This window comes from Amblyraja radiata, chromosome 21 (assembly GCF_010909765.2).
Source record: "Amblyraja radiata isolate CabotCenter1 chromosome 21, sAmbRad1.1.pri, whole genome shotgun sequence".
In the NCBI taxonomy this organism is placed as follows: Eukaryota; Metazoa; Chordata; class Chondrichthyes; order Rajiformes; family Rajidae; genus Amblyraja; species Amblyraja radiata.
This window is the reverse complement of record NC_045976.1, coordinates 41,457,077-41,529,165: the sequence shown is the minus strand read 5'-3', so window position 1 is coordinate 41,529,165 and position 72,089 is coordinate 41,457,077. Positions and strand designations below refer to the sequence as shown.

The window sequence follows — 72,089 nt, the reverse complement described above, 5'->3', positions numbered from 1 at the left end:
AGTCTGCGGAATTCTCTGCCTCAGAGGGCGGTGGAGGCCGGTTCTCTGGATACTTTCAAGAGAGAGCTAGATAGGGCTCTTAAAGATAGCGGAGTCAGGGGATATGGGGAGAAGGCAGGAACGGGGTACTGATTGGGGATGATCAGCCATGATCACATTGAATGGCGGTGCTGGCTCGAAGGGCCGAATGGCCTACTCCTGCACCTATTGTCTATTGTCCTCATCATCATCGGCGGTCACTCGAAACAAGTATGACTGTCCTCTCATGGAGGGCGCCTGTGCGTGACTTTGTTTAACGTGGGGAGACTGGTGCACAGGACAGCCACCCCACGGTCCTTGACAGATCTGGGTCAGGATCCAGTGGCATGGAGTCCAAGACGACCGGAGACCCTTTCTGCCGCAGCCTTCATCCGCCTTCCCAGCCGTTGTGACGCTCCACTAAGGTCAGCCATCGTCCTCCGCCTGTTCCACCGTTGAGGTCTTGGTTGGATTGGCTCTTTGTCAGGGACCTCCCCCTCGACCTTACCGCCATGGGTGGCCCTACCAGGAGCGTAGCTCCAGACGGCATCGCTCTCAGGATCTCAGGACCACACAAGCTTCTCCACCACGACAAGGTGACAATCCATCAAATCTCCTCCACCTGCACATATATCCCTCCATTCCCTGTATATCCTTTAGACGTTAAACATAGCTGCAGGAGTAGGCCATTCAGCCCTTTGAGCCAGCACCACCATTCAATATGATGATGGCTGATCATCCAAAATCAGTACCTCGTTCCTGTTTTCTCCCCATATTCCTTGATTCCATTAGCCCTAAGAGCTAAATCTAACTCTCTCTTGAAAACATCCAGTGAATTGGCCTCCACTGCCTTCTGTGGCAGAGAATTCTATAGATCTCTGGGTGAAGAAACTTTTCCTCATCTTAGTCCTAAATGGCTGACCCCTTATTCTTAAACTGTGACCCCTGGTTCTGCTCCCCTAACATGGGGAACATTTTTCCTGAATCTCGCCTGTCCAATCCTTTAAGAATTTTATATGTTTCTGTAAGATGCCCTCTCATCCTTCTAAATTCCAGTGAATACAAGCCCAGTCGACCCATTCTTTCATCATATGTCTGTCCCGCCATCCCGGGAATTAACCTGGTGAACCTACGCTGCGCTCCCTCAATAGCAAGAATGTCCTTCCTCAAATTAGGGGACCAAAACTGCACACAATACTCCAGTTGTGGTCTCACCAGGGCCCTGTACAACTGCAGTAGGACCTCCTTGCTCCTAAACTCAAATCCTCTCGCAATGAAGGCCAACAATGCCATTAGCTTTTTTCACTGCCTGCTGTACCTGCATGCTTACTTTCATTGACTGATGTACAAGGACACCCAGATCCCGTTGTACTTCCCCTTTTCCTAATCTGACACCAATCGAATAATAATCTGCCTTCCTGTTCTTGCCACCAAAGTGGATAACCTCACATTTATTCACATTACTTCAGAGACACAGCATGGAAATAGGCCCTTCAGCCCACCAAGTTCGCACCGACTACTGTCTGAACAAGGGTCTTGATCCGAAACGTCGCCTATTCCTTCGCTCCATAGATGCTGCCTCACCCGCTGAGTTTCTCCAGCATTTTTGTCTACCCTGTATACTAACCTACACACACACACTTGGGTCAATTTGCAGACCATCACACAAACCAACCTCCCTTCCATCGACTCCATCTACACCTCACGCTGCCTCGGCAAGGCCAGCAGCATCGTCAAGGACCAGTCTCACTCCCGGTCACTCCCTCTTCTCCCCTCTCCAATCGGGCAAGAGGTACAGAAGTGTGAAAACGCACACCTCCAGATTCAGGGACAGTTTCTTCCCAGCTGTTATCAGGCAACTGAACCATCCTACCACAACCAGAGAGCGGTCCTGAACTACTATCTACCTCATTGGTGACCCTCGGACTATCCTTGATCGGACTTTACTGGCTTTAGCTTGCACTAAACGTTATTCCCCTTATCCTGTATCTGTACACTGTGGACGGCTCGATTGTAATCATGTATTGTCTTTCCGCTGACTGGTTAGCACGCAACAAAAGCTTTTCACTGTACCTCGGTACACGTGACAATAAACTAAACTGAACTGAACTAATCACAGAAGCCAATTAACCTACAAACCTATACATCTTTCAAGTTTAGTTTAGAGATACAGCGCGGAAACAGGCCCTTCGGCCCACCGGATCCACGCCGACCGACGCTAACACTATCCTACACCCACCCGGGATCATTTTTATTTTATTTTTACATTTACCGAAGCCAATTAACCTACAAACCTGCACGTCTTTGGAGTGAGGGAGGAAACCGAAGATCTCGGAGAAAACCCACGCAGGTCACGGGGAGAACGTACAAACTCCGTACAGACAGCACCCGTAGTCGGGATCGAACCCGGGTCTCTGGTGCTGTGAGGCAGCAACTCTACCGCTGCGCCACCGTGCCAACCTCTGTCTATCGAAAAAGTCTGTTCAATGTCAATATCCGGCACATAATGGCGAGCATTAAGAGGCTAATTTTTTTTACCGCATATTCATTGAGAATAATCGGAATCCTTTGGAAAATTATAAGCCCTGTGCATGTTAAATGACAATAACTCTAAACCAAACGGCGGAAGATAAGGCTGTCATTAATAATAGCTTAAAAAACCAGTGTCAAATTGCTGCAATGGATTAAGAAAATAATCAATGTACATTTGTAGCACAAGTTTGTAGGTTTAATATTCCATTTAAAATGACACTGTAATTACGGGATATTCATTATCGCTGCTGCCATGCTGACAATTTAGAGGCAGATGCTTTTAGTGGAAATATTCTCTGTAGTTTTAGACCCCCCTGAAAGAGCCACTCCGTACAGACAGCACCCGTAGTCAGGATAGAACCCGGGTCTCTGGCGCTGTGAGGCAGCAACTCTACTTTGGGGATGATCAGCCATGACCACATTGAATGGCGGTGCTGGCTCGAAGGGCCGAATGGCCTACTCCTGCACCTATTGTCGATTGTCTATTGTCTACCGCTGCGCCACCGTGCGATACATTGCAGGTGCATGTATGTTCGTAAGTGATAGGAGCAGAATTAGGCCATTCGGCCCATCTAGTCTACCCCGCCATCCAATCATGGCTGATCTATCTCTCCCCTCCTAACCCCACTCTCATGCCTTCTCCCCACAACCCCCGACACCCGCACTAAATCGAGAATCTTTCTCTCCATCTCTGCGTGGGATGCGCTTTGTTCCTGGGATGCGCTTATTTTTGCAATGAAAACCATCCACGCCACAAAATAAATGTCAATATAAATCCATGCAAGCCTTTGATTATCAATAATGAAGAAAGTAGACATAGAAACATAGAAACATAGTAAATAGGTGCAGGAGTAGGCCATTCGGCCCTTCGAGCCTGCACCGCCATTCAATATGATCATGGCTGATCATCCAACTCAGTATCCTGTACCTGCCTTCTCTCCATACCCCCTGATCCCCTTAACCACAAGGGCCACATCTAACTCCCTCTTAAATATAGCCAATGAACTGTGGCCTCAACTACCCTCTGTGGCAGAGAATTCCACAGATTCACCACTCTCTGTGTGAAAAATGTTTTTCTCATCTCGGTCCTAAAAGACTTCCCCCTTAGAATCACCAGAGTGTGGCAGAAATCCCCCCTGGACGTCCCCCCCCCCCCGACAATGTGTCCCCTAGGCCGATCTCGACCTCATCGGGACTTCCGCGGCCGATCGGCGGGTGGAATCTGCCCCCTGCTGCCGGGGCTCTGGAACTGCGGCCCGGCCGGAGCCGGCAGATCCGTTCCCATCCCCTCGGCGGCCTAGGCGGAACGTTCCGGTAGCGCTGGACTCCTCTCGGAGGCCGTGACCTCTGTTGGTCCGGCCACACGGATAATCCGGAAAGGCTCTGGAACAAATTGCGCCGGAAAATCGGTGGTGGACCAGTAGTCAATGGTGACTCATCGATTTGAATCAGTTTAAATAAGGTCCTGACTCAAAACGTCACCTATCCATGTTCTCCACAGATGCTGCCTGACCCGCTGAGTTACTCCAGCACTCTGTGAAACGTCACCTATCCATGTTCTCCACAGATGCTGCCTGACCCGCTGAGTTACTCCAGCACTCTGTGAAACGTCACCCATCCATGTTCTCCACAGATGCTGCCTGACCCGCTGAGTTACTCCAACACTCTGTGAAACGTCACCTATCCATGTTCTCCACAGATGCTGCCTGGCCCGCTAAGTTATGGTGCAGCAGCATCTATGGAGCGAAGGAAATAGGCAACGTTTCAGGCCGAAACCCTTCTGGAAATAGGCAACGTTTCGGGCCGAAACCCGAAAGGGTTTCGACCTGAAACGTTGCCTATTTCCTTAGCTCCATAGATGCTGCTGCACCCGCTGAGTTACTCCAGCACTCTGTGAAACGTCACCTATCCATGTTCTCCACAGATGCTGCCTGACCCGCTGAGTTACTCCAGCACTCTGTGAAACGTCACCTATCCATGTTCTCCACAGATGCTGCCTGACCCGCTGGGTTACTCCAGCTACAGTTCCTTGTTTCACGCTGTATTCTTTCCTCTGGCTTCACATTTCACGCCTCCTCATCTTTCCTTTCCTCACACGTTTTGTCTTTTCATCTCTGGCCTTTGTCCATTAATCTGCCATTTTACCCCCCCCCCCCCCATGTCACCTGTTTCCAGGTCTGTGGAATTCTCTGCCTCAGAGGGCGGTGGAGGCCGGTTCTCTGGATGCTTTCAAGAGAGAGCTGGATAGGGCTCTTAAAGATAGCGGAGTCAGGGGATATGGGGAGAAAGGCAGGAACGGGGATGATCAGCCATGATCACATTGAATGGCGGTGCTGGCTCGAAAGGACAAATGGTCTACTCTTGCACTTATTGTCTATTGTCTATTGACATCTTTGTGATGTAAGGCAGTAACTCTACCACTGACCCACCGTGCTGCCCATTGGGCAATGTAAGAGGCTAATCTCCGAGCTGACGTGTGGCATTCTGCTTCAGAAGCCACTGAGCCTCCCGTGTGAGCGACTGTATATTGTATATTGTATATTCAACCCCCCCCCCCCAGGATCTTGAACCCTCTGGGACTGCAGGAGAGGCAGCTGCTGAAATCAGCCACATGTTGTGAATTTTTTTAAAAGCCACAGAATTCCCGGCGTTCCCTAAGAAAACACACACGTTTCCCGTGCTTTATTTAGTGAAGCCGTCACGAGAAGAGAGTTTTTTATTATTTTTTTCATTTTCTTTGCCAGACTAAGATATTACGGAGAGTTGTAGATGTAGCCCAGCCCATCACACAGACCACACTCCCCACCATTGTAGATGTAGCTTAGTCCATCACACAGACCACACTCCCCACCATTGTAGATGTAGCCCAGTCCATCACACACAGACCACACTCCCCACCATTGTAGATGTAGCCCAGTCCATCACACACAGACCACACTCCCCACCATTGTAGATGTAGCCCAGTCCATCACACACACCACACTCCCCACCATTGTAGATGTAGCCCAGTCCATCACACAGACCACACTCCCCACAATTGACTCCATCTACACTTCACGCTGCCTCGGGAAAGCAGCCGACATAATCAAAGACGTGTCCCTGTCCCATCCCCGGTCATTCCTTCTTCTCCCCGCTCCCGTCCGGCAGAAGGTACAGAAGCTTGAAAGCGCGCACCACCAGACTCAGGAACAGCTTCTTCCCCTCTGTTATCAGGCTTCTGAACGGCCCTTCCATAAGCTAGGGACTCTCTGGAGCTGTGGTGTATTGTTGGTGGCCGTGTCTCTGTCCGAGGCACTACACCGTCATTAAACACTTTCATTAAAATGTTTTCCTTTATTTATGATAAACCTGTTTTCAAATCCGCCAAACTCCAGCGGCTGTCTCTCACAACTAACTAGTGGAAATCTGAAAGCCCAATTTAAAAACAGCGGTAATGTATTTGTTGACATGAGTCGTGCTTCAGGATAGAAACTCCCTCTGGCTGCACAGCAGAGCTTAATGTGAAAACATTTATTTACTTTAGTTTAGTTTAGAGATACAGTGCGGAAGCAGGCCCTTCGGCCCACCGAGTCCGTGCCGTCCAGCGATCCCCGCACACTAGCACTATCCTGTACAAACCGTTCCCCCCGTGACCTGCGTGGGGGGCTTTCTCCGAGATAGAAACATAGAAAATAGGTGCAGGAGTAGAGGCCATTCAGCCCTGCGAGCCTGCACCGCCAATCGATATGATCATGGCTGATCATCCAACTCAGTATCCCACCCCTGCCTTCTCTCCATACCCCCTGATCCCTTTAGCCACAAGGGCCACATCTATCTCCCTCTTAAATATAGCCAATGAACTGTGGCCTCAACTACCCTCTGTGGCAGAGAATTCCACAGATTCACCACTCTCTGTGTGAAAAATGTTTTCCTCATCTCGATCCTAAAAGACTTCCCTCTTATCCTTAAACTGTGACCCCTTGTTCTTATCCTTAAACTGTGACCCCTAGTTCTTATCCTTAAACTGTGACCCCCTACATCTTCGGTTTCCTTCCACATTCCAAAGACGTGCGGGTTTGTAGGTTAATTGGCTTGGTGTATGTGTACCTAGTGTGTGTAGAATAGCCCATGTTTAGAGGGATACGGGCCAAACGGGTGGGACTAGTGTGGATGGCTCATGTTGGTCGGTGCGGGCAAGTTGGGCCGAAGGGCCTGTTTCCACGCTGTATCACTCGATGACTCTGTGACTCTATCAGCTTCATCGCAATGACTGAAGGTACATTTCCCACTATGGGCCAATCAAGTCGATTAAATATCTAATTCTAACCTTCCTTCTGTCCAATTAAAGGTAATGAATTAAAATCACCGCAAACGATCACCGCTCCAGGCACCTCGCACGTGTGACATGGCATTAATAAATTGTAAATATTAATTCAGCATCATTAGAACACATCGTTGTGTTGTGAAGACTTAATGATATTGTTACAGCAATTAATTAAGGCACACACAAGATGACCATATTTCATCGACGTGGGTTACAGGGAGTGGTATACACCAAAGATCCAATAGCAGAGCAAGGTAGACCACTCCTGCTAAATGCGGGTGCAGCAGCATCTATTAGCGAAGGAAATAGGCAACGTTTCGGGCCGAAACCCGGAAGGGTTTCGTCCCGAAACGTTGCCTATTTCCTTCTTAAACACCTTTTTTATTAAACGTTTTTTATTAAACCCTTCCGGGTTTCGGGCCGAAACGTTGCCTATTTCCTTCGCTCCATAGATGCTGCTGCACCCGCTGAGTTTCTCCAGCATTTTTGTCTACCTTCGATTTTCCAGCCTCTGCAGTTCCTTCTTAAACACTCCTGCTAAATGCAACGGGGCTGACGTGTAGTACGCAAACGGAGCGGAACGTGGGCCTTTTATTCCTCCATTTCAGTAACCCGACCCGACCCGACTCGACCCGCAGCGTAATCAACGTTGCGGGGGTGAACAGTTTGTGTTAATAAATTATAATTCTGAAAACGAGGAGAAGATTTTTACCACAGAACTTTTATTTTTACGAGGATGTTTCCGTAACCGGCTTCCGTCTCCGCGCTAGTATCTTTGCTCCGCTACGGGGTCTTTGGTGCGGAGACGGAATCCGGTTACGGAAATGGGGCAGGAAATTACCCGCGAATCTGCCCGTGGCCGTACTACGCCTTTTTCATCGAGTGATCTATCTTGCTCGCTATAGGATCTTTGGTATACACTGCCCGGTCCATCACAGGTACTGACTTCCCCACCATCGAAGGGATCTACAGGAGTCGCTGCCTCAAAATGGCAGCCAGCATCATCAGAGACCCACACAAATCTCATCTCAGTGCTTCAGTGACCAGCAGGTTCAAGAACAGCTTCTTCCCAACAACCTTTGTGAAGGGGAGATCTTGCTCGACAAATTTGCTAGAATTCTTTGAAGAAGTAAATAGCAGGACAGTCAGAGTCAGTAGATGTTGTTTACTTAGATTTTCACAAAGCCTTTGACAAGGTGCCACACATGAGGCTGCTAAGGAAGATGAGAGCCCACGGATCAAAGGGCAGGTACTAGCATGGATAGCAGATTGGCTGGATGGGAGAAGACAAAGAGTGGGAATAAAGGGGGGCTTTTCCTGGTTGGCAGCCAGTGACTAGCGGAGTTGCTGGGGCCACCACCTCCTCTGGCAGCCCGTTCCATACGCCCACCACCCTTTGTGTGAAAATGATACCCCTCAGATTCCTATTCAATCTTTTCCCCTTCACCTTGAGCCTATTAGATTAGATTAGATATAATTTATTGCCACACAGCCAGGCTGGTGGAAATTTGGGTTGTCTGCAGCGATACAATAATAAAGAACACACAACCACAATAAAACTGTAACACAAACATCCACCACAGCATTCATCACTGTGGTGGAAGGCACAAAATTTGGCCAGTCCTCCTCCATTTCCCCCCCGTGGTCAGGACCAGAGTCCAGAGTCAGTCCAGGATCGGCTCTTCCTCACCGGAGACCGCGGCTTTAGATTGTTGTAGGCCGCAGGCCGGCGGTCAAGATTTAAAGTCCCCGCCGCAGCCAGAAGCACCGTAGACTGCAGGGCCGGCGGTCGAAGCTCCCCTCCAGGGGTGATGGTAAGTCCATGCCGGACCCGCGGTAGAAGTCGGCCGCGGGCCGGCAGTGATGGCTTCTTCTTCCCCCGGGTCCCCAACGTGAGATCCCGGGCTGTAGACGCCGCACCAGCTGGAGCTCTGCAGACCGCGGCTTCAGGCTGCGACTTCAGGCTGCCGGCTGCCCCGGGCCAGCGAAACGGAGCGCTCCCCTCCAGCGAGCCCCAGCGAGGGCTCACCCGCTCCACGCCGAGAGTCCACGCTGCGCCCGCCGCTGAAGCCCCGGGCGCGTCTCCGGGAAAGGCCGCGTCGATCCTTGATGTTAGGCCACGGGGGAGGCGACCTGGAAAAACTCGCCTCTCCATGGAGGAGGCGACCGAAGCGGTTTCCCCCTCACCCCCCCACACCACCCCCCACACAAAACACACAAAGAAACATTAAATACAGACTTTAAAACATACTAAAAAAATTTAAAAAGGTTGAAAAACTGACGAGCTGCATGACATGGCTGCTGGTCCTCTGCTCTGGTCCTCGATTCCCCTACTCTGTTGCAGTGAAAAGCTTTCGTTGCGCGCTATCCAGTCAGCGGGAAGATATCGCAAACTCATTAGACAAGCAGCGAGAGCAGTAAAAATAACTGCAGGCCGAGCTTGGCCGATCCCCTGAGTGAATGATCTTAATAAAAAGCAACTTGGATCATAACCAACGTAGGATTCTGATAAATCCCTGAAACAGTTGGCAATAAAATAGATTGTGCCATTTACCAGGAGGTTGTTTATTGGTATTTTTCAGGAAGAGGCAGCACGGAAACAGGCCCATTGTCCCAACTTGCCCATACTGTGCAAGATGCTCCATCTACACCAGGAGTCGGCAACCTTGTTCTGCATAGGGGCCAGGGCCCATGTCTGTGAGCGGATGGTGGGCCACATCTGTCGCCATAGTGTGACACTTGGTGTTGTTCTTCCCATTAGTTTTCATGCGTTTTTCACGTAGTTTTCTGCAGTTCCCAGGTCCCTTGCGTACCCCGGGACTGGCTGTAACGGCCCAGATCGCACGCGTACCCCGGGACTGGCTGTAGTTCCCAGGTCGCGAAAACTAATTGAAAAAAAATACGCCTGCGGGCCGGATGATTTCGGGTTAAGGGCCGGATCCGGCCCGCGTATCGTAGGTTGCCGACCCCTGATCTACACTAATCCCACCTGCTCACGTCCCCGTCCCTTTTCATCTGTGCATTAATTGCCTCATACTGTGTTTTGTATTGAATTCTGTCTTTACTTTGTGTACTAGTCATATTTCTACTATTTATTTCATTCCCCTTACATGTTTTTCCTCTACATGCTCAATTTTTGTAAGGTGTCCTTGAGACTCTTGAAAGGCGCCCATAAATAAAATTTATTATTATTATTATTAATTGATACTTAATTATCAAATGTGACACGTCACAGGGCAGTGCATTGTTTTGGATACCCTGCTTCCACGCTGGATCTCCAAAACTAACTAGAACTAAAACTCAAAGTAACGCTACAGAAGCGACAGTCAACAGAACGGCTTTCCTTCCATTCAGCAGCCAGCAACATAATGGGGGACCCCTACCACCCCAGCAATGGACTGTTCCAGCTGCTACAGTCAGGCAAGCGCCTCCGCTGTCACGCTGCAAAAACAGAGAGGATGAGACGGAGTTTCTTCCCACAGGCCGTCAGGACTGTAAACTCTGATCTCACCAGGGACTAATTTTCTGCTGTGTTGTGTCTTTTTAAAATTGCTGTTTTTTTCTCCAAAATGTTCTATTCTATTCTGTTCTGTAGTATTTTTGCACAATCCGCAGGCATTGCCACTTTCATTTCACTGCACATCTTGTATGTGTATGTGACAAAAAAAAGTTGACTTGACTTGACTTGATTCAACCAAGATCACAATGAATGGCGGTGCTGGCTCGAAGGGCCGAATGGCCTCCTCCCGCACCTATTTTCTATGTTCCTATTAAAAACCACAGACCAATCCTTTCCTCAATAAACAATCATTGCTGGTACGTTAATAAAAATAAACACATTCCTTCTAAATAATGAATGGCTTATTTTAATGCAATGGATTATTACAGGGATGTACCTGGGGAAGGATGATTCGGCAAGCAATTTGTTGCCGTTCGGCCACTTAACAAGCCATGGTCTGTGGCGGGGAGAGGATGCACAATATTAAGCCTTGAGGCTGAATCGTGAACACATGTTGTGCCGGCTATGAACTTGTTCAATTATTCACGGCTTCCTGGGAACTCAATATAACAAATATTAAATATAAACTATTAAAAAATTCTTGAGCTGCTAACCAATTTCTATCAATGTTACATTTGCCGTGGTTGCATAAAACATAATGTTCAGAGGAATAACAGCTTTAATCTTGTTCCATCCAACGATGGCCGAAGATGACTCTTGGTAAAGGTAGACAAAAATGCTGGAGAAACTCAGCGGGTGAGGCAGCATCTATGGAGCGAAGGAATAGGTGACGTTTCGGTTCGAGACCCGAAACGTCACCTATTCCTTCGCTCCATAGATGCTTTCCGGGTCTCGACCTGAAACGTCACCTATTCCTTCGCTCCATAGATGTTGCCTCACCCGCTGAGTTTCTCCAGCATTTTAGAAACATAGACATAGAAACATAGAAAATAGGTGCAGGAGTAGGCCATTCGGCCCTTCGAGCCTGCACCACCATTCAATATGATCTTGGCTGATCATCCAACTCAGTATCCTGTACCTGCCTTCTCTCCATACCCCCTGATCCCTTTCGCCACAAGGGCCACATCTAACTCCCTCTTAAATATAGTAAATGAACTGTGGCCTCAACTACCTTCTGTGGCGGAGAATTCTCTGTGTGAAAAATGTTTTTCTCATCTCGGTCCTAAAAGGTTTCCCCCTTATCCTTAAATTTTTTTTCTACCTTTATTAAGAGTAATCTCTGGCCATCCTTTCAGATCCGAAACGTCGCCTATTTCCTTGGCTCCATAGATGCTGCCTCACCCGCTGAGTTCCTCCAGCATTTTTGTCTACCTTCTGCAGCTGCAGTTCTTTCTTAAACAACTCTTAATGAAGAGTACTTTGGTGGCACAGCGGGTGGAACTGCTGCCTCGCAGCGCCACGAAACTCAGGTTCTATCCCATCCTACCCTGCGTGTGGAGTTTGCACGTTCTCCACGTGACCCGCGTGGGTTTCCTTCCGGGCGCTCCGCTTTCCTCCCACATCCCAAAGACGTGCGGGTTTGTGGGTTCATTGGCCTCCGTTTAAAATTGCCCCCTAGTGTGCCGGGAGTGGATAGGAAAGTGGGATAACATGGAACTAGTGTGAACAGGTGATGGATCGATGGTTGCTATGGAAACCATGGGCCGAAGGGCCTGTTTCTATGCTGTATGTATCCTTAAAGTAATGATAGGTGAAGATATCAAGGAATATGGGGGAAAAAGCCAGAACTGGGTACTGAGAAAGCAGGAACGGGATACTGATTTTGGATGATCAGCCATGATCGTATTGAATGGCGGTGCAGGCTCGAAGGGCCGAATGGCCTACTCCTGCACCCACAGTACTTTCTATGTATCTATAATATGTAAAGCAAACAATATTTTTTTCTTTCCTTCTCTCCAGAGATGCATTGCCGCCTGTCCCGCTGAGTTACTCCAGCATTTTGTGTCACCCATTCCTTCTCTCCAGAGATGCTGCCTGACCCGCTGAGTTACTCCAGCACTCTATGCATCTGCAGTTCTTTCCTACGCAGTATATTTTTGCTGCTCTTGGATGAATTTTTCACGGAAATGAAAGCCTTAATGAAGCACAGAGGTTACTTGTGGAAAGGTAATACTGATTTAATTAAATTAATGAGAACATTGAAATGCTCTAGCACATAGTTCCTGCCTTAAACGTTCATTAGGAAGCGTATGAAGCTGCAGAGAAAAGATTTAGATGGCTGAAAAGCCATTTTCTTTTGGTTTCAAACAAATTACATTTTTTGGAGTAACTCAGCGGGACAGGCAGCATCTCTGGATAGTAGGAATGGCTGATGTTTCGAGTCGAGATCCTTCTTCAGACTCAGTCTAAAGTCTGGTCTGAGTTTGAAGAAGGGTCTCGACCCGAGACGTCTCCCATTCCTTCTCTGCCGAGATGCTGCCTGTCTCACTGAGTTATTCCAGCATTTTGTCTCCGTCTTTGGTTTAAACCAGCACCTGCAGTTCCTTCCTTTTTATTGAATTAAAGATCCTTCCTTTAGGAAGATGAGGAGGAATTTCTTTAGCCAGAGGGTGGTGAATTTGTGGAATTCATTGCCAAGTCAATGGATATTTTTAAGGTAGAGATTGATAGATTATTGATTAGTGCGGGTGTCAGGGGTTATGGGAAGAAGGCAGGAGAATGAGGTTAGGAGGGAGAGATAGATCAGCCATGATTGAATGGCGGAGTAGACATGATGGGCCGAATGGCCTAATTCTGTTCCTATCACTTATGACCTAATGGCCTTTACAACTTTCCGAGTCTTTAACTACCTGAAAATGACAACACAAGCTGACAGAGTAGTGAAGAAACCATATGATATACTTGCCTTCATCGGATATTGAGTATAAGAGTTATTAGAAGAGAATTGCAGAGAATTGTGGACGCAGCCCAGACCATCTCACAAACCGACCTCCCTTCCATCGACTCCATCTACACCTCACGCTGCCTCGGCAAGGCCAGCAGCATCATCAAGGACCAGTCTCACCCCCGGTCACTCCCTCTTCTCCCCTCTCTCATCAGGCAAGAGGTACAGAAGTGTGAAAACCAACGCACTCCTCCAGATTCAGGGACAGTTTCTTCCCGGCTGTTATCAGGCAACTGAACCATCCTACCACAACCAGAGAGCGGTCCTGAACTACTATCAACATAATTGGAGACCCTCCAACTATCTTTGATCGGACTTCACTACAGTTTATCAATCACTAAATTGTTATTCCTTTATCATGTATCTGTACACTGTGGACGGCTCGATTGTAATCATGTATTGTCTTTCCGCTGACTGGTTAGCGCGCAACAAAAGCGTTTCTCTGTACCTCGGTACACACGTGACAATAAACTAAACGGAACTGAACTAATCTAAACTAAACTAAACTGAACCAAGCTAAATAAGATATGTGTAGGAAGGAACTGCAGATGCTGCTTTACACCAAATATGTATACAAAATGCTGGAGTAACTCAGCGGGACAGGCAGCATCTCTGGAAAAAAGGAATAGGTGATGTTTCGGGTCGAGACCCTTCTTCAGACTGAGTCGGGGGAGAGGGGAAACTAGAGGTACGAAAAGATTCAGAACAAATCAGAGCCGGCACTGAAACCCTGGCAAGGTGGAGCCCACAATGGTCTATTGTTGGCTGTGGAAGAGGTGGGATGTAGGGATGCAAACTAGCAGGACGATTAGGGTGATGGAGAGAGAGGGAAAGCAAGGGTTACTTGAGTTTAGAGAAGTCAATATACATACCGCTGGGGTGTAAGCTGCCCAAGTGAAATATGAGGTGCTGTTCCTCCAGTCTACGTGTGGCCTCACTCTGACATTGGAGGAGGCCCAGGACTGAAGCAGAATTTCAAGTACTTTCTTGCTCGCTTAGGCAAGGCATTGATTTTAGACAATAGACAATAGACAATAGGTGCAGGAGTAGGCCATTCGACCCTTCGAGCCAGCACCGCCATTTACTGTGATCAAGACTAATCATCCACAATCAGTGCCCCGTTCCTGCCTTCTCCCCATATTCCTTGACTCTGCTATCTTTAAGATCTATCTCTATAAAGCATACAGAGAATTGGCCTCCACCGCCTTTTGAGGCAGAGAATTCCACAGACTCACAACTCTCTGTGTGAAAAAGTGTTTCCTCATCTCCGTTCTAAATGGCTTACCCCTTATTCTTAAACTGTGGCCCCTGGTTCTGGACTCCCCCAACATCGGGAACATGTTTCCTGCCTCTTGCGTGTCCAAACACTTAACAATCTTATATGTTTCAATAAGATTCCCTCTCATCCTTTTTATGTTTAACAAAGGGATGAGAAAATGCATCTGAGCGATCCTTGCCACTGGGTGGTGCCATCAGTCCATGGGTTCTCTCTTGAGATCCCTCGCTTCGGAGAGCGCTCGCTATCTCCTATTAATTGACTGCGAATAGCAGAATTATGGTGGCTGCCAAACAGCAGACGGACACCAATTTAAGCAGGATAAGGTTTTGTCGATCATCTAACATTTCCAGCTCAAGGCAGGTCATGCACAGAAAGTTTCTGAACATCAGGAATATACAGTAATTGGACTCATGTTACTAGAGGGCGGCACGGTGGCGCAGCGGTAGAGTTGCTGCCTCACGGCGCCAGAGACCCGGGTTCGATCCTGATTATGGGCGCTGTCTGTACGGAGTTTGTACCTTCTCCCCGTGACCCGCGTGGGTTTCCTCCGGTTTCCTCCCACACTCCAAAGACGTGCAGGTTTGTAGGTTAATTGGCTTTGGTATAAATGTAAAACAGTCCCCGGTGTGCGTAGGGTCAGACTCACAAATATTGCCTGGCTGGGAACACAATGTCCTTTTAATGTCGATTGACTTCCTCGAGAAATATGGTTCAGCTTGCTCGTAGGCTTTCAACACAGAGTGAAGTGTGCAGGGTTAAAATTGACCTCGACTACACAATCTCGGCAACCTTCTGGGCATTTTTGGAATAACTTAAGAGCTTCCCACAAGTCTTGGAAACCAGGTATAGGCATGCTTAAAGGGCAATGACACCAGTTTTCAATGTCAGTTTAGTATTAGCTTTAGAGATACAGCGTGGACAATAGGCAATCGGTGCAGGAGTAGGCCATTCAGCCCTTCGAACCAGCACCGCCATTCACTGATCATGGCTGATTATCCACACTCAGTAGCCTGTTCCTGCCTTTTCTCCAGATCCCCTGAAGGGCCTGTCCCACTTGGCGAATTTTTCGGCGACTGCCGGCGTCATATCAGGGTTGCCAAAAGATTTTGAACATTTCAAAATCCAGGGGCGACCAAAAAAAAAGTTGCGACATTTAAAAAAACACCGCACGTAAATACGTCATCACGCCGCAAATTTTTCGGTGACCTGATACGTCAGTCAATGATGCCGGTGGGACAGGCCCTTGACTCAGCTATCTTTAACTCTATCCAACTCTCTTGAAAACATCCAGAGAATTGGCCTCCACTGCCGTCTGAGTATCCACCGAGTCAGTGCCGAAAGAAGGGTCTCAACCCGATACGTCACCCATTTCTTCTCTCCAGAGATGCTGCCTGTCCCGCTGAGTTACTCCAGCACTTTGTGTCCACCTTCGATGTTAACCAGCATCTGCAGTTCTTTCTCACATGTGATCCCCAGTTAAATCGGTTTCATCTGCCTGCACGCATATCCCTCTACACGTCACCTGACACTCACTGCCCTCTGAAGACCCTTCTTCAGACCAGCTACTAGGCATCATGTGCAACACAACGATTGCGGGCCGAAGCGCCCCTTCCTGTGCTGTACTGTTTTATGTGTCGGAAGGAACTGCTTTACTCTGAAGATAGACTGAAATGCTGGAGTAACTCAGCGGGTCAGGCAGCATCTGTGGAGAACATGGATAGGTGACGTTTCACAGAGTGCCGGAGTAACTCAGCGGGTCAGGCAGCATCTGTGGAGAACATGGATAGGTGACGTTTCAGGGTCGAGACACTTTGGGAGTCAGAGGATGGGTAAACTAGAGGTATAAAATATACGGATTTATTGCTAGTCTCACTGTTCTACCTTTGTTATCACCTCTTCCACAGCCAACAATGGACCATTGTGGGCTCCACCTTTCCTTGGCCGGCTCTGATTTGTTCCGTACCCTTTCATACCTCTAGTTTCCTTCTCTCCCCTGACTCTCAGTCTGAAGAAGGGTCTCGACCCGAAAGTCAGGACCAAGCTGACTCTGGCGCTGTGAGGCTGCAACTCTACCGCTGCGCCACCGTGCTGTAACCCGGGTGTAAACACTACATCTATTTTAAGTACTGTACATCATACATTTCCCTCTTAAGAACACCGTGTCAATGTCCCTTCGAAGAACACTGTGTGTCGTTCTGAGTGTGTTCAGCTGACTGTGACTCAATGAAGCAAGCACTCTACTGAATAGCAATTATTTAGATGAGATCTATCAAAGTTGATGCAGTCTTCCTCTCTTATTCTGCTGGAGTGTACAGAGAAAGATCATCTGCCTTTTTTTATTTTTTTTATTTTATTTATTAGAAGTACAATACAGTGGTTACAGGTTCCCAAAATTATGTTAACATATTACATTCTGTGTACAACTTCCTTTTTTTTTTTAAAAAGAGAAAAGTAAGAAGAGAAAAAGAAAAAGTAGTAAAGAATGAAGGATAGACTAGTGTGCGTGCGTAGGAAACAGAAAAAGGAAATAGTGAAGAAGGCGAATGGTATGTTAGCATTCATATGTACAAGATATGTACAAGTACAAAAAGAAAGAGATTAGTTAAAACAAATGTAGGTCCCTTGCAGTCAGAAACGGGTGAGTTGATCATGGGGAACAAGGATATGGCGGACCAATTGAATAACTACTTTGGTTCCGTCTTCACTAAGGAAGACATAAATAATCTGCCGGAAATAGCAGGGGACCGCGGGTCAAAGGAGTTGGAGGAATTGAGTGAAATCCAGGTTAGCCGGGAAGTGGTGTTGGGTAAATTAAATGGATTAAAGGCCGATAAATCCCCAGGGCCAGATAGGCTGCATCCCAGAGTCCTTAGGGAAGTAGCTCCAGAAATAGTGGATGCATTAGTAATAATCTTTCAAAACTCTTTAGATTCTGGAGTAGTTCCTGAGGATTGGCGGGTAGCAAACGTAACCCCACTTTTTAAGAAGGGAGGGAGAGAGAAAACGGGGAATTACAGACCAGTTAGTCTAACATCGGTAGTGGGGAAACTGCTAGAGTCAGTTATTAAAGATGGGATAGCAGCACATTTGGAAAGTGGTGAAATCATTGGACAAAGTCAGCATGGATTTACGAAAGGTAAATCATGTCTGACGAATCTTATAGAATTTTTCGAGGATGTAACTAGTAGCGTGGATAGGGGAGAACCAGTGGATGTGGTGTATCTGGACTTCCAGAAGGCTTTCGACAAGGTCCCACATAAGAGATTAGTTTACAAACTTAAAGCACACGGCATTGGGGGTTCAGTATTGATGTGGATAGAGAACTGGCTGGCAAACAGGAAGCAAAGAGTAGGAGTAAACGGGTCCTTTTCACAATGGCAGGCAGTGACTAGTGGGGTACCGCAAGGCTCAGTGCTGGGACCCCAGCTATTTACAATATATATTAATGATCTGGATGAGGGAATTGAAGGCAATATCTCCAAGTTTGCGGATGACACGAAGCTGGGGGGCAGTGTTAGCTGTGAGGAGGATGCTAGGAGACTGCAAGGTGACTTGGATAGGCTGGGTGAGTGGGCAAATGTTTGGCAGATGCAGTATAATGTGGATAAATGTGAGGTTATCCATTTTGGTGGCAAAAACAGGAAAGCAGACTATTATCTAAATGGTGGCCGACTAGGAAAAGGGGAGATGCAGCGAGACCTGGGTGTCATGGTACACCAGTCATTGAAAGTGGGCATGCAGGTGCAGCAGGCAGTGAAGAAAGCGAATGGTATGTTAGCTTTCATAGCAAAAGGATTTGAGTATAGGAGCAGGGAGGTTCTACTGCAGTTGTACAGGGTCTTGGTGAGACCACACCTGGAGTATTGCGTACAGTTTTGGTCTCCAAATCTGAGGAAGGACATTATTGCCATAGAGGGAGTGCAGAGAAGGTTCACCAGACTGATTCCTGGGATGTCAGGACTGTCTTATGAAGAAAGACTGGATAGACTTGGTTTATACTCTCTAGAATTTAGGAGATTGAGAGGGGATCTTATAGAAACTTACAAAATTCTTAAGGGGTTGGACAGGCTAGATGCAGGAAGATTGCTCCCGATGTTGGGGAAGTCCAGGACAAGGGGTCACAGCTTAAGGATAAGGGGGAAATCCTTTAAAACCGAGATGAGAAGAACTTTTTTCACACAGAGAGTGGTGAATCTCTGGAACTCCCTGCCACAGAGGGTAGTCGAGGCCAGTTCATTGGCTATATTTAAGAGGGAGTTAGATGTGGCCCTTGTGGCTAAGGGGATCAGAGGGTATGGAGAGAAGGCAGGTACGGGATACTGAGTTAGATGATCAGCCATGATCATATTGAATGGCGGTGCAGGCTCGAAGGGCCGAATGGCCTACTCCTGCACCTAATTTCTATGTTTCTAGGAGCAGGGAGGTTCTACTGCAGTTGTACAGGGTCTTGGTGAGACCACACCTGGAGTATTGCATACAGTTTTGGTCTCCAAATCTGAGGAAGGACATTATTGCCATTGAGGGAGTGCAGAGAAGGTTCACCAGACTGATTCCTGGGATGGCAGGACTTTCATATGAAGAAAGACTGGATAGACTCGGCTTGTACTCGCTAGAATTTAGAAGATTGAGGGGGGATCTTATAGAAACTTACAACATTTTTAAGGGGTTGGACAGGCTAGATGCAAGAAGATTGTTCCCGATGTTGGGGAAGTCCAGAACAAGGGGTCACAGTTTAAGGATAAGGGGGAAATCTTTTAGGACCGAGATGAGGAAAACATTTTTCACACAGAGAGTGGTGAATCTGTGGAACTCTCTGCCACAGAAGGTAGTTGAGGCCAGTTCATTGGCTATATTTAAGAGGGAGTTAGATGTGGCCCTTGTGGCTAAAGGGATCAGGGGGTATGGAGAGAAGGCAGGTACAGGATACTGAGTTGGATGATCAGCCATGATCATATCGAATGGCGGTGCAGGCTCGAAGGGCCGAATGGCCTACTCCTGCACCTATTTTCTATGTTTCTATGAAGAAAAGAAATAAGTGAGGAGGGAAAGCAGGAGGAAGTTTGTCCAATCGCCACAAGGAGATGATTTTTATATTCTAGATCGTCTTTCACCCTTACCTGAAACTTTTAATTTTTACGATATTGTTGCACGACATGACTCCAAGAAATCAATAAATGGAGACCAACTCATCAAGAATTGGTCTTGTTTATCTATTAGGAGGAGTCTCGTTACTTCCAAATGTGCTGTGTCCAACATATTACTGATCCACATTTTAAATGTTGGTGTATTAGCATTTTTCCAAAATGTAAGTATAGGTTTTTTTGCTATTATTAACCCATAATTAAAGAATGAGTTTTAATTTATTCCCGTCTCCCCTTACTCCAAATATAATCATTTCAGTATTAGGCTCCATTTTTTATTTTAAATAGCTTTGCGAATATATCAAATATATTACACCAAAATTGATGAAGTTTTGTACAAGGAACAAATGAGTGCGTAAATATTGGCATCTTGCCTTTTAAAATGTTCCAGCAATGGTTCATCCACATTCATCAATACAACGGCCCCATAGCAGAAGTGCCCAAGGCGCGGGGCAGGAAGCTAGACGTATCCCGAGCTAATTCTGCTGTCACATAGAAACATAGAAGGATAGAAAATAGGTACATTCGGCCCTTCGAGCCTGCACCGCCATTCAATATGATCATGGCTGACCATCCAACTCACCATCATCTATTACAACAAGTGATGGCTCCCACTGATTGTCGCCGGAAGCTTCGAAAAGAGACAATAGACAATAGGTGCAGGGGTAGGCCATTCGGCCCTTCGAGGGCCGAATGGCCTACCCCTGCACCTATTGTATATTGTCCACGCTGTATCTCTAAAACTAATACTAAACTGACATTGAAAACTGGTGTCATTGCCCTTTAAGCATGCCTATACCTGGTTTCCAAGACTTGTGGGAAGCTCTTAAGTTATTCCAAAAATGCCCAGAAGGTTGCCGAGATTGTGTAGTCGAGGTCAATTTCAACCCTGCACACTTCACTCTGTGTTGAAAGCCTTACGAGCAAGCTGAAACCATACTTCTCGAGGAAGTCAATCGACATTAAAAGGACATTGCGTTCCCAGCCAGGCAATATTTGTGAGTCTGACTCATTCGATGGTGATTCAACAGCGATACTAACACAGGCTGATCTCCATTTTTCCCACACGGCACATCGTCAATCCTTTCTGAAATTTTCTGTCTTCTACGTTTCATTTGAACCACAGCTTTTCATTTGCATTTACAGTTAGAAGGCTGTCACTGAATTGAGTCGGAAGTGTTGACATTTTTTTTTAGTTTAGGTTTAGAGATACAGCGCGGAAACAGGCCCTTCGGCCCACCGAGTCCGCGCCGACCAGCCATCCCCGCGCACTAACACTACCACACACATACTACGGACAATCTCACATTTAACACCAAGCCAACAAACTTGTACCTACAAAACCTGCACGTGTGGGAGGAAACCGAATATCTCGGAGAAAACCCACGCAGGTCACGGGGAGAACGTGCAAACTCCGTAGAGTCAGCACCCGTAGTCGGGATAGAACTCCGGGTCTCCGGTGCTGTGAGGCAGCAACTCTACCACTGCCGCCCGATGGGCCGAATGGCCTAATTCTGCTCCTATGACTTATTGAACCTTTGACTAATTTCCAAAATGGAAGTGCAGGACTTGCTTGAGGCTGGGAGGGGCTCACATGTAACCAATTTCCATGGGTCTCAGGGGAAACCGCCTTTTGCTGCCTGAGTATTTTTAAGGCAGGGGTGTTGTGTTCACCAAAGCAGCCAGGCAGGCTTGGCCAGCTAATTACAACATACATGCCTGACTGCTCTTATGAGTTTAGAACCTCCGTCAAATGTACCACATGGACGTAAACAAAATGGTCCCTTTATCACCAGGAACAGGACAGAGATGAGGAATAAACTTTTACACCCAGTGAGTTGTGAATCTGTGGAATTCTCAAGGCAGTGGAGGTCGATTCACTGGATGTTTTCAGCAGAGAGTTAGATTTAGCTCTTGGGGCTAACGGAATCAAGGGATATGGGGAGAAAGCAGGAATGGGGTAATGATTTTTGATGATCAACCATAAAACAATGTTTCTGATAGTGCAACTCACAAGCATATCTCTCCAACTCTCTATTTATCTAACTGTCCATTTACCATTTGTTCACAAAAGTTTTCATTTGTTGTGATATTTTGTTATATTTATTTTCATTAGCATTTATCTTGACTTTATTCATTTATTTGATCATTTCTCTATCCATGCATAAGACCCCCTGAGTATTTCTTAGTCATCATGGACATGGCACGGCGGTGCAGCGGTAGAGTTGCTGCCTCACAGCGCCGGTGACCCGGGTTCGATCCTGACTACGGGTGCTGTCTGTACGGAGTTTGCACGTTCTCCCCGTGACCTGCGCGGGTTTTCGCCGAGATCTTCGGTTTCCTCCCACACTCCAAAGACGTGCAGGATTGTAGGTTAATTAGCCTGGTGTAAATGTAAAAATTGTCCCTAGTGTGTGTGGGATAGTGTTAATGTGCGGGGATCGCTGGATGGCGCGGACCTGGTGGGCCGAATGGCCTGCTTCCGCACTGTATCACTAAACTAAATTAAACATATGATGAGCGTTTGACAGCACTAGGGCCTGTACTCGCTGGAGTTTAAAAGGATGAGGGGTGACCCCATTGTAACTTACAGAATAGTGAAAGGCCTGGATCGAGTGGATGTGGAGAAGATGTTTCCACTGGTGGGAGAGTCTAGGACTAGAGGGCACAGCCTCAGAAATAAAGGACGTTCCTTTAGGAAGGAGATGAGGAGGGATTTCTATTCCTATTTTCGACTATTTGCATTCAATCGGAAAAGAACGGCAGGAAATTGTCTTTCCCACGATTCCCAGCTGAGTTTTCACACCAGAGAACCATTGGATTATAAAGTCATAAATGATAGGAGCAGAATTAGGCCATTCAGCCCATCAAGTCTACTCCGCCATTCAATCATGGCTGATCTATCTCTCCCTCCCAACCCCATTCCCCTGCCTTCTCCCCATAACCCCTGACACCCGTACTAATCAAGAATCTATCTATCTCTGCCTTAAAAATACCCATTGACTTGGCCTCCACCGCCGTCTGTGGCAATGAATCGCACAGATTCACCACCCTCCGACTAAAGAAATTCCTCCTCGTCTCCTGCATGCTGGCTGCTGCATAGTATTTTAGACCAGATAAAAAAGAACAAATAGATAATTTAACAGAGAGCTGGTGAAGGTTAATGAAGTCTGATAGCTCGATGTCAGAACAAGCTGAATCCTCTGCAAGCACTTCTGTGCAAACAATGAGATGAGCCCTGAGTGAATTGCCATGAGAGGATTATGTTGGGGTCAAGATTTGATGAAGAGCAAGTAAAACAAGCAATTAGTAAATCATTAGATCAGTCTACTTTATTATTCATTCTGTTATCGAGAGTAATGAAGAACTAATGGTAAAGTATTGAAATTAATATTGGCATCACGAGACGATGAATGCTAATATATTATTTATAATCTATAACAAGCCAATCTCCTATGGTATGGTTTGTGGTTACTCAACTTGTGTGTATCATAGATTCATACAGCAGAGAAACAGGCCCTTCGGCCCAACTTGTCCATTCTGAAAGATTGAAACGAACTCAGCGCGTCAGGAAGTATCGGTGGAGGGAATGGACAGGCAACGCTTTGGGTCAGGACCCTCCATCAGACATTGTAACAGGGGGGTGGGACACAGCCTGATGAGTGATGGGTGGATACATGTGAGGGGGGGGAGGGGGAGATGGGTTGGCAGATGGGTGGAGTAATTGTGATTGAGGCAGTGCAGCGTAGGTTCACGAGATTGATCCCTGGGACGGCGGGACTGTCATATGAGGAAAGATTGAAAAAACTAGGCTTGTATTCACTGGAGTTTAGAAGGATGAGGGGGTGTCTTATAGAAACATATAAAATTATAAAGGGACTGGGCAAGCTAGATGCAGGAAAAATGTTCCCAATGTTGGGCGAGTCCAGAACCAGGGGCCACAGTCTTAGAATAAAGGGGAGGCCATTTAAGACTGAGGTGAGAAAAAACTTTTTCACCCAGAGAGTTGTGAATTTGTGGGATTCCCTGCCACAGAGGGCAGTGGAGGCCAAGTCACTGGATGGATTTAAGAGAGAGTTAGATAGAGCTCTAGGGGCTAGTGGAATCAAGGGATATGGGGAGAAGGCAGGCACGGGTTATTGATTGGGGACGATCAGCCATGATCACAATGAATGGCGGTGCTGGCTCGAAGGGCCGAATGGCCTCCTGCACCTATTTTCTATGTTTCTATGTTTCTATGACCAAGCTGAGATCTAAGCTCATCCTACTTTACCGCGTTTGGCCCACATCCGTTCCTATCGATGTATCTATCCTTGTCTTTTTACTACCGTTAGAGTTTCTGCCTCAATTACTTTGGACTTTCTATCTTATTGAAACATATCAAATTATTAAGGGTTTGGACACGCTAGACGCAGGAAACACGTTCCCGATGTTGGGGGGGGGGGGGGGTCCAGAGCCAGGGGCCACAGTTTACGAATAAGGGGTAAGCCATTTAAGAGATGAGGAAACATTTTTTCACACAGAGAGTTGTGAGTCTGTGGAATTCTCTGCCTCAGAGGGCAGTGGAGGCCAATTCTCTGGATGCTTTCAAGAGAGAGCTAGATAGAGCTCTTAAAGATAGCGGAGTCAGGTGATATGGGGAAAAGGCAGGAACGGGGTACTGATTTTGGATGATCAGCCATGATCACATTGAATGGCGGTGCTGGCTCGAAGGGCCGAATGGCACCTATTGTCTATTGTCTATTGAGATGCCCGGGGAGGTAGCTGAGGCAGGGACTATTGCAATGTTTAAGAAGCATTTAGACAGGCACATGGATAGGACAGGTTTAGAGGGATATGGGCCAAATGCAAGTAGGTGGGACTAGTGTAGATGGGACATTGTTGGCCGGTGTGGGCAAGTTGGGTCTGTTTCCACTCTCTGCGACTCTATGATGATGACAGTATGAACAGCCTCAGTCCCAACATCCACCCCAGCCATGAATTGTTTGCTCCCCTTAGATTGAGCGGCACGGTGGCGCAGCGGTAGAGTTGCTGCCTCACAGCGCCGGTGACCCGGGTTCGATTCCGACCACGGGCGCTGTCTGTACAGAGTTTTGCACCTTCTCCCCATGACCTGCGTGGGATTTCCCCCGAGATCTCCACACTCCAAAGACGTGCAGGTTTGTAGGTTAATTGGCTTGGCATCAATGTAAAATTGTCCCTTGCGTGCGTTGGATAGCGTTAGTGTGCGGGGATCGCCGGTCGGCTTGGGCCGAAAAGGCCACTTTCCGCGCTGCATCTCTGAACCAAAACTAATACTAAATGTGAAAACGATAGGAAAATTGTGGGAGCTGGGTTTATGAAGTGGCCTGTGATTGCTGGCAGCTTGATGTAGACCACCTATGCCCTGCCTTCCTGCTAGATTTGTCTCTGGGCCTTCATTAAATCTCCAGCCAACCCAGCGTTGCCATGGCAACTCTGGGTCTAAAAAAGCTCGCTTGAGACCAAGCTCTCTGGGAATGCTGGCAGCTCATGGAGCTGCATTTTTTTATTTTATACCATTGTTCCTAGTCTTATTAGAAGGTGTTTGGCCGGTCTATCGCAAACTAAAGATTCAGCACGGTAACAGGCCCTTCGGCCCACCGAGTCCGCGCTGACCACCGATCACCCCGTACACTTGCACTAGCTCCATGTTATCCCACTTTCGCATCCACTCCCCACACACTAGGGGGCAATTTACAGAGGGGCCGATTAACCTACAAACCCGCACGTCTTTGGGATGTGTGGGAGGAAACCGGAGCACCCGGAGAAAACCCAAGTGGGTCACTTAAAGATAACGGAGTCTCTGCCTCAGAGGGCGGTGGAGGCAGGTTCTCTGGATGCTTTCAAGAGAGAGCTAGATAGGGCTCTTAAAGATAGCGGAGTCAGGGGCAAGAGCGGAACTCACTATCAAAACATGGAGGGGACGGGGGGACACAATATTTTGGCGGCCACGCGCGCATGCGCACGCTCACACACACACGCGAGGCTTTGGAGGCTCAAACCAGCGCTAAAAGCGGAAATTTTAAAATCGGGATCACAAAAACTTGGGGGGATGTCCCCCACCAATCAAAACATGGGGGGGGGGACGTGTCCCCTCTGGCCCCGCCCGGGTTTTCCGCCCCTGGTCAGGGGATATGGGGAGAAGGCAGGAACGGGGTACTGATTATGGATGATCAGCCATGATCACATTGAATGGCGGTGCTGGCTGGAAAGGCCGAATGGCACCTATTGTCTATTGTCTAATGGGACAGGCAGCATCTCCGGAGAGAAGGAATGGGCAACGTTTCGGGTGGAGACCCTTCATTCAGCATCTGCATCATAATTCACTGTGCGTTATGTTTCAATCTAATATTTATTATACGGGATTATGCTTATTTTTATTACTCTGTGCGTCTACCTCATCTATACCTCTCATGATTTTATACACCTCTATAAGATCACATGCCCTTCCCCCCCCCCCCCACCCTCCTGTGCTCCAAGGAATAGTCCCAGCCTACTCAACCTCTCCCTGCAGCTCACACCCTCGAGTCCTGGCAACATCCTCGTAGCTCAGGCAGCTGTTTGCCGTGAGATTGGGTAGTTGTCTCAGCTTGTATTTTCTGTGTTGTTTAGTTCAGAGATACAGCGCGGAAACAGGCCCTTCAGCCCACCTCGTCCACTCCGACCAGCGATCCCCGCACACTAACACTATCCCACTCACACTGGGGACAATTTTACATTTAGACAATAGACAATAGTTCAAGTTCAAGTTCAAGTTAGTTTATTGTCATGTGTCCCTGTATAGGACAATGAAATTCTTGCTTTGCTTAAGCACACAGAAAATAGTAGGCATTTACTACAAAACAGATAAATGTGTCCATATACCATGATATAAATATATACACACATGAATAAATAAACTGATAGTGCAAATAACAGAAAGTGGTTGGTAATAATCAGAGTTTTGTCCGAGCCAGGTTTAATAGCCTGATGGCTGAGGGGAAGTAACTATTCCTGAACCTGGTTGTTGCAGTCTTCAGGCTCCTGTACCTTCTACCTGAAGGTAGCAGGGAGATGAGTGTGTGGCCCGGATGGTGTGGGTCTTTCATGATACTGCCAGCCTTTTTTGGCTGATCAGCCAATAGGTGCAGGAGTAGGCCATTCGACCCTTCGAGCCAGCACCGCCATTCAATGTGATCACGGCTGATCATCCCCAATCAGTACCCCGTTCCTGCCTTCTCCCCATATCCCCTGACTCCGCTATTTTTAAAGAGCCCTATCTATTTCTCTCTTCTAGCGTGTCCAAACCCTTAATAATCTTATATGTTTCTTATATGTTTCAATGAGATCCCCTCTTATCCTATAAGATCTCCCCTCAATGAGATCCCCTCTTATCCTATAAGATCTCCCCTAAATTCTAGCGAGTACAAGCCGAGTCTATCCAGTCTTTCTTCATATGAAAGTCCTGCCATCCCAGGAATCAGTCTGGTGAACCTTCTCTGTACTCCCTCCATGGCAAGAATGTCTTTCCTCAGATTAGGATTCCTCAGAATATATTAATTTGTGGTGTATTACGGTGGTAAATTTTGTTTTGATTTATTTCGTACTGTACATATTATTGTAATTAGGCGGATAAATCATTTTTGGTTAAAAATAAACAAAATAAAAAGTGCGGTGACCAAGTGTCCCGATTCTATCGACAGATGGCACAATGGGCTAAGTGTTCGGCTGGCAACCGGAAGGTAGCCGGTTCGAATCCCGCTTGGAGTGCATACTGTTGTTGTGTCCTTGGGCAAGACACTTCACCCACCTTTGCCTGTGTGTGAATGTGTGTGAATGTGTGTGAGTGATTGGTGGTGGTCGGAGGGGCCGTAGGCGCAGATTGGCAGCCACGCTTCCGTCAGTCTGCCCCAGGGCAGCTGTGGCTACAGAAGTAGCTTACCACCACCGAGTGTGACTGAGGAGTGAATGAATAATGCGATGTAAAGTGCCTTGAGTATTAGAAAGGCGCTATATAAATCCCATCCATTATTATTATTATCAACACGGAAAGTTTCAACGGATTCATTTGCATCTGTCATTTGCCCAAATGCTTGACACATCTGCTTCACTTTAACATACAGCTGTTGAAATCCAAACTCTGTGCACCTCATAAACGATTCACTCTCCAAGAAATCTGCGCTCTCTCAGGGTTTTTTAATTCTCCGAGAGATTTTGTCGTTCCAAGTTTAGCCGAAGATTTCCACCAGCAATTATTTGAAATGTGAAATGTTGTTGCGTGGATCAACTCCGTATAAATGCTTCACATGCTGTGTTACTGCTTTCTTATTTGTGTTCAGTTAAGCAATATGATACAGCTTACTGATTCACACTCTCTCCCCTTCCTCCTCCATCTCTCTCTCCCTCTCTCTGTCTCTCTCTCTCTCTCTCTCCCTCTCTCCACTTCTTCCTCTTCTTTCTCCATCTCCCCCTCTCTCTCCCCTTCTTCCTCATCTCTCTCTCTCCTCCTTGTCGCTCTCTCCGTCCCCCCTTGTCTCTCTCCCCCTCTCTCTCTCTTCCCCTTCTTCCTTCCATCTCTCTTTCACTTTCACCCCTCTCTCCCCTCTCTCTCTCTCTCCCCTTGTTCGCTTCTCTCCTCACCTCATCTCTCTTCCCCTTCCTCCTCCATCTCTCTCTCTCTCCTCCTTCGGCATCGGGCCTCTCTCTCTCCTCCCCCTTTCCTCTTTCGCGCCCCACATTCCCTCTCTCCCCCCTCCTTCCTCCCTCTCTGTCTCTCTCCTCTTTACTCCCTCTCTCCCCCTCTCACTTCTCTCCCCCTCTCCCTCTTCTCTCCCCTCTTCTCTCCCCCGCTCTCCTCTTCTCTCCCGCTCTCCCCTCTCTCTCTCCCCCTCTCCCCTCTCTCCCCCTGGATTTTCAACATGTTGGAAATTTTCGGAGATCTGCCACGACCTATGACGGGTGCCGGCAGTCGCCGAAAAAGTTGTGTAAGTGGGACAGGCCCATAAGGCTTTGAGATAAGGACAGAAGAGGAGAGAGATGTGAAGCCAGAGGAATGATGGAGGTGGCTTTACATTTCCTCCTTGTCCCTCCTTATCTGAGACCCTGTTGTCTCTTTCTCACCTCAGCTTTTGTCTATTAGAAACATAGAAAATATGTGCAGAAGGAGGCTATTCGGCCCTTCGAGCCAGCACCGCCATTCATTGTGATCATGGCTGATCATCCCCAATCAATAACCCGTGCCTGCCTTCTCCCATATGCCTTGATTCCACTAGGCCCTAGAGCTCTATCTAACTCTCTCTTAAATCCATCCAGTGAATTGGCCTCCACTGCCCTCTGTGGCAGGGACTCTCCCACTAGTGGAAACATCCTCTCCACATCCACTCTATCCAGGCCTTTCAATATTCAGTAAGTTTCAACGAGGTTCCCCCTCATCCTTCTAATCTCCAGCGAGCACAGGCCCAGCGCCGACAAACGCTCACCATATGTTAACCCATTCATTCCTGGGATCATTCTCGTAAACCTCTTCTGGACCTTCTCCAGAGAACGGCACATCCTTCCTCAGATCTGCAGGCCCATGTACGCACAATAAGTTGATTAACATGTTTGAGGGGATATCAAGGGAAATTCACAAACACAAGACTAGAGACACTGCCTACATAGACTGTTTTTGTCCATTCGAAGGTGTCTTTTGTCAAGTCAAGTTTGTTCATCACATACACATATGAGATGTGCAGTGAAATGAAAAGTGGCAATGCTTGCGATTGTGCAAAAAAAACAAACTACAAAACAGAATGGAACAGAATCACATATTACATATTTGTGGGAGGATTAAAAAAACCCCAGCAATTTAAAAAAGACACCACACACAGTAGAGTGGTTCAGTAAAGTTAGTCGCTGGTGAGATAGGAGTTTACAGTCCTAATGGCCGCTGGGGAGAAACTCCTTCTCATCCTCTCCGTTCTCACAGCAGGGCAACGGAGGCGTTTGCCTGACCGTAGCAGCTGGAACAGTCTGTTGCTGGGGTGGAAGGGGTCTCCCATGATCTTGTTGGCTCTGGAGTTGCTGTGTGAAAGTATGCCCGTTCTAAGCCAAGGCAACACCATTACATCGCGTACCTGCTTTTGTCGTGCTTCAATTAGTGCCCCGGAGGGAACTGCAGATGCTGGTTTAAACTGGAGATAGATACAAAATGCTGGAGTAACACAGCGGGACAGGAAGAGACTCTGGAGAGAAGGAATGGGCGAAGTTTCGGGTCGAGACCCTTCTTCAGACTGAGGGGAAAGGGAATCGAATGATACAGATATTGAGACATAGGACAAATGAATGAAAGATATGCGGAAATGTAACACTGATAAAGGAAACAGGCCATTGTTAGCTGTGATGTTCAAGAAAGAATTGTTACATGTTTAAGAAGGAACTGCAGATGCTGGAAAAATCGAAAGGTAGACAAAAATGCTGGAGAAACTCAGCGGGTGCAGCAGCATCTATGGAGCGAAGGAATAGGTGACCTTTCGGGTCGAGAGCCTTCTTCAGAGGAGGGGGGGCAGGAAGAAGCAAGGAAGATGCGGAGACAGTGGGCTGTGGGAGAGCTGGGAAGGGGAGGGGAAGGAGGGAGAAAGCAGGGACTACCTGAAATTGGATAAATCAATGTTCATACCGCTGGGGCGTAAGCTACCCAAGCGGAATATGAAGTGCTGCTCCCTCTACATTAGCTGTGGGCCGGATGAAAACGAGTTGCAAACAATGAGACTCAACAAGATGACTTTGAAGCCGGTACAACAGCTTCTATGAGAATAGTTTCTCTTTACATCGACAGGAAAAATAGCTTTTACCTCCAGGGCATATACATTTAAATAAAATCTATTCCCGAAATGTAAAATGACGGCTGAATGATTGTTCATTTAATTTGATCTCGAGTTCCACTATACTCAATTCATTAAATAATTTGTGAAGGGCAATTGTGATAAATCAAAGTCCAGCAGGGTGATTGGTAAAAAGTAATTTAGGAAAACATCGTGGCATTGATGGAATTACCATCGGTTGTGTAAAATGGAACATTATGAAAGCACATTAGTTTATTCCCCACGCTGCTTAACAATAGGAGAATGGGCTGCAGGATAAACAGGCAATTATTCACCAGCAATGAATGAAAGATGTGCAAGAAATAGATCGTCGTGAGTGCGTTAAACTGAGAGATTCAATCCCTGTCACATCGTTTTTCTGCCCATTATTTATTCACTTCACTCCGTTTAGCACAGACTGACCTCCCTTCCATCGACTCCATCGACACCTCACACTGCCTCGGCAAGGCCAGCAGCATCATCAAGGACCAGTCTCACCCCCGGCCACTCCCTCTTCTCCCCTCTCCCATCGGGCAAGAGGTACAGAAATGTGAAAACGAACACACACCTCCAGATTCAGGGACAGTTTCTTCCCGGCTGTTATCAGGCAACTGAACCATCCTACCACAACCAGAGAGCGGTCCTGAACTACTATCCACCTCATTGGGGACCCTCGGACTATCCTTGATCGGACTTTGCTGGCTTTACCTTGCACTAAACGTTATTCCATTTATCCTGTGTCTGTACACTGTAAATGGCTCGATTCAAGAGGTATTATCTTTCTGCTGACTGGTTAGCACGCAACAAAAGCCTTTCACTGTACCTCAGTACACGTGACAATAAACTAAACTGGCTCAAGCTTCGTAGATTATTATATAACTAAGAGCTACCCTGGAATGAGTTTTAACGAGTAATATTCTGCAAACGGTGAACTGATCAATGGGATTCTACTTCCAGTCTATTAACACCAGTGAGATAGTCCCCAACTATTAGTTAGCTTTTATAAACGTTTTCAGCTTGTTAATTTGGAGGGGAGAAAAAAACGTCACCTTATAATTAATGTGTTTTCATTTTGCTCCAATTAGCCACTGTGTGCTTGGATAATTGGTGAACATATATGCGACTAATTAATCACGACACTTGCAAAAAACACAAGACCTTTCCCAGGGAAATTTAAAGAGTATTTCTCTCTTATTCATGTGCACCATGATTCATTTTTTCAACCTTTGCAACTGGGAGCATCGCGGTGGCCCAGCGGTAGAGTCACAGCGCCAGAGACCCGGGTTCCAGCACTCTGTGAAACGTCACCTATCCATGTTCTCCACAGATGCTGCCTGACCCGCTGAGTTACTCCAGCACTCTGTGAAACGTCACCTATCCATGTTCTCCACAGATGCTGCCTGACCCGCTGAGTTACTCCAGCACTCTGTGAAACGTCACCTATCCATGTTCTCCACAGATGCTGCCTGACCCGTTGAGTTATGGTGCAGCAGCATCTATGGAGCGAAGGAAATAGGCAACGTTTCAGGCCGAAACCCTTCTGGAAATAGGCAACGTTTCGGGCCGAAACCCGGAAGGGTTTCGACCCGAAACGTTGCCTATTTCCTTAGCTCCATAGGTGCTGCTGCACCCGCTGAGTTACTCCAGCACTCTGTGAAACGTCACCTATCCATGTTCTCCACAGATGCTGCCTGACCCGCTGAGTTACTCCAGCACTCTGTGAAACGTCACCTATCCATGTTCTCCACAGATGCTGCCTGACCCGCTGAGTTACTCCAGCACTCTGTGAAACGTCACCTATCCATGTTCTCCACAGATGCTGCCTTACCCGCTCAGTTACTCCAGCACTTTTTTTTTTGGCCAAAACAGCATCTGCAGTTCCTTGTGTCTAACTTCACCTGTTTGTTGCGATACCATGTGCTATATAATATTTTTTCTTTCCCCAGTTTTGAAACAAAAGATAATCACATTTTTATCAAACACTTTAGACTTTAGAGATACAGTGCAGAAACAGGCCCTTCAGCACTATCCTACACACGCTCTAGACAAATGGCAATTATACCAAGCCAATTAGCTCCTATCCATGTTCTCCACAGGTGCTGCCTGACCCGCTGAGTTACTCCAGCACTCTGGAGATTTAACCACAGGATTGACGGATGAAGTCTTCTATGAGTCTGGTTTGTTCTTGGTGTATAAATTGGACCATCATATATTTCAAGGGAGATGACTAATCGAGTGATCTCGGGGATCAGTCTCGGCTCATTGAACCAATATCACATCCAGACATGACGTGAGATAGTGTCAATGCCCAAGAGGTGGGGGCTTGCGGAGTAATGTTCCTTCCAGACAAGCTTTAATTCCCATGTGAAATGTGGCAAGCATCCCAAACAATCCCAATATATTCATTAGTCTGAAGAAGGGTTTCGGCCCGAAACGTTGCCTATTTCCTTCGCTCCATAGATGCTGCTGCACCCTCTTAGTTTCTCCAGCTTTTTTGTGTACCATTCACAATCAGTACCCTGTTCCTGCCTTCTCCCCTTAAGAATAAGGGGTAAGCCATTTGGAACGGAGATGAGGAAACACTTTTTCCACACAGAGAGTTGTGAGTCTGTGGAATTCTGTGGCCGGTTCTCTGGATGCTTTCAAGAGAGAGCTAGATAGGGCTCTTAAAAACAGCGGAGTCAGGGGATATGGGGAGAAGGCAGGAACGGGGTACTGATTGTGGATGATCAGCCATGAACACGTTGAATGGCAGTGCTGGATCGAAGGGCCGAATGGCCTACTCCTGCACCTATTGTCTATTATTGTCTAAACATTATCCTTTGCGTTCGATCAGCATGAATTGTTTCATCTTTAGAGAGTTCTGTTCCGTTACACACAAGGAGTTGCCAGCACTCGAGCTAATCTCTCTCCCAGTTAGCCTGGACGTAAATCTCAACACAAATCGACAGCCCGTCCCATTAATTCTCTGCCTCAGAGAGCGGTGGATTCCGATTCTCTTTCATGAGAGAGCTAGATAGGGCTCTTAAAGATAGCAGAGTGAGGGGATATGGGGAGGGCAGGAACGGGGTATTGATTGTGGATGATCAGCCATGATCACATTGAATGGCGGTGCTGGCTCGAAGGGCCGAATGGCCTACTCCAGCACCTATTGTCTATTGTCCCCATATCCCTTGATTCCTTTAGCCCCAAGAGCTAAATCTAACTCTAAATCTAAATCAGTGAACGGTGCTGTACAGTATCATTACTGAACAATGTCACAAGTGGAACAGACAGCAGGATTGTCTGTTACTATGTACAATAAAATAATATTCTTCATTTATCTAAATTTCTTGATTTTATTTATTTACCATTCGTGTACAAAATCATGAGAGGAATAGATCGGGTAGATGCACAGAGTCTCTTGCCCAGAGTAGGGGAATCGAGGACCAGACGACACAGGTTTAAGGTGAGAGGAATAAATATTTAATAGGAATCTGACGGGTAATGTTTTCACACAAAGGGTGGTGGGTGTATGGAACAAGCTGCTGGAGGAGGTAGTTGAGGCTGGGAGTATCACAACATTTAAGAAACATTCAGACGGGTACACCTTTTCCAGCCGACAAGGGAGGTGCCGTGGTAGTCTGGCGCGTCGATCTCTACAAAGCTGAGGCCACGCGCCAACTCTCGGACACCTCCTCCTACTTACCCTTGGACCATGACCCCACTGACGAGCACCAGGCCACCATTTCTAGCACCATCACCGACTTCATCAATTCCCACGCCCTGCCCGACCAAGCTTCCAACCTCATCGTTCCCCAGCCCAACACGGCCCGTTTTTACCTTCTCCCCAAAATCCACAAACCCGGCTCTCCCGGCAGACCCATTGTCTCTGCGTGTTCGTGCCCCACCGAACTCATCTCCACATACCTTGACTCCATACTATCCCCCTTGGTCAAATCCCTCCCCACCTATGTTCTAGACACCTCAGACACTCTCCGCCGCCTCCATGCATTCCACTCTCTGGGCCCTCACCCCCTCATCTTCACCATGGATGTCCGGTCACTCTACACCTCCATCCCCCACCAGGATGGCCTCGGAGCCCTCCGGTTCTTCCTCGACCAGAGGAGCAACCTATACCCAGCCACTGACACTCTCCTCCGCTTAGCGGAGTTGGTCCTCACCCTCAACAACTTTACATTTGACTCCTCCCATTTCCTTCAAACACAAGGCGTAGCTATGGGCACACGCATGGGCCCCAGCTATGCCTGCCTCTTTGTCGGGTACGTTGAACAATCCTTGTTCAATACGTACCAGGGCCCCATCCCCGACCTCTATCTCCGTTACATTGACGACTGCTTTGGGGCCACCTCCTGCACCTACACACAACTGATTGACTTCATCCACTTCACCACCAACTTCCATCCGGCACTCCAATACACCTGGACCATTTCCGACACTTCCCTACCATTCCTTGACCTCACCATCTCCATCGCAGGGGACAGACTCCTGACCGACATACATTACAAACCCACTGACTCACATGGCTATCTGGACTACACGTCTTCCCACCCTGCCCCCTGTAAAGACTCCATCCCCTACTCCCAATTCCTCCGCCTACGCCGCATCTGTTCCCAGGATGAGACATTCCATACCAGGGCATCGGAAATGTCCTCGTTCTTCAGGGAACGGGGATTCCCCTTCGCCACCATAGATGAAGCTCACACCAGGGTCTCATCCATACCCCGTAGCACTGCTTTCTCTCCCCATCCCCGCACTCGCAACAAGGGCAGAGTCCCTCTGGTCCTCACCTTTCACCCCACCAGCCGGCAAATACAACACATCATCCTCCGCCATTTCCGCCACCTCCAACGTGACCCCACCACTCGCCACATCTTCCCATCTCCCCCCATGTCTGCCTTCCGCAAAGACCGCTCCCTCCGCAACTCCCTCGTCAATTCTTCCATTCCCTCCCGCACCACCCCCTCCCCGGGCACTTTCCGTTGCAACCGCAAGAAATGCAACACCTGTCCCTTCACCTCCCCCCTCGACTCCATTCAAGGACCCAAGCAGTCGTTCCAGGTGCGACAAAGGTTCACCTGTATCTCCTCCAACCTCATCTACTGCATCCGCTGCTCTAGATGTCAGCTGATTTACATCGGTGAGACTAAGCGGAGGTTGGGCGATCGTTTCGCCGAACACCTCCGCTCAGTCCGCAATAACCTACCTGAACTCCCGGTGGCTCAGCACTTCAACTCCCCCTCCCATTCCCAATCCGACCTCTCTGTCCTGGGTCTCCTCCATTGCCAAAGTGAGCAACAGCGGAAATTGGAGGAACAGCACCTCATATTCCGCCTGGGGACCTTGCGTCCGGATGGCATTAACATTGAATTCTCCCAATTTTGCTAGCCCTTGCTGTCTCCTCCCCTTCCTTAACCCTCTAGCTGTCTCCTCCCACCCTCCCATCCGCCCGCCCTCGGGCTCCTCCTCCTCCTCCTCCTCCTCCTCCCCTTTTCCTTCCTTCTCCCCCCCACCCCCCATCAGTCTGAAGAAGGGTTTCGGCCCGAAACGTCGCCTATTTCCTTTGCTCCATAGATGCTGCTGCACCCGCTGAGTTTCTCCAGCAATTTTGGGTACATGGATAGGACAGGTTTGGAGGGATATCGGCCAAACGCAGGCAGGTGGGACTAGTGTAGATGGGACATGTTGGGCGGAGTGGGCAAGTTGGGCCGAATGGCCTGTTTCCACGCTGTATCACTGTGACTTTATTCTGCTCTTGTCTTCCCAGTTCCCAGAGCTAAAGTGATGAGCTTCATCTGATAACCAGTATGAAGATAAAAGAGGATAGTCACAAAGTTCTGGAGTAACTCAGCAGGTCAGACAGCATCTGTGGAGAACATGGATAGGTGACATTTCACAGCGTGCTGGAGTAACTCAGCGGGTCAGGCAGCATCTGTGGAGAACATGGATAGGTGACGTTTCACAGAGTGCTGGAGTAACTCAGCGGGTCAGGCAGCATCTGTGGAGAACATGGATAGGTGACGTTTCACAGAGTGCTGGAGTAACTCAGCGGGTCAGGCAGCATCTGTGGAGAACATGGATAGGTGACGTTTCACAGAGTGCTGGAGTAACTCAGCGGGCCAGGCAGCATCTGTGGAGAACATGGATAGGTGACGTTTCACAGAGTGCTTGAGTAACTCAGCGGGTCAGGCAGCATCTGTGGAAAACATGGATAGGTGACGTTTCACAGAGTGCTGGAGTAACTCAGCGGGTCAGGCAGCATCTGTGGAGAACATGGATAGGTGACGTTTCACAGAGTGCTGGAGTAACCCAACGGGTCAGGCAGCATCTCCGGAGTAAAGGTGATATTTTGGGTCAAGACCCTTCTCTCCTTCTTACACATGAAGATAGACAATAGACAATAGACAGTAGGTGGAGGATTAGGCCATCCGGCCCTTCGAGCCAGCACTGCCATTCTTTTTTTTATTTTAAAAAAAATTTTTTAATTAGAAGTACGGTAAGTTACAATAATACACAACACATATGTCTTAATACATTTTTTGTACCGCTTCATTTTTTGAGCTTTAAAAAAAGGATAGAAGTAAAGGAAGTAAGGAAAGTGCGCAAGAGTCGTGAAGGTGCAGGAGAGTGTTGAGAAAAGAAAGCCCCTTAGAAAAGAAGTTAGAGACGGAAGTAAAGAAAGAAAGTAGACCCTAGAAAAGAAGGAAAAAGAAAGGAGAAACAATCGCTCTATTATAACATTAAACTCCGCAGAAAGGGGACTACCAACCAAGTCTGTTTTTGTTGTTTTACCCCCCGTTGCCAGATCCTGGCACCATTTATTTATTTATTTATTTATTTATTAAATTACTATTGCACCTCATGCTTGTAATAGTTCCAAAAACGTAGACCACGTCTTTTGGAATTGGTCTGCTTTGCCTGCTAAGAGGAATCTCATCTCTTCCAGATGTAGTGTTGCAAACATATTTGATATCCACATTTTTATTGTTGGTGTGGGCGCATTTTTCCAGAATTTAAGTATGAGCTTTTTTCCCCATTATTAGCCCGTAATTGAGTCAATTCTTCTGAAACACGTTTAGTTCAGGGTTTCCTTCCGATATTCCAAAAATGATCCATTCTGGTTTTGGTACCAGTTTTATTTTGATTAATTTTGTAAAGATGTCAAACATTTCATACCAGAATTTTTGGATTTTTGTACAAAAAACAAAAGAATGCGCTATGGTAGCTTCTTGACACAGACATTTATCACAGATGGGTGAGACATTAGGGAAGAGTTTATTTATTTTAGTTTTTGAATAATATAGTCTATGTAATGTTTTGAATTGGATGAGAGTATGTCGTACGTTGATCGAGCATTTATGCACCTGTAGTAAGTGATTATCCCAGCTCTCTTTTGACATTTTTATAGCTAATTCTTGTTCCCAGTCTCTTCTAATTCCATCAGTTGTGGGTATTTCTATGTTTAAGATGATGTTATATAGGTACGATATTAGATTCGCTGATTCCGCCTTTGTCTTCATTGCTTCATCCAGTAAGTCGGTAGGCATATTATGATAGTCTTTTGTATATTTTTTCAGATAATCACGAATTTGAAGATATTTGTTCATCCCCAATCAGTACCCCGTTCCTGCCTTCTCCCCATATCCCCTGACTCCGCTATCTTTAAGAGCCCTATCTAGCTCTCTCTTGAAAGTATCCTGAGAACCGGCCTCCACCGTCCTCTGGGGCAGAGAATTCCACAGACAAGATGTCAGTCTGAAGAAGGGTTTCGGCCCGAAACGTTGCCTATTTCCTTCGCTCCATAGATGCTGCTGCACCCGCTGAGTTTCTACAGCATTGTTGTCTACCCTCCACAGACAAGATGGTAGATACATTCTAAGCGTGGGAGGAAGTCTCTAATTTCAGCCCAAATGAGCCAATGCTCTTCCGAACCACAATATTGACAATGATATTGAATTGATAATTCCCGAATTGCAGATTTGTTTTCCAGATCAATCCTTCCTGGGAAAACAGTGAATTGCTGGGAAGTTGCAGTCTTCACGTGAAACCCTTTAATCATGTTACCTGTCTTCTGCTAACAACAGGAGTCCAATGTCAGAGAAACCCTTCCTCAAGGAGTAGAATTCCAGTGGATCGTTTGAGACAAACTTTTAACTTGCCTCAGCAGGGATTTTGAGTTATAGAGTCACAGAGACATACAGAATGGAAACAGGCCCTTCAGCCCACCTTCCCCATCCTGATCCAGATGCCCCATCTACACTAGGACCACCTGGCCATGTTGGACCATAAGACCATCAGACACAGGAGCAGAATTAGGCCATTCGGCCCATCATGTCTACTCCGCCATTCAATCATGGCTGATCTATCTTTCCCTCTCAATCCCATTCTCCTGCCTTATAACATATAACCATATAACAATTACAGCACGGAAACAGGCCATCTCGGCCCTTCTAGTCCGTGCCGAACACTTACTCTCACCTAGTCCCATCTACCTGCACTCAGACCGTAACCCTCCATTCCTTTCCCGTCCATCTACCTATCCAATTTATTTTTTAAATCCTTTATTTTTAAATTGCCTTCTCCCTGGAATCTTTGACACACGAAAGGGCAGCACGGTGGCGCAGCAGTAGAGTTGCTCTCACAAGCGCCAGAGACCCAGGTTCGATCCTGACTACGGGCGCTGTCGATACGGAGTTTGCACGTTCTCCCCGTGACCTGCGTGGGTTTTCTCCGAGATCTTCGGTTCCCTCCCACACTCCAAAGACGTGCAGGTTTGTAACTTAACTGGCTTGGTGTAAATGTATAATTGTAAAATTGTCCCTAGTGCTTGTAGGATTGGTGTTAATGTGCAGGGAACGCTGGGTGGTGCGGCCTTGGTGGGCCAAAGGGCCTAATTCCATGCTGTATCTCTAAACTGAACCGGGATTCTATTCCCTGACAGTGAAAAACAAGCACAAGGCCAGACAGTCAGTCTCCTGGGAAGAAAATACCCCTGAGAGACTTTGAGGGTGATGCCTTAAAACGAGAGGCCCTTGTTTGTGTGTCTGGTCCTGTTGTGCAGGAAGTAAACGTTAGTCGGGTGAGTGGATGGTCAATTAACTGTGAATCTGAGCATATGTTCGGCTAAGGCACGGGGTCCCTTAACGCAACGTTATTTAAAACAGGGGCAGCGTTCAAGGAAAGAAAATGAACCCGAGGATGTGACTATATCGAACTTGGCTGCAACATGAACAAATGCACAGGCCTAACAAAAATGGCATCGCCATAGTAACAGGACCACAAATACCATTTTGAAGGAATTTTGAAAAGCCTTTCAATTAATGGGTTGTTCACCTGAGTTTGACAGCCCCGTACAGAACTGTGAGCGCTTATAGCAGCGGGGATAGTTCAAATATTTAACAGTCCATCAATTTACCCTTAATGTAAGTAAAGTGTTCATCAAAATCGCAAGGAGCGATAACTAAATAATTATACTTCTTGTTTTGCATGTCAGAAAGAATAAGAGGGAAGGATGATTTAGTTTAGTTTAGAGATACAGCGCGGAAACCGAGTCCGCGATCACCGCACACTAATGGGCCTGTCCCACTTACGCGACATTTTCGGCAACTGCCGGCACCCGTCATAGGTCGTTACAGGTCGCCGAACATTTTCAACGTGTTGAAAATCCAGCGGCGACCAGAACAAGGTACGACTCTTTGGGCGACTACTCACGGCCATACGGGCTTCACCCCGCGACATGTCGCCTGTATGCTCGTGAGTCGTCCCCTCAGTCGCCCAAAGAGTCGTAGAGTCTTTCTGGTCGCCGCTGGATTTTCAACACGGTGAAAATTTTCGCCGACTTACAACGACCTATGACGGGTGCCGACAGTCGCCGAAAAAGTTGCGTAAGTGGGACAGGCCCAGAAAACTATCCTACACACACTAAGGACAATTTTTACATTTATACCAAGCCAATTAACCTACAAACCTGTACGTATTTCTCAAGGAAAAGGCCAGGCAGGTCACGGGGAGAATGTACAAAGTCCATACAGACAACACCCGTGGCCAGGATCGAACCCGGGACTTTGGCGCTGTGCGAGCTGTACGCTGCGCCACCGTGCCGCCCTAGATGTGACAACGATAAACCGAAACCTAAACAAAATGATGGTTCTTGCTATTTAATGAGTGCCCCAGGTTCTGCAGGATACTGGCAAATGGTAGATTAGCAATGTTGCTTGATGGAGCAAGATTAAAGTATATCATATTATGACTCAGACAATAACAGAAGTGGATACAGAGTAATTGAAAGCACAGAGGCCATTAAATGCTTCTGCAGCATATTTCAAAACCACGTCGACTAATGGCCATCTGCTTATTTAAAAAAATCTAAAGCACCCCACACCATCGACTCCATCTACACTTCACGCTGCCTCGGGAAAGCAGCCAACATAATCAAAGACTTGTCCCTGTCCCAACCCACTTCTTCTCCCCGCTCCCGTCCGGCAGAAGGTACAGAAGCTTGAAAGCGCGCACCACCAGACTCAGGAACAGCTTCTTCCCCTCTGTTATCAGGCTTCTGAACGGCCCTTCCATAAGCTAGGGTGCTGTCCGATTCACCTCTACCCCATTGCGGACATTGGACTTTGTCTCTGGAACTGGTGCGCTAATTGTCTCAATTCACAAAAACGTGCGGGTTTGTAGGTTAATTGGCCCTGTGTAAATTGCCCCTTGGTACATGTGACAATAAACTAAATTAAACTAGTATGCAAGGAGTGGGTGAGAAAGTGGGACTACACGGAACTAGTGTGGACGGGATATTAATGGTCGGCATAAACATAAAATTAGAAACACAGATGCTGCCTGACCCGTTGAGTTACTCCAGCACTCTGTGAAACCTCACCTATCCATGTTCTCCACAGATGCTGCCTGGCCCGCTGAGTTACTCCAGCACTCTGCGTCTTTTGTTTGTAAATGAGTATCTGTAGTTCCTGGTTTCAGCATAGCATAAGAGTTGAAAATGTTTCCTGTTAAGTTATCTGCGCAATTCAATAAATGTTTGTTCTGCCAGAAATATGATTCCTGATCTCATTTTTTACTGGCTTGCGTTTTATTTGTGGATTGTTTGCCGAGAAACTAACGCTATTTAATACAAAACAAAATTGTGGCCTGACCAGAGCTTTGTAGATGACTTCCCAACACTTACACTTAATGTCTCAGCTTCTGTGTGCAAGCATGTCGAACACCTTCTGTGACCACTGCCCAGTCTATCACCGGCTCTGACCTCCCCACTATCGAAGGGATCTATCGTAGTCGCTGCCTCAAAAAGGCTGCCAACATCATCAAGGACTCACACCATCCTGGCCACACACTCATCTCACCACAGCCATCAGGTAGAAGGTACAGGAGCCTGAAAACTGTAACGCCCAGGTTCAGGAACAGCTTCTTCTCCACAGCCATCAGGCTATTAAACACAACAGCAAATAAACTCTGAGCTCTGAACTGCAAAAGACTATATTATTTCTGCACTATATTTGTTATTTATTGAAGTTTTTTTCTCCTCCCCCATTATGTATTATGTTCACATATTGTGTTGTGCTGCAGCAAGCAAGAATTTCATTGTCCCATCCGGGACATATGACAATAAAACACTCTTAACTCTTAATTAAAGATGGACATGAAAATAACTTCAGCTCCTTGCCAGGCCAACATGAGATGGACCCACAAAGTGCTGGAGTAACTCAGCGGGGATCAGGCAGCATCTCCGGAGAGAAGGAATGGGTGACCTTTCGGGTCGTAACGTTGAAGAAGGGTTTCGACCCGAAACGTCAGCCATTCCTTCTCTCCAGAGATGCTGCCTGTCCCGCTGAGTTACTCCAGCATTTTGTGTCTGTATTCACTCTTTGTTCAGTTTAGTTTATTGTCACGTGTACCGAGGTACAGAGAAAAGCTTTTGTTGCGTTCTATCCAGTCAGCAGAAAGACAATACATGATTACAATCGAGCCATTTACAGTGTACAGATACAGGATAAAGGGAATAACGTTTAGTGCAAGGTAAAGCCCGTTCAAAGATAGCCCCATAGTCTCCAATGTTAAAGTGAGAAATGTGTGGGAAAGAACTGCAGATGCTGGTTTAAAACCGAAGATGGACACAAAATGCTGGAGTTACTCAGCGGGACAGGCAGCATCTCTGGAGAGAAGGAATGGGTAACGTTTCGGGTCGAGACCCTTCATCAGAAGTAAGAAATGTTGCTGTAGATTTAAGAGTGTGGAGCGATTGTAATATGCGAATGTCGATCTGCTTCTGTGGCCAGCGTGCAAATAGTCGCTTGGGATGGGCGCCATCTTGGGAAGCAGAAAGGTGCGATGATCTTAGATGTTTAGGTAGGAACTGCAGATGCTGGTTTAAAATCGAAAATAAGACACAAAATGCTGGAGTAACTCAGCGGGACAGGCAGCATCTCTGGAGAGAAGGAAAGGTGACGTTTCGGGTCGAGTCCCTTCGTCAGACAATTCTCGAACCAAAACATCGCCCATTCCTTCTCTCCAGAGATGCTGCCTGTCCCGCTGAGTAACTCCAGCATTTTGTGTCTATGATCATAGATCTTGCAGGTTTAAAGAGAATGGAACCACGGTTATTCTGGTCAAGCAGTCAAGTCTGTTGGCTTGAGAGTGTCGCTGTCAGAAGCTACTAATTGATGTAACAGAGGCAATTGCAGAAGGTGTCTCAGTGGATGTGAGAATCTATAAATAACCACCAAGGTGACGGTGTCAGGTACAAGGTGACAGGGAGCCACAGACCTGAAAATCAACTTTGCATTGAAATAGGCCAATGTTAGCAGAATAATATACTGTGGATCCAGCTGTTCGGCGTACCGCAAGTGTAAGAATCTTTACTCAAAGTGAACAATAAATTCTAGCTGATGATAGGCACAAAAAGCTGGAGTAACTCAGCGGGACAGGCAGCACCTCTGTAGAGAAGGAATGGGTGGCGGCTGGGGTCGAGACCCTTCTTCAACCCGACCCGAAACATCAACCGTCTCTTCCCCCCAGAGATGCTGCCTGTCCCGCTGAGTTACTCCAGCTTTTTGTGTCTATCTTCGGTTTAAACCAGCATCTGCAGTTCCTTCCTCAAGATTCAAGAGATTCAAGAGAGTTTATTGTCATGTGTCCCAGATAGGACAATGAAATTCTTGGGTACACAAAATTGCTGGGGAAACTCAGCGGGTGCAGCAGCATCTATGGAGCGAAGGAAATAGGCAACGTTTCGGGCCGAAACCCTTCCGGGTTTCGGCCCGAAACGTTGCCTATTTCCTTCTTAAACACCTTGCGACTGCAATGACCCTTCTTCAAACTGACCTATTCTTGCTGCTACACAAAAATGCTGGAGAAACTCAGCGGGTGCAGCAGCATCTATGGAGCGAAGGAAATAGGCAACGTTTCGGGCCGAAACCCTTCTTCTAGAAATTCTTGCTTTGCTTCAGCACAACAGAATATAATAGGCATGAATACAGAACAGATCAGTGTGTCCATATACCATTGAATATATATATATATACACACATATCCTGTACAATAGATTGTAACTGGCTCTCTCTGATAGTTGTCAGACAAGGACAGGCTGGCACGGTGGCGCAGTGGTAGAGTTGCTGCATCGCAGGGTCAGAGACGAGGGTTCGATCCTGACTACGGGCGCTGCCTGTACGGAGTTTGCACGTTCTCCCCGTGACTTGCGTGGGTTTTCTCCGGGTGCTCCGGTTTCCACCCACGCTCCAAAGACGTAAAGGTTTGCAGGCTAATTGGCTTCGGTATAATTGTCATTTGTCTCGAGCGTGTGTAGGATTGTGCTAGTGTGCGGGGCAATCGCTGGTCGGCACGGACGTGGTGGGCCGAAGGGCCTGTTTCTGCGCAGTATCTTTAAAGGCTAAAGTGTCTAATAAAAATTTGATTATCTTTTGTTTCCAAACTGGGGAAAGAAAAAATATATAGCACATGGTATCGCAACAAACAGGTGAAGTTAGACACAAGGAACTGCAGATGCAGTTTTGGCAAAAAAAAAGTGTTGTAGTAACTCAGCGGGTCAGGCAGCATCTGTGGAGAACATGGATAGGTGACGTTTCACAGAGTGCTGGAGTAACTCAGCGGGTCAGGCAGTATCTGTGGGGAACATGGATAGGTGACGTTTCACAGAGTGCTGGAGTAACTCAGCGGGTCAGGCAGTATCTGTGGAGAACATGGATAGGTGACGTTTCAGGTTGGGACCTTTCTTCAGGCTGTCCAATGCATAACAATACCTATCCATGGTCTCCAGAATGCTGCCTGATCTGCTGAGTTACTCCAGCACTTTGTCTAGTTTGGTTAACCAAAATCTGCAGTTCCTTGTGCCTAACTTTATTAGCTTATTGTGACAACGTGTGCTATATAATGTTTTCCCACAGTATTGCAACAAATACTGGTCAATTCGTCCCTTCCCACCCGAACCACCCCCCCCAGGGCACTTTCCCTTGCAACCGCAAGAAATGCTACACTTGTCGCTTTACCTCCCCCCCCGACTCCATTCAAGGACCCAAGCAGTCTTTCCAGGTGAGGCAGAGGTTTACCTGCACCTCCTCCAACCTCATCTATTGCATCCGCTGCTCTAGGTGTCAGCTGCTCTACATCGGTGAGACCAAGCACAGGCTTGGCGATCGCTTCGCCCAACACCTCCACTCGGTTCGCAATAACCAACCTGATCTCCCGGTGGCTCAGCACTTCAACTCCCCCTCCCATTCCCAATCCGACCTTTCTGTCCTGGGCCTCCTCCACGGCCAGAGTGAGTCCCACCGCAAATTGGAGGAGCAGCACCTCATATTTCGCTTGGGTAGTTTACACCCCAGCGGTATGAACATTGACTTCTCCAATTTCAGGTAGTCCCTGCTTTCTCCCTCCTTCCCCTCCCCTTCCCAGCTCTTCCTCAGCCCACTGTCTCCGCCTCTTCCTTTCTTCTTAAGACGATTGGACCGATTGCTCCCAATTGGGCCCCGCTAGTAAGGGGGCCCCGCGCCAGAGTAATCTACTCTCGGCTTGGGTAGATCTACCCCGGGTGGAGGGGGGGGGGAGAGAGGGACGGAGAGAGAGTAGAGGGGTGGAGGGGGAAGAAAGGGGTAGACGGGGAGGGGGGCGTGAGTGGGAATGGAGAAGGGGAAGAGGGGGAGGTGGGTCGTTCCCTCACGGTCCCGGGGCAGCGCTCCCGCCCCTCCAGTCGCCGTGCTTCACACGCACAGCCCCGGCTCCACCCCTCTCTCTCCCTGGGGAGACGCGGTGACCGGAGTGCCGGGCCGGGGGTTGGAGCAACGTTTACAAACCTCGGCCTCAGCTCACACCCGTCCACCCCGGCTCATGCCGCCAGCCCTCTCCCTCCCTTCTCTCCTTCCCTCCCTCCCTTCTCTCCTTCCCTCCCTCCTTCCTCTCTCTTTTCCCTTCTCTCATTCGCTCCATCCCTCCTTTCTCTACTTCCCTCCCTCCCGTCCTTACTCCCTTCTCTCCTTCCCTCCCACACACACATCACGCAGACAACTAACACACACAACTAAGTTAGGATGGGGGTAGAAGGTCAAAGGGTAGGATGGGGCTGAAGCCCAAAATGTAATGCCTGGATTGGTTTTTCACCAATGGTTATTGGTTTTCCAGGATCTATCTAATTAAATTACTTTTATTTTCATTCCAGTCACTAAAACAAGTGGTATTGTAACTATGAACTTTTCAGAGGTGATCTACACACTTGTAGGCTTACATGTATGCAATATTATATTAAAATGTAGCTTAGATCTGTTTGGTCCATTAACTCACAGGCACTTTTTAAGCGCACGTTTTGATTACTTTCCATTCTACCATAGAGATATAAAGTCTATAATAGACTATAATTATATTTCTATGATGCTACAGGCCTTGGCTGGGAACCTGGGGCTCATCAAAATTGTTCCCAATTGGGCCCCGCACCTCCTAAGGAGCCCTGCTTCCAGCGCCCCCACCTTCACACAGTCTTCGGAAGGGTCTCGACCCGAAACGTTGCCCATTTCCTTCACTCCATAGATGCTGCCTCACCCGCTGAGTTTCTCCAGCATTTCTGTCCACCTTTGAAACAAAGCACTTTGGCTTTAAGGTAAATGAAGTGGATTGTTTATGTACAGGTTGAGGCATTAAATCAGCAAATCAATAGCATGGATTTTTCTTTTCACTCTTCAAGTAGTCCACAGCGGTGGGTGCAGCGGGTGGAGCTGCTGCCCGACAAGCCAGGGGGAAACCCAACGCGGTCACAGGAAGAACGTGCAAACTCCACACACACAGACAGACGGACAGGATGCAACCCGGGGCTCCGGTGCTGTGAGGCAGCAACTCTACCGCTGCACCACTGGTTTGATGACAACATTCGGGCAAAGACTAATATTAAAACATGTTGAAAGTACTTGTTTGATCAGACATAATTACAGTTGGTGATATCAGACTATCAATGTTTAACACATCTTAATGATATTTCTCTGCTATTATTTTCACACAGATGTTAATATAATTGATTTTAAGTGGGTGATGTAATGTGATTTGAACATGTTCCCTTTAATGAGGGCCAGAAGTCAACTATTTCTCTGCCTGCTGGTATCTTTCTTTAGGCTTTAGAGATACAGCGCGGAAACAGGCCCTTCAGTCCACCGAGAGAGAGAGAGAGAGAGAGAGAGAGAGAGAGACACACACACACACACACACACACACACACACACACACACACACACACACACACACACACACACACACACACACACACACACACACACACACACACACACACACACACACACACACACACACACACACAACAATTTACATTTATTGTAACATAAGCCAATTAACCTACAAAACTGGTACAGACGGAAGAAGGGTCCCGACCCGAAACGTCACCTATCCATGTTCTCCACAGATGCTGCCTGACCCGCTGAGTTACTCCAGCACTCTGTGAAACGTCACCTATCCATGTTCTCCACAGATGCTGCCTGACCCGCTGAGTTACTCCAGCACTCTGTGAAACGTCACCTATCCATGTTCTCCACAGATGCTGCCTGACCCGCTGAGTTACTCCAGCACTGGATGTCCATCTCCTCATGTTGGCCTGGCAAGGAGCTGAAGTTATTTTCAATTCACATGTCTGCTCCTCACCTTATGACCTGTTTGCTCACCTGACCAAAAGACTAACATCAGATACACTCAATGTTGCTGACATATTATCACAGTCTGCTTCAATTAATGGCAGACTTAATTAACCATAAACTGGCTCACTGAATCGGGAACAAATATTATGTCTGCTTCAGTACAAAAGTAAGTGTAGAATGATGCAGCTGCAAAAGATTTAGGACAAAGAATATTCCCTGTAGATTTATGAGCCCATTTCCCCGTTGGGACATTCTACATAAAGAATCACGCTCCATTGAATAGGCATTAGCCCACATCACCATCACACCATGTTCCTTCCGCATTGCTGGCCATTAAACATCAATGCGTCAAGGGACATGTTTTGTTTTGTTTTCGGTTTAGAGATGCAGCGTGGAAACAGGCCCTTCGACCCACCGTGTCCGCGCCGACCAGCGGTCCCCGCACACTAGCACTATCCTGCACATATACACAAGCCACAATTGACAACTTTGCCGAAGCCAGATAACCTACAAACCTGTACAGCACGTCTTTGGAGTGTGGGAGGAAAGCGGAGCGCCCGGAGAAAACCCACGCAGGTCAAAGGTTCAAAGGTTATTTATTGGTCACATACACCTAGGTGTAGTGAAATGCTTCTTGCCAATGCAGCACATAAGGAAAGAATACAGACATAACATTAATAAGAGTTTTAAACATAAAGAACATCCCCCCACAATGGCTCCCACCATGAGGGAAGGCACAATGTCCAGTCCCCATCCCCAGTTCACCCATAGTCGGGCCTATTGAGGCCTCCACAGTTGCCTCTACGGAGGCCCGATGTTCCTGGCCGTTCTCGCCGGGTGATGGTGCTCCGGCGTCGGGAGAATCCTCACAGCGGCTTGGGAACCCTGGAACGGCCGCTTCCGTACTGGAGGCCGCGGCTTCCGAAGCCGACAAGGCCGCGCCGGTTGGAGCTCCACTACTGGCGATCTCGTCGCGAGATCCCAGGCTCCCGGTGTACAGTTCAGCGCCGCCGCCCGCAGCTGGCCGCTCCTCAGACCCGCAGCTCCGCGATGTTGTTCCCGGTGGTCTTCAGCTCACCGGAGCTCCAGCGCGGCGACCCAGGCAAGGCATCGCCCGCTCCACGATAGCGCTCCAGCGCTGTGCCGCTGCCGAAGCCGTGGTTCTGGGCGGTCCCCGACAGGAAACGCCGCTCCAGGCCCGCTGGTAGGCCGCGAGGATGGGTCGAAACTGCAGCCTGGAGAAAAGCTGCCTCTCCGACCAGGTAGGGACCCTGAAGAGACGGGACGGAAACTCCACACGTTCTCCACGGGCAATGATGGTCCAATTCTACACGGCCATCGTAGAGTCTGTCCTCACCTTCTCCATCATGGTCTGGTTTGGCTCAGGCCACCAAGCACGACACCCGGAGGCTGCAGCGAATCGTCCGATCAGCCGAGAAGGTTATTGGCTGCAACCTTCCCTCCATTGATGAACTGTACACTGCAAGGGCCAGGAAGCGAGCGGGTAAGATCACCTCTGACCCCTCTCACCCTGGCCACAAACTCTTTGAATCACTTCCCTCTGGAAGGCGACTCCGGACTGTCAAAGCTGCCACAGCCAGACATAAAAACAGTTACTATCTACCTCATTGGAGACCATCGGACTATCCTCGATCGGGCTTTACTGGCTTTACCTTGCACTAAACGTTATTCCCTTTATCCTGTATCTGTCCACTGTGGACGGCTCGATTGTAATCATGTATTGTCTTTCCGCTGACTGGTTAGCAAGCAACAAAAGCTTTTCAACTAAACTAAACTCTCTACCGAGTTCGGACAACAGACAAGATCTCGGACGTCCTGGTATAGAACACCTCATCTTGGATGCAAATGCGGCGTAGACGGAAGATTTGTGAGTAGGGGGATAGAGTCTTGGCTGTAGGCAGGGTCGGTCAAGGGGGCGAGCATCTGGCTCGGGCAAAGCCCTCTTCTGCCTGGTGCCATGACTGGCGGATGGCCAGCTTGACCAGGCCTAGGAACAACCCAACCAGGACAGTTTTGGTCCCCTAATTTGAGGATGGACATTCTAGCTATTGAGGGAGTGCAGCGTAGGTTTACAAGGTTAATTCCTGGGATGGCGGGACTGTCATATGCTGAGAGAATGGAGCGGCTGGGCTTGTACACTCTGGAGTTTAGAAGGATGAGAGGAGATCTCATTGAAACATACAAGATTGTTAAGGGCTTGGACACGCTAGAGGCAGGAAACATGTTCCCGATGTTGGGGAAGTCCAGAACCAGGGGCCACAGTTTAAGAATAAGGAGTAGGCCATTTAGAACGGAGACGAGGAAACACTTTTTTTCCCACAGAGAGTGGTGAGTCTGTGGAATTCTCTGCCTCAGAGGGCGGTGGAGGCCGGTTCTCTGGATGCTTTCAAGAGAGAGAGCTAGATAGGGCTCTTAAAGATAGCGGAGTGAGGGGATATGGGGAGAAGGCAGGAACGGGGTACTGATTGGGGATGATCAGCCATGATCATATCGAATGGCGGTGCTGGCTTGAAGGGCCGAATGGCCCACTCCTGCACCTATTGTCTATTGACATCTTCGGCCCTGCACCCCTCCCTAGATCCTATCACCAGTCATCCTCCCCCAACGGGCCCCAGTGAATGAATGTTGGCAGTAACTATGCGGGGGTTGCTGTACATTTTGCAGCGTGATCATTCATCGTTGCTCCAGCCACACTTTGTCCTGACGCGAGTACCTGCTCCATCTGTTTGTGCCTCTGTTGGAAAGCAAATGAGTATTCAGACAGCAACCTGGCTCTGGGCTTCCTTGATGAGACTGCAAGCAGTGCAGGTTAGCAAAGAGTCTGCACCTGCCGCTCATTAGCACAGTCTCCCCCCCCCCCCCCCCCCCCCCCCCCCTCACCCTCGGTGCTGTTCCACTGAGAACTCTACCCTGAACAGGTGGCCAAGTACCTTACATGAAGCAACGCTGATAAAGCACATGCTTCAAGATCCACCCAGCAGTGTCAGCATCGTGAATGAAATAGACTCCGCCATCTAGGACCAGAAGCCTGGTTTAAGTGGTAGAGTTGCTGCCTCACAGCGCCGGAGACCCGGGTTCGATCCCGACTATGGGTGCTGTCTGTACGGAGTTTGCACGTTCTCCCCGTGACCCACGTGGGTTTTCTCCGAGATTTCGGGTTTCCCCCCCACACTCCAAAGACGTGCAGGTTTGCAGGTTAATTGGCTTGGTGCAAAATGTAAAAATTGTCCCTGGTGTGTGTAGGATAGTGTTAGTGTGCGGGGATCGCTGGTCACCGCGGACTCAGTGGGCCGAAAGGGCTTGTTTCCGCGCTGTATCTCTAAACTACACAACCCACAGCCTCAGAATAAAAGGACGTATCTTTAGGAAGGAGATAAGGAGGAATTTCTTTCGTCAGAGGGTGGTGAATCTGTGGAAGTTAGTCCTGCTCCATCATTCAATAAGACTCATAATCTCGCCATCTGAAGGATCCTGAACCTAAGTTTCACCTGTCCTATAAAACTGGTCCAAATACAAGCAGGTGGGACTGGAGTTGATGGGGCATCTTAGTCGGCATGGATAAGTTGGGCCGAAAGGCCTGTTCCACACACTGTATGACTCCATGACACCAACTGGTGGGAAGGAGCTGCAGATGCTGGTTTATACCAAAGATAGTCAATAGACAGTAGGTGCAGGAGTAGGCCATTCGGCCCTTCAAGCCAGCACCGCCATTCAATGTGATTATGGCTGATCATCCACAATCAGTACCCCATTCCCTCCTTCTCCCCATATCCCTTGACTCCGCTATCTTTAAGAGCCCTATCTATCTCTCTCTTGAAAGCATCCAGAGAACCTGCCTCCACCGCCCTCTGAGGCAGCGAATTCCACAGATTCACAACATTATGTATGAAAAAGTGTTTCCTCATCTCCGTTCTAAATGGCTTACCCCTTATTCTTAAACTGTGGCCCCTGGTTCTGGACTGCCCCAACATCGGGAACATGTTTCCTGCCTCTAGCGCGTCCAAACCCTTAATAATCTTACATGTTACAATAAGATGCCCTCTCATCCTTCTAAACTCCAGAGTGTACAAGCCCAGCCGCTCCATTCTCTTGGCATATGACAGTCAAGCCATCCTGGGAATTAACCTCGTGAACCTACGCTGCACTCCCTCAATAGCAAGAATGTCCTTCCTCAAGCATATACCAAAGATAGTCACAAAATGCTGGTGGAACTCAGCGGGTCAGACAGCATCTCTGGAAAATATGTATAGGTGACATTTCGGGTTGAGACCCTTCTTCATACTGAAGTAGTGTAAATAGTTCCTACTGTTGAGGATAGTGCTGGTATCACAAGCTAGCATGGACTCGGTGGGCTGAAGGGCCTGTTTCCAGGCTGTATCTCTAAAGACACCCAAGTGTGGCCTCACAAGTGTGAATCTTTTACTAGCCCTCGTGGACTCGAACATATTACGCAAGAAGGAATCTCTATAGAATTTTGACTTTATCTCACTTACTGATTTAAGAAGCTTTGACGTTTCCTATCTTTAGAAAGGAGATGAGGAGGAATTTCTTTATAGCCAGAGGGTGGTGAATCTGTGGAATTCATCGCCACAGACGGCTGTGGAGGCCAAGTCAGTGAATATATTTAAGGCAGAGATACATAGATTCTTGATTAGTACGGGTGTCAATAGACAATAGACAATAGGTGCAGGAGTAGGACATTCGGCCCTTCGAGCCAGCACCGCCATTCAATGTGATCATGGCTGATCATCCCCAATCAGTACCCCGTTCCTGCCTTCTCCCCATATCCCCTGACTCCGCTATCTTGAAGAGCCCTATCTAGCTCTCTCTTGAAAACATCCAGAGAACCGGCCTCCACCGCCCTCTGAGGCAGAGTCAGGGGTTACGGGAAGAAGGCAGGAGAATGGGGTTAGGAGGGAGAGATAGATCAGCCGTGATTGAATGGCGTAGTAGACTTGATGGGCCGAATTCTGCTCCTAAAACCTATGAGCTTATGGGAACTGTTTTATCTGAAGAGTTGACAGAAAATAACTTCCGCCAGCAGAGACTATAATCTGCGTTACTGCATTGCATGAACATCCATGTCAGCACTTGCTGCATCTGCTTGATAGTCCGTACAGAGTGCATTGCTCTGGTAAAATGCAGTAATGCCTCAGGTATTAATGTACATCAGACACGTTCCCAGTTGCCGTTACACCTGGTGCCCTTCAATTCTGCAACATCTTGGACATGACATCATCCCCAATCATCCTGGACCCAGAGCCGGCAGATCCCTTCCCATCGACGACTTCTGATGCAGGCTATGCCGGATGATATCTCAACCCCAGCCCCCCCTGTCCCCCTCTCCTAGCCCTCACCACCCCCACCCACCCCCACCCACCCCCCCTTCTGCTTTAGTGCAAATCCCACAGCGACAGAGTCAAGTCAAGTCAAGTTTATTCATCACATACACATACGAGATGTGCAGGGAAATGAAAAGTGGCAATGCTCGCGGACTTGGTGCAAAACACAAACAAACAAACAAACTACAGAGGGAGGGAGGGTAGGGGGTGGGGTGGTTGGGGGATGGGGGGGAGTGGGGGGGTTTGGGGGGGGTGGGGGCGGGGGGCAATCTTTGTGCGTTGCAGGTCTATAATCAAGGACTCTGGCTGCCTTTTCCAGGCAGTGACTCCTGTGGATCCCTTCGATGGTGGGCAGGTGAAGGGTAGTGGAGGCAGCACAGTGTGCTAATGTTACATTAAAAATCTCTTCATAATCATACTTTATTAGCCAAGTATGTTTGCAACATACGAGGAATTTGATTTGCCATACACCATTCCTGCCTTCTCCCCATATCCCCTGACTCCGCTATCTTTAAGAGCTCTATCTAACTCTCTCTTGAAAGTATCCAGAGAACCGGCCTCCACCGCCCTCTGAGGCAGAGAATTCCACAGACTCACAACAATCTGTGAGAAAAAGTGTTTCCTCATCTCCGTTCTAAATGGCTTATCCCTTATTCTTAAATTGTGGCCCCTGGTTCTGGACTCCCCCCAACACCGGGAGCATGTTTCCTGCCTCTAGTGTGTCCAAACCCTTAACAATCTTATATGTTTCAATAAGATTCCCTCTCATCCTTCTAAATTCCAGAGCGTACAAGCCCAGCCGCTCCATTCTCACAGCGTATGACAGTCCCGCCATCCCGGGAATTAACCTGGTGCACCTACGCTGCGCTCCCCCAATAGCAAGAATGTTCTTCCTCAAATTTGGAGACATAATACTCCAGGTGTGGTCTCACTAGGGCTCTGTACAACTGCAGAAGGACCTCTTTGCTCCTAAACTCAATTCGTCTTGTTATGAAGGCCAACATGCCATTCGCTTTCTTCACTGCCTGCTGTACCTGCATGCTTACTTTCAGTATACAGTGAAACTATCACCTAGTCTACGCCTGGTCTTGTCGATGTAAAGGAGACCACATCGGGAACAAGGGATGCACCAGTAATAATGATCACAGCATAAATGTTTCATTATGCAGTGCCCAGTAGCAATTTATTTAAAAACAGAAGCTTATCTTTTCTAGTTCCCAAGAGTAACTCAGTGTATAGATCAAAATCAATACAGCAACCTTTAGAACAATCCCAATCCGTGTTATAATTTTTTCATAATATTTATAACATTTAGTCTAAGAAAGAACTGCAGATGCTGGAAAAATCGAAGGTGGATAAAAATGCTGGAGAAACTCAGCGGGTGAGGCAGCATCTATGGAGCGAAGGAATGGGTGACGTTTCGGGTCGAGACCCTTCGAAGAAGGAGTAGGTGATGTTTCGGGTCGAAACGTCTCGTCCCGAAACGTCACCTATTCCTTCGAAGAAGGGTCTTGACATGAAACGTCACCTATTCCTTCTTCAAAGGGTCTCGACCCGAAACGTCACCTGTTCCTTCGAAGAAGGGTCTCGTCCCGAAACGTCACCTATTCCTTCTTCGAAGGGTCTCGACCCGAAACGTCACCTATTCCTTCTTCGAAGGGTCTCGACCCGAAACGTCACCTGTTCCTTCGAAGAAGGGTCTCGTCCCGAAACGTCACCTATTCCTTCTTCGAAGGGTCTCGACACGAAACGTCACCCATTCCTTCGCTCCATAGATGCTGCCTCACCCTCTGAGTTTCTCCAGAACTTTTATCTACCTATAACTTTTAGTCGCTGGTTTGCAAACCAGATTGAGAAATATCTCCTGATGAAGTCCATGATGAAATCTGATCATCTTCATCATGGATAGCAGCTTGGCTGGATGGCAGAAGGCAAAGAGTGGCAATAAAGGGGGGCTATTCCTGGTGGGCTGCCAGTGACTAGCGGAGTTCCGCAGGGCTCGGTGCTGGGGCCGCTACTATTCACGATGTATATTAATGATTTGGACGAGGGGATTGAAGACTTTGTGACCAAGTTTGCGGATGATACGAAAACCGATGGAGGGGCAGGAAGTGTAGAGAAAGCAGGGACTCTGCAGAAGGACTTGGACAGGTTGGGAGAGTGGCAGATGGAATACAGCACAGCAAAGTGTGGATTCATGCATTTTGATAATAGGAATAAAGGCGTAGACTATTTTCTAAATGGGGAAACATATAAGATTGTTAAGGGTTTGGACATGCTAGAGGCAGGAAACATGTTCCTGATGTTGGGGGAGTCCAGAACCAGGGGCCACAGTTTAAGAATAAGGAGTAAGCCATTTGGAATGGAGACGAGGAAACACTTTTTCTCACAGAGAGTGGTGAGTCTGTGGAATTCTCTGCCTCGGAGGGCGGTGGAGGCCGGTTCTCTGGATGCTTTCAAGAGAGAACTAGATAGGGCTCTTAAAGATAGCGGAGTCAGGGGATATGGGGAGAAGGCAGGAACGGGGTACTGATTGGGGATGATCATCCATGATCACATTGAATGGCGGTGCTGGCTACTCCTGCACCTATTGTCTATAATGCTGGCATTTATTTCAAGAGGGCTCGTGCACAAAAACAAAATCGACAAACCTGCACGTCTTTGGAGTGTGGGGGGAAACCGGAGCACCCGGATAAAACCCACGCAGTCTCAGGGAGAACGTACAAACTCAGCACAGACGGCACCCGTAGTCAGGATCGAACCCAACTCTCTGGCGCGTTGAGGCGGAAACTCTACCTCCTCGCCACCGTGCCGCCCTAAAGTTAGTCAGTTCGGGCACATTTGCACCCGTGTTTCTGCACTGTGTTCTGCCTTTTTCATATTATTTATAACAGCACAAATTACACTGTAAATTACAGGCACCAAGTAAGCTGCGGTCTCAGGACCAGCTATAATGAAATCCCAGAAAATGTTATTCAAAACTACCTGCCTGTATAAATCATCTAAAACTGATCCCAGGGGCATCTATTAAATTCACAGTGACAAGATTATGTTGCAAACCGTGTTTCTTTGAAAACTGCATAGGCAAAGTAGCAAACACTATCTGCATGCATTAGCACTCCAAAGCCATTTCCTAGTGAAGTACAAGACTTCTCTTCAGTATATTTTGGCAGTAAGTTTATTTTACTCTCCCCGTCTGTTTTGATGCCTATAATGTATGAGATAAGGTGGTACAGATTGTAATTATACCATCGTGTGTTTAGTTTAGTTTAGTTTAGAGATACAGAGCTGAAACAGGACCTTTGGCCCACCGAACCTGCGCTGACCAGTGATCCCCGCATGTTAACACTATCCTACACACACTGTTGTACGTGGGTTTTCTCCGGGTGCTCCGGTTTCCTCCCACACTCCAAAGACGTACAGGTTTGCAGGTTAATTGGCTAGGTGTATATTGTAAATTGTCCCGAGTAGTGTGTGTAGGATAGTGTTAGTGTGCGGGAATCGCTGGTCGGCATGGACTCGGTGGGCCGAAGGGCCTGTTTCTGCGCTGAATCTCTGAACTAAACTAAAGATAGACACAAAATGCTGGAGTAAGGGGTAAGGCATTTGGAACGGAGATGAGGAAACACTTTTTCACACAGAGAGTTGTGAGTCTGTGGAATTCTCTGCCTCAGAGGGCGGTGGAGGCCGGTTCTCTGGATACTTTCAAGAGAGAGCTAGATAGGGCTCTTAAAGATAGCGGAGTCAGGGGATATGGGGAGAAGGCAGGAACGGGGTACTGATTGGGGATGATCAGCCATGGTCACATTGAATGACGGTGCTGGCTCGAAGGGCCGAATGGCCTACTCCTGCACCTATTGTCTATTGTAACTCAGCGGGACAGGCACCATCTCTGATGTGGAGGAATGGGTGACGTTTCGGGTCGAGACCCTTCTTCAGTCTAAACTAAACTTATTGAACTAGGACCCACAGTTAAGATGGGCGGGAGTTTTCACAATAAAGGGTGCCCGACATTGATGCCTGAAATTTGACCCGACGGCAGGTGACTCTAATGTTCATTCTGTTTTTCACTCTAAGCTTTATTTACATTATGCTAATTATTTTGCCAGGGTTGCCATGGCAAAGCTTTGTTCCTGTAACTTTGCAACATCGGCAAAGAATGAATCGATAGTACCGCAGAAAAAAATAAGTTCATGCACCGATAAGTGATAGGAGCAGAATTAGGCCATTCGGCCCATCAAGCCCACTCCGCCATTCAATCATGGCTGATCTATCTCTCCCCCCTAAACCCATTCTCCTGCCTTCTCCCCGTAACCCCTGACACCCGCACTAATCAAGAATCTGTCAATCTCCGCCTTAAAAATATCCATTGACTTGGCCTCCACAGCCGTCTGTGGCAAAGAATTCCACAGTTAATAGGAATCTTAGGGGCAATCTATTTTTACACAATGGTTGGCTTATAAGAACTAGCAGCCCGAGGATGTATCGAGACAGGTACTATCAGGATGTTTAAGAAAAGATTTAGATGGATATGGGCCAAATTCAGGCAGGTGGGACTAGTGTAGATGGGACATGTTGGTCGGTAGGGGCAAGTTGGGCCGAAGGGCCTGTATCCACGCTGTATCACTCTGTGACTCTGTACACCTTAACAGGAGATAAGAAGCGATCCAGAAATTGTTACGTATTCTTTCACTTGTTAAATTCTCACAAGGAAGCTTTTACAACCTGAATCCAATCAGTTCAAGCAGTGTGAAAAAGATACATCTTCCAGATTTGCTGGGACCATTCCTCAGTGATGTGATCTGGGGTCATTGGGTGTTTCGGGTCTCACAACATCAGACACCCTCGCCCAGGCGACCCAGCTGGGGGGTTGATCAGGCCCCGACTTGTGTCCCAGTAGCAACCGCCCACGGATCAGCCATCTTAGTAACCACTCTGCAGGGGTTGGGAGACTCTAGTGCGTGGAGGGACTGAGCTCTGTGGGGTGAGTCCTGGCCGGGCTCCTCCTGCGTCTTACCAGTTTCAAGGCCTGTGCGTGCGCTACACCTCTTTCTCCTTCTCCGAGCATTTCACTCTTAATTACCAATGTAAGCACTTTCGTTGCACTTTGAGACACAAGATATTTCTGCTGCCCTGCTACTCCTCTGTGCAACACTGAAAAATTACCAACACTACAATAAAATTGACGTTAAAAATAGTAAACACATCCTTGGCTTTATTGGCCACCCAATGCTTGGCATTAAAATTCAACTTTCTGAAACAGGAGTTACTTAGTCTAAATGCTGGTCTAATTTTCAATGCTTACAATTAGAAAGGGAATAGAGGAAACCGGAGCACTCAGAGAAAACCCACGCAGGTCACGGGGTTAACGTTCAAACTCCGTACAGACAGCACCTGTAGTCAGGATGGAACCCGGGTCTCTGACGCTGTGAGGCAGTAACTCTACCCGCTGCACCACCTCTGCATATTTAACTCAATTAGGAAAAACCATTGTTTAGCTTATAGTATATTAATTAGTTTATAGTTTTAGTTTAGAGATACAGCGGAGTCAGGCCCTTCGGACCACCTAGTCCGCACTGACTAGCGATCCCCGTATGCTAACACTACCCTACACACACTGGGGACAATTTTACATTTACACCAAGCCAATTGACAATAGACAATAGGTGCAGGAGTAGGCCATTCGGCCATTCGAGCCAGCACCGCCATTCAATGTGATCATGGCTGATCATCCCACAATCAGTACCCCGTTCCTGCCTTCTCCCCATATCCCCTGACTCCGCTATCTTTAAGAGCCCTATCTAGCTCTCTCTTGAAAGCATCCAGAGATTCGGCCTCCACCGCCCTCTGAGGCAGAGAATTCCACAGACTCACAACTCTGTGTGAAAAATTGTTTCCTCATCTCCGTTCTAAGAAGTCCACAGGCTCACAACTCTCTGTGAGAAAACCTGTGTGACAACCTACTAACCTGTACGTCTTTGGAGTGTGGGAGGAAACCGAAGATCTCGGAGAAAACCCACGTGGTCACGAGGAGAGTGTACAAACTCCGTACAGACAGCGCCCGTTGTCAGGATCGACCCCGGGTCTCCAGTGCTGCAAGCTCGGTAAGGTAGTAACTCTACCGCTGTGCCACCGTGCTACCCTTCGGTAAACTAAGACCTTATTTCTGTTTTCCCCCCAAGCATTATCAAAGTGAAGATAGACAAAAATGCTGGAGAAACTCAGCGGGTGAGGCAGCATCTATGGAGCGAAGGAATAGGTGATGTTTTGGGTCTCGACCCTTCTTCAGACTGGAGTCTCCACCTTAAAAATATCCATTGACTTGGCCTCCACTGCCGTCTGTGGCAATGAATTCCACAGATTCACCACCCTCTGACTAAAGATATTCCTCCTCATCTCCTTCCTAAAGGAACATCCTTTAATTCTAAGGCTGTGCCCTCTAGTCCTGGGCTCTCCCACTAGTGGAAACATCCGCTCCACATCCACTCTATCCAGGCATTACTGCCAAGTGGATGCAGCTGTGAAGAATTTTTACATCAAGGCCGTCTTAATCAGCCATTCAGGCAAAGGATGGATTTGTGCAGAATTCCAATTTTATTTAATTTCAGTGAACTCATAAAGCATGCAGAGCATACTGATTGTAGTGTCATGAAGTCAGAGTCATACAACGTGTAAACAGGCCCTTCGGCCCAACTTGCCCACACTGGCCAACATGTCTACACTAGTCCCACCTGCCTGCGTTTGGCCCATATCCCTCTAAACCTGTCCCATCCATGTACCTGTCTAAATTAAACCCTATCCACCAGTGATGCAACTTTCAAGGAACCATGCACCTGCACGCCTAGATCCCTCTTCCTTACAACACTCCCCTGAGACCTGCCGCTCACTGTGTAGGTTCTGCCCCATGTTAGTGCCCCCAAAAATGCAACACCTCACATTTCTCAGTAATACATTCCATCAACCATTCCTCAGTCCACCCGCCCAACCGATCAAGATCCTGCGTGTATATACTGTAGTAGTTGAGGACTGCTCTCTAGTTGTGGTAGGATAGTACGGTGCAGTTGGGCCGAAGGGCCTGTTTCCGTGCTGTATGACCCGATGAATACCATTCATAAGGGTCAAAAGGAATAGGATTGAATTGGGCCATTCGGCCCGTCAAGTCTACTCCGCCATTCAATCATGGCTGATCTATCTCTCCCTCCTAAAGGGCCTGTCCCACTTAGACGACCTAATCCATGAGTTTAGAAGACACTAGGCGAGTTGAAAAAAATGTCAAGGCCGTGTTGACTCGCCGAAGTAAAAGACCTCCTACGACTATGTCTACGACCTCCTACGACTATGTCTACGACCTCCTACGACTATGTCTACGACCTCCTACGACTCCCCTCGACCTCAGTCTTCCACATCTAAGACCAACTACAACTAGCTACGAGTGAAAAATGATCGCATGATAAAATGATGTCATGTTTGCATTTTTTTTCTCGGGCCAGTTACCGAGTTACGACTACCATCACGACCTACTACGACCTACCTACGAGTAAAAAGTATCCATTTTTTCCATGCCGATCTTTTTCTTACTCGTGGACATTTTTTATCAGGCTGGAAAAAACGCCGCGACCTACTTGAGGCCACGAGTACGCGGAGACCACTCACGAGCGTGAGGAAGAGTTACGAAGACCTCCTACGACCTCGTGACGACCATGCTGCGAGTATGAGTCAAGGGCAAATTCGACCAATTAGGTCATGAAGGTGGGACAGGGGCTTGACCCCATTCTCCTGCCTTCTCCCCTTACCCTCTGACACCCGCACATTGGAAGCATGCACTGTGGCTGTCTTCATTTCACCTTGATCTTCCAGCAGATGTCTGCTTTGTTTCAGAATTCTGCTTTGCTGCCCGCTGAATATTCAGTATGTTTTAACTCGAGGGAGGTTGAAAGGTCCGTCAAAATCAGTGAAGATATCCAAGACATACGATGTGGCCGTTGCATTGTTTCCCTTGTTATCTCTCTCATGGTGATCGGAATTGTCATCCGTGTTTGTGCTTGTAGACAAATCCATCATTGTCCGCACGGATAAACATGTCTGCTGCAACAGTGGGAAATAATATTCTGTTACTGATGTTTTCATCATTGTTGTTTACCTTAGTTTAGAGATACAGCGTGGAAACATGCCCTTCGGCCCACCGAGTCCGCGCCGACCAGCGATCCCCGCGCACTGAAGGGCCTGTCCCACTTACGCGCTTTCGTTCGGCGACTTGCCGGCACCCGTCATAGTCGCAGCAGGTCACTCTTTGGGCGACTACTCACGAGAACGTCACCTATCCATGTTCTCCACAGATGCTGCCTGACCCGCTGAGTTACTCCAGCACTCTGTGAAACGTCACCTATCCATGTTCTCCAGCGATGCTGCCTGACCCGCTGAGTTACTCCAGCACTCTGTGAAACGTCACCTATCCATGTTCTCCACAGATGCTGCCTGACCCGCTGAGTTACTCCAGCACTCTGTGAAACGTCACCTATCCATGTTCTCCACAGATGCTGCCTGACCCGCTGAGTTATGGTGCAGCAGCATCTATGGAGCGAAGGAAATAGGCAACGTTTCAGGCCGAAACCCTTCTGGAAATAGGCAACGTTTCGGGCCGAAACCCGGAAGGGTTTCGACCCGAAACGTTGCCTATTTCCTTAGCTCCATAGATGCTGCTGCACCCGCTGAGTTACTCCAGCACTCTGTGAAACGTCACCTATCCATGTTCTCCACAGATGCTGCCTGACCCGCTGAGTTACTCCAGCACTCTGTGAAACGTCACCTATCCATGTTCTCCACAGATGCTGCCTGACCCGCTGAGTTACTCCAGCACTGTATGTCCATCTCCTCATGTTGGCCTGGCAAGGAGCTGAAGTTATTTTCAATTCACATGTCTGCTCCTCACCTTATGACCTGTTTGCTCACCTGACCAAAAGACTAACATCATATACACTCAATGTTGCTGACATATTATCACAGTCTGCTTCAATTAATGGCAGACTTAATTAACCATAAACTGGCTCACTGAATCGGGAACAAATATTATGTCTGCTTCAGTACAAAAGTAAGTGTAGAATGATGCATGTTCTGCCACAGAAGGTAGTTGAGGCCAGTTCATTGGCTATATTTAAGAGGGAGTTAGATGTGGCCCTTGTGGCTAAAGGTATCAGGGGGTATGGAGAGAAGGCAGGTACAGGATACTTAGTTGGATGATCAGCCATGATCATATTGAATGGCGGTGCAGGCTCGAAGGGCTGAATGGCCTACTCCTGCACCTATTGTCTATGTTTCTATGTTCTCCACAGATGTTGCCTGACCTGCTGAGTTACTCCAGCACTCTGTGTCTTTTGAAGGAATCAAAACTCCTATTGTGATTAATAGTTTAAATTTATTACAACTAGAGAGCGGTCCTGAACTACTATCTACCTCATTGGTGACCCTCGGACTATCTTTGATCGGACTTTGCTGGCTTTACCTTGTACCCTTATCATGTATCTGTACACTGTAAATGACTCGATTGTAATCATGTATTGACTTTCCGCGGACTTGTTAGCACGCAACAAAAGCTTTTCACTGTACCTCGGTACACGTGACAATAAACTACACTGAACTGAACTGAAACTGAATTAACCCACAAACCTGCACGTCTTTGGAGTGTGGGAGGAAACCGGAGCGCCCGGAGAAAACCCACGCGGGTCACGGGGAGAACGTGCAAACTCCGTACAGACAGCACCCGCAGTCAGGATCGAACCCAGTTCTCTGGCGCGGTGAGGCAGCAACTCTACCAGCTCTACTTTATTAAAGTCAAGTGAGATTGTGAATGGGTTTACATGTCAGAGCAGGTGCCACCTGGTGCCTTCAATCAAGTACCGTGGTAACAAGCTCTTCATCAATTGTCCATTGAGTTGCTGATTTTGTGACATCTTTCATAACCTGGCGGATTTGCAGTGATCTGTCTGAAGAGTGCTTCACTACAATCAGTCCAAATGCTCTTCAAATGCTGAAGTGAAGCTCACACCCTCCACAATAGCCCAGCGTGGGAAGGAACTGCAGATGCTGGTTGAAATCGAAGATGGACACAAACAGCCGGAGTAACTCAGCGGGTCAGGCAGCATCTCTGGAGAGAAGGAATGGGCGACATTTCAGGTCGAGACCCCTTCATCAGGAACTGGTTGGGTAGGGTACAACCCAACCCGCACGTCTTTGTGGAGTGTGGGAGGAAACCGGAGCACCCAGAGGAAACCCACCCAGTCACGGGGAGAACGCACACTCACATAGAAACATAGAAAATAGGTGCAGGTGGAGGCCATTCGGCCCTTCGAGCCAGCACCGCCATTCATTGTGATCATGGCTGATCGATCCCAATCAATAACCCGTGCCTGCCTTCTCCCCATATCCCTTGATTCTATTAGCCCCTAGAGTTCTATCTAACTCTCTCTTAAATCCTTCCAGTGACTTGGCCTCCACTGCCCTCTGTGGCAGGGAATTCCACAAATTCACAACTCTCTGGGTGAAAAAGTTTTTTCTCACCTCAATCTTAAATGGCCTCCCCTTTATTCTAAGACTGTGGCCCCCGGTTCTGGACTCGCCCAGCATTGGGAACATTTTTCCTGCATCTAGCTTGTGATCATGTATTGTCTTTTGTATTGTCATTTGCACACACCACCAGATGTCAGGATTGAACCGGGGACTCTGGCACTACGGGGACTGCTGCCTGTCCCGCTGAGTTACTCTACCCGACGCCCCACAGGATCAAGAAAGGTGACATTAAATTAAAATATCTGATGGGTAAAAGTAAAAATGCTCTTCACATCACTCGCCTATAAAACTATCAAAGCTGCCATTTACATTTAATTGCTTTGAGCGTTGAAATTAAATCCTTTGCAAACTGCATAATCAATCCTCTCTACCTGCCCACTTTTTTTTCTCTCTGTGTGTGAAATGGACAATAAATTAATCTTTTTTAATACAAACTAGTACTTCCTGCATGCACAAGGATTTTCTCATCTCAGGCTTTGAGTGATGGTGCTTCTGTACTTCATACCAGCAGCATCATCAAGGACCAGTCTCACCCCGGCCACTCCCTCTTCTCCCCTCTCCCATCGGGCAAGAGGTACAGAACGACGCACACACCTCCAGATTCAGGGACAGTTTCTTCCCAGCTGTTATCAGGCAACTGAACCATCCTACCACCAACTAGAGAGCGGTCCTGACCTCCCATCCACCTCATTGGAGACCCTCAGACTATCTTTAATCAGAATTTATTCCACTTTATCTTGCATTAAATTAAATTAAATTAAATTTCTTTATTTATATAGCACATTTTTAGTCAACTTGCATTGACCCCAAAGCGCTTCACATAATTACATTCACACACACAGGCAAAGGTGGGTGAAGTGTCTTGCCCAAGGACACAACGACAGTATACACTCCAAACAGGATTCGAACCAGCTACCTTCCGGTTGCCAGCCGAACACTTAGCCCATTGTGCCATCTGTCGTTATTCCCTTTATCCTGTATCTGTACACTGTGGACGGCTCGATTGTAATCATGTATTGTCTTTCCACTGACTGGTTAGCACGCGCACGTGACACTAAACTAAACCAAACTAAACTAAACTAAACTAATCTAATACTGAGCACTCTGACCACCATCTAATGGGGAAGATTTAAGAAGGAACTGCAGATGCTGGAAAAATCGAAAATTCCTTCGCTCCATAGATTCCTGCCTCACCCGCTGAGTTTCTCCAGCATTTTTTGTCGGCCTACTATCTAGTGTGTCCTTTAAGTGGTTAAGAAGGAACTGCGGATGCTGGAAAATCGAAGGTAGACAAAAAAGCTGGAGAAACTCAGCGGGTGAGGCAGCATCTATGGAGTGAAGGAAATAGGCAACGTTTCGGCCCGAAACGTTGCCTATTTCCAGAAGGGTTTCGGGCCGAAATATTGCCTATTTCCTTCGCTCCTAGATGCTGACTCACCCGCTGAGTTTCTCCAGCTTTTTTGTCTTCCTGTCCTGTAAGTGGGAATGGTTTAGGGATTTTGAAGGTGATACTTATGTTGTAAATGGATTCACCAGTAGAGGGCGCACTACTAACTAAAGGCAGGGAGTAGCCGGTGGAACGGCCCCTTTCAATGCTCTCAACTCGTTCAATGGGAAAGAACATCAGCGGCTCACAGCGTCAGAGACCCCTCCCTGTTCGATCCTGACCACGGGCGCTGTCTGTACGGAGTTTGCACGTTCTCCCCCCGTGACCCGCGTGGGTTTTCTCCGGGTGCTCCGGTTTCCTCCCACACTCCAAAGACGTACAGGTTTGTAGGTTAATTGGCCCTCTGTAAATTGTACCCAATGCATAGGATAGAACTAGTGTACGGGGCGATCGCTGGTGGCCGCGGACACCGCGGGCCGAAGGGCCTTTTTCCATGCTGTGTCGCTAAACTAATAAACAGAATTATCAACTCAGTATCTGAGATAACATTATGAGACCCACAACAACACACTAAAGCAAACGGCTAAACTAGCGATTACAATATTTGCACTCTTTTATTTAATTTCATTGTACTTTCTTTTGTTCATTATGTTATCTGTGGGCATTGTGCTTACAGAATCTTTTACACTGCTGCAAGTAAGAATTTCAATGCGTAGGAAGGAACTGCAGGTGCTGGTTTAAACCGAAGACAGGCACAAAATGCTGGAGTAACTCAGCGGGACAGGCAGCATCTCTGGAGAGAAGGAATGGGTGACGTTTCGGGTCTGAAGAAGGGTCTCGACATGAAGTTATGAATTCCCCAGCCTCGATTTACATTTACCTGGACAACCATCTTCCTCTTGCTAATTGAACTCACCTATTTCCTTCTCTCCAGAAGGGCCTGTCCCACTGTACGAGCTAATTCAAGAGTTCTCCCGAGTTTCCCCTGATTCGAACTCGGAGATTTACGGTAATGGCCGCTCGTAAATGCTCGGGGCTCTCGTGGACATTTTTCAACGTGTTGAAAAATCTTCACCAGTCTTCCCGAGCTTACCTGCCGTTAGCGAGTCTTCCCGAGTACCTGCCGTTAGCGTTACGAGCCGCTAAGAGACGTCCCCGAGCTCCGACGTACCCGCTACGTACATTCTACGTGCTTACCACGAGTTTGATTTTTTTTTAAACTCGGGAGAGCTCTTGGGTGAACTCGTATCATGGGACAGGGCTGTTACTCCAGCTTTTTGTGTCTGTCTTCGGTTTAAACCAGCACCTGCAGTTTCTTCCTACATATTTTGTTGGCATTTGTAAATTCAGATCTTACCTAACTGTCAAAAAATTTATTTCCCCACTTTACTGAGGTTTAAGTTTTCAATAAAGTTCATGAGTTAAGTCATTTACAATTATACCTCTGGGTCTCCTGCTGTTCAATTGAATTTATTCGCTGATTCCAAGCACTCCAGTTCATAGCAAAAGGATTTGAGTATAGGAGCAGGGAGGTTCTACTGCAGTTGTACAGGGTCTTGGTGAGACCACACCTGGAGTATTGCGTACAGTTTTGGTCTCCAAATCTGAGGAAGGACATTATTGCCATAGAGGGAGTGCAGAGAAGGTTCACCAGACTGATTCCTGGGATGTCAGGACTGTCTTATGAAGAAAGACTGGATAGACTTGGTTTATACTCTCTAGAATTTAGGAGATTGAGAGGGGATCTTATAGAAACGTACAAAATTCTTAAGGGGTTGGACAGGCTTGATGCAGGAAGATTGCTCCCGATGTTGGGGAAGTCCAGGACAAGGGGTCACAGCTTAAGGATAAGGGGGAAATCCTTTAAAACCGAGATGAGAAGAACTTTTTTCACACAGAGAGTGGTGAATCTCTGGAACTCTCTGCCACAGAGGGTAGTCGAGGCCAGTTCATTGGCTATATTTAAGAGGGAGTTAGATGTGGCCCTTGTGGCTAAGGGGATCAGAGGGTATGGAGAGAAGGCAGGTACGGGATACTGAGTTGGATGATCAGCCATGATCATATTGAATGGCGGTGCAGGCTCGAAGGGCCGAATGGCTTACTCCTGCACCTAATTTCTATGTTTCTATGTTTCTATGTTTCTATCTAACTGGAGTTAGTAGCAAAATAGACACAAAAAGCTGGTGTAACTCAGCGGGACAGGCAGCATCTCCGGAGAGAAGGAATGGGTGACGTTTCGGGTTGAGACCCTACTTCAGACACAAATTTGCTTACATTAATGAGTTCAATTAGCAAGAGGAAGATGGTTGTCCAGGTAAATGTAAAACCAGGCTGGGGAATTCATAACTTCATAAGTGATAGGAGCAGAATTAAGCCATTCGGCCCATCAAGTGCCATTTGTAAATCACACTTTAGGCTGTTAGTTCAATCAATTCCAGCATCAAAGTCAAGAGACATTTCAGATCTCACCTAACTGTCAAAAAATCTCCGCTTTCCTCCCACACTCCAAAGACGTGGGTTAATTGGCTTGGAATAATGATCCATTGCCCCTTGTGTGTGTGGGATAGTGTTAGTGTGCGGGGATCGCTGGTCGGAGCGGACTCGCTGGGCCGGAGGTCCAGTTTCCGCGCTGTATCTCTGAAACTAAACTAAACTGACTAGATGTAAACAAAATAATTAATAATCACGTGTTTAAGAAGGAACTGCAGATGCTGGAAAATCGAAAGTAGACAAAAGTGCTGGAGAAACTCAGCGGGTGCAGCAGCATCTATGGAGAGAAGGAAATAGGCAACGTTTCGGGCCGAAACCCAGAAGGGTTTCGGCCCGAAACGTTGCCTATTTCCAGAAGGGTTTCGTCCCGATACGTTGCCTATTTCCTTCGCTCCATAGATGCTGCTGCACCCGCTGAGTTTCTCCAGCACTTTTGTCTACAATAAATAATCACTGTCGTCTAAGGATTTGAGTATAGGAGCAGGGAGGTTCTACTGCAGTAGTACAGGGTCTTGGTGAGACCACACCTGGAGTATTGCGTACAGTGTTGGTCTCCTAATCTGAGGAAGGACAGTCTTGCCATAGAGGGAGTACAGAGAAGGTTCACCAGACTGATTCCTAGGATGTCAGGACTTTCATATGAAGAAAGACTGGATAGACTCGGCTTGTACTCGCTGGAATTTAGAAGATTGAGGGGGGATCTTATAGAAACGTACAAAATTCTTAAGGGGTTGGACAGGCTAGATGCAGGAAGATTGTTCCCGATGTTGGGGAAGTCCAGGACAAGGGGTCACAGTTTAAGGATAAGGGGGAAATCTTTTAGGAACGAGATGAGAAAAACATTTTTCACACAGAGAGTGGTGAATCTGTGGAATTCTCTGCCACAGAAGGTAGTTGAGGCCAGTTCATTGGCTGTATTTAAGAGGGAGTTAGATGTGGCCCTTGTGGCTAAAGGGATCAGGATGTATGGAGAGAAGGCAGGTACAGGATACTGAGTTGGATGATCAGCCATGATCATATTGAATGGCGGTGCAGGCTCGAAGGGCCGAATGGCCTACTCCTGCACCTATTTACTATGTTTCTATGTTTCTATGTCTACTTTCTTCATTATTGATAATCAAAGGCTTGCGTGGATTTATATTGACATTTATTTTGTGGCGTGGATGGTTTTAATTGCAAAAATAAGCTGCATCGAGGGTTCCTGAAGTCAACTTATTTTGATACGTCCATTGCATAATTATGCAAAGCAATGGTTTTAGAAGGGAGTTGCTTAGCAACAGCAGTGTCCCTGATGAATTGCCTTTATTTGGCATGAATCTTCAAATCTTCTTCCAGAACAGCCACCTTTCAAGACCCGGCTTTGATTCTGTCTGTGTGGAGTTTGCACGTTCCCTTCCCCTGACCGCCCGGGCTCTCTCCGGGTGCTCCAGCTTCCTCCCACATCCCAAAGACGTGCGGGTTTATAGGTTCAAAGAACTGCAGATGCTGGTTTATGCCAAAGATAGACACAGAGTGCTGGAGTAACTCAGCGGGTCAGGCAGCATCTGTTGAGAACATGGATAGGTGACGTTTCACAGAGTGCTGGAGTAACTCAGCGGGTCAGGCAGCATCTGTGGAGAACATGGATAGGTGACGTTTCACAGAGTGTTGGAATAACTCAGCGGGTCAGGCAGCATCTCTGGAGGTAGACAAAAATGCTGGAGAAACTCAGCGGGTGAGGCAGCATCTGTGGAGAACATGGATAGGTGACGTTTCACAGAGTGTTGGAATAACTCAGCGGGTCAGGCAGCATCTCTGGAGGTAGACAAAAATGCTGGAGAAACTCAGCGGGTGAGGCAGCATCTATGGAGCGAAGGAAATAGGCAACGTTTCCGGCCGAAACCCTTCTTCAGAGAAGCATCGCTGGAGAGCAGAATTGGGTGACGTTTCGGGTCGAGACCCTTCTTCAGGCTGAGAGTCAGTTTGGGAGGAAACTGGAGCACCCGGAGAAAACCCACGTGGTCACAGGAAGAACATGTAAACTCCACACAGACAGCACCCGTAGTCAGTACCCAGGCCTCTGGCGCTGTGAGGCAGCAACTCTACCGGTGTGCCACCGTGCCAGCCTAAATCATATTATTTTTCTTCAGTACTTAAAGGTTTTTCTTTGCTCTTCCCATAGTCTACTTTAACCTAATGTTTATTAGATCATTTGAAAATTCTTGGTATTAAAACATATTTAATTATAAATTATAAATGTATTTTGAACAGATTCAAAAATCCATCTGTAAAGTAACATTTTAAGTGGATGCAAGATGCTAAATATTTAAATGTGCAGATCAGGATAATCTTGAGGAAGTTAGGAAAACGGCAACATAGTGTTTTAATGTTGAAGAAAGAACTGCAGATGCTGGAAAAATCGAAGGTAGACAAAAATGCTGGAGTAACTCAGCGGGTGAGGCAAGGTTTTAAATATTATTCTACGATCTTAATGAAAGCATCGCTAGGGAATGCAATTTGGTGCCCTCGTAAATATCACAGCTACTTCCTGCTGCAGATTGGATTGATGTATCAGGTTCAAGAGATATGCCTCATTAATTCATGCAATAGAATGATCTTTAACTTTGGCGGTGGGTGCTTGGAACGAGTTGCCAGAGGAGGTAGTTGAGGCAGGTACTATGGGCCTGTCCCACGAGCATACGACCTGCATGCGGCAAGCGTGACCAAACCGGAAGCGGGGGCCGCGCGGATGTCGAGTGAGTAACGTGAAGTTCGAGCGAAGTCCGCGGGAAGTTCGCGCGTAATGTACGGCGTCAAGCCGCTGCGTACGGCGTCGAGGCGGCTGCGGGCCGGCAAGCCGTTGCCGCGCGGAATTTTTGAACACAGTCAGTTTTTCGGAGCCTCGCGCGATGTCGGACCAGCTCCCCACAACTCCATACGGCTCCCGGCGATCGAAGTGGGACCGGCCCCGCGAGGCCGTACGGCTCAAGCGACCACGTTAGGTCGCGCTTGCCGCATGGAGTCGCATGCTCGTGGGACAGGCCCTTTAAACACCATTTTGACAGATACTGTACATGGATAGGAAAGGTTTAATGAAAGGCCTAGAGATAAGGGCCTGTCTCACTTTGCGATTTTTTTCGGCGACTGCGAATGTCAGCGCCTGGCGCCCTAAAGACCGTCAAGTTGCACGACGCTCCTCTCCACCGACACGTCAAGCTATGACACTCCGCGTCACCCAACTTCACAACGCAAGAAGGTGACACCAAAGTATAATAATCACATTTGAAATGGAACTTATCCACAATAAATCGAATAACTTTTTAACGGATGAGTCGACGTTTTATATACCCGCGTCACTGGGCGTCACCCGCAGAACAGCGTACATCAGCGTGTGGCAGGGCGCACGACATGATGAGACACCCAGATGTCTGTCAGTCAATCAATCAATCAATCAATCAATCAATCAATCAATCAATCAATCAATCAATCAATCAATCAATCAATCAATCAATCATTCAATCAATCAATCAATCAATCAATCAACCTTTATTGTCATCTTGCAAAGCAACAGTTGTACAATGCAAAATGAAAAGACGTTTCCCAGGGAATACCGGAGCATCGCACATAAAAACTTAAACATTTCACACATAATAACAGTAAAAACAATCCAGTCCCTGATGAAACAGTATAAATAGTTAAAAAAAGGTAAAACAGCAACATTAAAATACAGTAAAACCAGTCATTAAAATTTCCAGGGCAGCTGATTTGAGTGGCCAGTGCCAAAGTTATTAAAATGTCAGTGCAAAGCCGCAGAATCAGGTGACTGTGAGTACAGAGTGAGTGTTTAGCAGCCTCACAGCCTGTGGCAGGAAGCTGTTTAGCAGTCTTGTAGTCCGGGCTTTGATGCTACGGTATCTCTTGCCTGATGGCAGGAGATCTAGGTGTGTGTGTGGAGGGGGTGCAGTTTGTCCTTAGCTATTCTCAGAGCTTTGTTTCAGACAGCGGCTCTGGAACAGTTCTTGTACCGAGGGTAGGGAGACGCCAATGATCCTCTCTGCTCCCCTCACTACCCTCTGCAGAGCCTTCCTGTCTGAGCAGTTACAGTTGGAGTACCACGTGTTTATGCCTGAAGATTTGGAACATTCCAAACTCCAGGGGCGGGAGGGAGACACTGCGCGTCACCACATGCTTCACCCTGCGTCACGCCCCGACCACGCCACGACCACCCCGACCACGCCACGACCACGCCACGACCATGCCGCGCCAACCTCTTTTCAGGCTGTCGCCGAAAATGTCGCCCTAGTAGGACAGGCCCTGTAACGTGGACAATGAAAGTCACTCTCAACTAAACTAAACTAAACTAAACCCTTTCCATGCCCACTCCTCTCTAGGCCTTTCATTAAATCTTTCCTCTCCATGTATCTCTGAACGAAACGAAAAAAAACCCCCTTTTGAAATGTAATCAAATCGTTCTAATGATGGTCGACAGTTCTCCCTGGGAAAGAATGCAGACCGCAGTAATTAAAACACAATTCATGTCATGTTGTTGATCTCTTTGAAAGCATTTAAAGGATATCTGATGCACCTCTTTAATCTGTACATCATTAGAGGTCTATTGGTTGACTGAATGTAA

The 72,089-nt window shown here is 47.6% G+C and overlaps 1 long non-coding RNA gene across 1 annotated transcript; it reads right to left on the bottom strand.

The window, feature by feature from the left end:
• Positions 1-19,968: 19,968 nt before the first annotated feature.
• Positions 19,969-37,774, bottom strand: LOC116984949. Its single transcript, XR_004415188.1, has 3 exons — positions 37,755-37,774; positions 23,233-23,235; positions 19,969-20,051 (listed from the first exon to the last, which is right to left on the bottom strand). It is a non-coding gene; the product is annotated as an uncharacterized LOC116984949 (long non-coding RNA).
• Between the last annotated feature and the right edge of the window lie 34,315 nt (positions 37,775-72,089).